Below are 70525 nucleotides of genomic sequence, written 5' to 3'. Positions count from 1 at the left end.
CCTGTGCTAAGGCCGGTATGAGGCCGACATGGCAGAGCGGCTCATCCTGAAGAATGATCTGCGTTGGGGGAATCCATCTTTTCGGGACCCCACTCTTGTCCGCCTCAAAGAGCCTCATCGCCAGCCTCTCATCCTCCTTAAGAGGGACCCTGCTGGCATCCATCTTGAGTTTTTTCCGGGAGACCAATCTGTCATGTTCCGCCTTAGTCTCACACCGCAAGTTGACTTGGTTCTGAAAGCAGCGGGGCAGCGGATAGTCGTCCGGCACCTTAACGTACACCCACCGATCTCTCCAGTCTTTGCAAGAAGTAAGTTTGTCAACAGAGACATAACCCTTCTCCATGTGCACACTGTACCTACCAACGCGCGGCCGATCGACGGTGGAGATAATGCAGCCGGCGGAATAAATTCACCGTCGGGGCCTCCCCCTTGAAGAGACAAAGCCACACAAAGCCGACTATCGTCCTAATGGCCAACGGATGCAGTTGGGCCACAGCGACGTTCATAGCTTTGATGATAGCCATGACGTACTCGTTCAGCGGAAATCGGAGCCCGTACTCCAAGTGTCGCATATATACACCGGTATGGCCCGGTGGAGGGCAACAGACGGCCTGACCCTCCTCAAGGATGACAATCTTGTATCCCCTGCCAAAGAAAAAGTGGCCCTCAAAAAACTTCTCACCAGAACAACTGGCCAACTCATGGGTCCAAGCTCGGTCAACGCATGCCTTACAAACGTCACCGTGATCCATAACGTACCGCCTCCTCTCTTTGGGACGAGCACTTTCCTCCTCCTCACCGAAATCATCACCAAAATCACCATAAGAATCATCATCCTCCCATTCCTCCAGAATTTGAGGATCAACTTCAGGAGAAGGAGACCTAGGGCCCTCCGACGCAGGTTTACTAGGTCTAGCATCAGCAGAAGACATGGTCACAACAAAATACTAGCAAGATAAAAGAAAAATTTGTTGGTTTACCTCGAAGAAAAACACTCGCCGGATCAAAGACTCTGAAGATTGGAAGAAAAGGAAGCTCTTGAAAGTTTAGAAAAACGAAGATTTTGGAGAAAAATTTGGGAAACTGAAATTGATGGCCAAAATCGCGGAATAACTGCCCTATTTATAGGGAAAAGCCCATAAAGAAGGACCAATCAGCGAACAGCCCATGAAGCGTCATCCAATCAGCGTGCATACACGTGTCGGACATGCAACCACGGGATGTCAATCGTTGCAACAGTTAGATGTCAATCAATGCAACAGTGACCAAGCGTCTTCAACGCGCCCATTCATATCTCTCCGCCTATTCACCTTCCTCAACAAATTCTCAAGCATCTGTTCTCCGCCAGCCACATGATCAACCAAGCTAAGTAGCGCCGGCCGGGGGCAATCAAAAACAGCCGGCACTCTCAACCCTGGTCTCGGCAAGCGTCACTTTCTTTTCCACATCGGATGCCCTTTACACATCCATGTGGAGGGGGGATATGGTACGGCCTAAGAAAGACCAGGCCGAGGTAAAAGAAGCCGCCGCAGAAGAAGCCGCCGCAGAAGAAGCCGATGCAGAAATTTTTTTACAAAATTACTTGCGCAGAATATACGCTCAAACGTACATCGGAGCCCATACCACGGCATAGACTACGCTGGGGGCAAATTGATGGGGCATATTCTGCACCGCTGACCAAGTCAACATATTGAACAAGGTCAAAGATATCCACAAAGAAGTCAACGACTTAGACAAAGATAGCCGATGCGGCCCATCGGCTGTTAGCACGGGTCCCGCGTGACAACCGCGCAAACGGGACACATACCCGCGTACTCATATCCAAGACCCCTCGGCGGTGAGTCAACATAGCCCGCCGGCCTGCCATAGGTCCCTCGGCCGAGGGGTAGATCAGTCTTTCCACCTGCTAGCCACTTGGCCACTGCGTGACAAAAGGTGAAGGCCTATAAATACTCCTCAACCTTCATTGAGGAAAGGATCCAACAACTGAACCTAAAATACACCATTCATCTGGTAATATCTTCCTTATCTCTCTACAATACATATCCAGCCAAGTAACACAACTTAATCCTTTAAGTTTACTGACTTGAGCGTCGGAGTGAGTACGCTTGGCACAAAGCCAAGCCCTCAGTTCGTTCATTGTTGCAGGAGAGGCCGAGAGGAACGATAAAGGCAAGAAGGGTTCAACTCAAGACATTATTCTACAAGCCACGGGTGGTATAACGATACTTGCTCTGGAATTACACCCGGAACAGATATTATTCATAATCTATAAGACAAAATATAGTCATGTGAGATCTTTTTTGATTTATCGTCGTGAATGCTATAAAAATATCAAATTTTTAAATTTTTTAATAGGGTTATTTCATGACAATAATTCATCTTATTGGTGGTCTGCAATAATCACTCCATCCTATCAATAATCTCAATTAAATCCAACCTAAACACCATACCTTCTAATAACGAACCAACTCATATTTTGTGATGTTTATATGTATCAAATAAATCAACTTCTTGATTCATCAGTTGAAAATATTAAACATAAACTTCACATACACCATCTAGGTTGTCCAAAAATTATCAAATATATATTTCAACATAAACTTCAAAAAATATCAGTTGGATCATTATTAGAATGTATGATGCTTAGGTTGGATTTAATTGGGATTATGGATAGGATGAAGTGATTATTGCATACCACCAATAGGATGGATTATTGTTATGAAATAACCCTTTTTAATAATGTGTAACTAAATATATTCACGTTGCAAAACGTGTCTCGACAAGTGTGAAAAAGTCAATGTTACCATTGGTGTGGTATGGAGGGAGTATGATATAATTACTCTCTCTAATCCATTCTGAAGGTAACACTTTCTTTAGGTAAAATAATACGGAGTATATGATTTTAATTACCTCATTTATTGGTAACAATAAACTAATTTACTAATTAATATTGTACAAATCTGTATTACACGAAAGGCAGTCAGATTTTACAATTTTTGTAACGATATTGAAAACACAAGTGCGAGCTAGCCCAGCCCAGCCCGCCTCATCACAGTGCCCCGAGTTTTCCAGAGCCTGACCCGCTTGGCCCGTAAAACACACCAAAAATAAAAAAAATTAACCTCGTCCTGCCCAATCATGTGGGCCGGTCCCACGATAGGTTGCCCGGCCTGACCCGGCCCGGCCCACTATCTATACAACTATCTTGATTTATTTAATAATTAATCACTCAGGAGGCCAATAATGTGAATTGCTATCTTGAATAAATGTCTCTTTCAAAACATATGATTAAAGCCTGCATGAGACCAATAATTGCAAGCATCCTAAAAGCTTGGCACATCTGACCATCTCATTTTCTCTTCAATTCATTACTGTCTTTTACTAACCACTTCTAAAGATTGCGACACAATTACCTTTTTCTCCCTCACGCGTGTAGCTCTTTTTTCCTTAATTTTTTTATATTAATAATTTCCAAAATCAATCAACATTATTATTAGTATCATAGGATCTCATCATTGGAGCCCCGACTGCTCGCTTTCACCACATTATTATAAGGTAATTGTTAGAAAATTTATCAAGGAGATAAAGATAATTAAACGTTAATGAATTTTAGACAGAAAGTTTCGATTATTAGGTAAACTAGTATTGGTGCCCGGCTTTGCCCCGACGACCTCTACTTACCATTAATTTTTTTTTTCATTAAATAATATTACTTAAATTGCATAACCCATAAATTTATCATTAATATATTTTTATAACATATCCTAAATTACAATGAAATAAATTTTGAGACAAATTCACTACTCCCGCTATTAATATTTTAATCATATTAATGAAACAATAGTAATAACATTTCACTACTTACCCGTAATCATTGTTACTTTCACTACTCCCGCTGTAATTATTGTTACTGTCACCATTGCCGCATTAATATTGATTATTTTACTACCCCCATTGTTGTTTCTACCACTCTCAGTCTCTCACTAATCTCGTTGATAATATTGTTACTTTTACTATTCAAATGAGTGATTACTACGGAGTATCATATAACTATATCCAATTTTACTATAATTCTTTTCTTTACTGACGAAATTATTTTTACTACTTAGGCATGCAATTTTAAGAGGATTATATATTTATATAAATATATTACATATATGCATTAAATCATATCGAAAGAATTATGCAATATTATATAGTATTATGGAATCTAACTTGAATTATTTATAACCTACTTATTATATTTTTGTATGTTAAATAATTAATATCTCTATACATCTAATAAACTATAAAGTTTAATAAATTTGCATAGATTTTAAATTTAATATATAATTTTATGATGATAATAATTAATACCATAAGTGTGCATGTTTATACTAATTAATTATTTTATTTTAAGGAAATCGACCATCTTCTAGGCTTCTATAAATATTTAGAAAAATTACCAGACATATTTTTTTTTCTTTTAGTCTCCTTGAAAATGACCATCTTAATTAATTATAAGGAAATTATCCATCTTAATTAATTATTTTATTTTAAGAAAATTGACCATGTTTAGGAAAATTACCAAGCTTATATATATTTTAATTTTAACCCAAACTATATAATATTTGCATTGAGATCCCTTAATCGGGTCCATCACATGGTGCTAGTGATTTAAAACTATATAGTATAATTAATTTGTATAACTTTTTTTAATTACATTGAAATCCCTTGGTTTTGGATTTAATATATAGTATTGATTGATTGTTCACGAATTTTGAACATTTTGTTAATTTCGGTTAAATGAAGGACCTTATTCTCATTGTTAGCTTTAAGCTTTTTATAAATTGAAGAATTTATTTTACCTATTAAGTTATTAGTTTTTAAATCTATAATATACGTTTCATATTTTCAATACACTCGTTACTTTCTTTATAGTTTATAATAATATACATGTCTCATATTTTCAGTGGAGTAAAAAATTCATCATTTTCTGGTTTTTTATTATGATGGAATGAATGAAAAATTGCTCACTAAAATAATTACAGTTCTTATTCTTATGAAGTACTAGCATTCATGTGGCGTAATTTTTATCTCGATTGATTTGGGAACAACCTCTTTGTATGGCTAGGCTAACACAGAGATAAGGCTGCATCCAAACCATTGAGATATTGATGTAATGTTATAGGAGTATATAAGATACATGTCTCATATGTTATGCTTAATACTCAAATTCCAAACAATATGATTACTTTACACTCAAATAATTTTGGATTACAAATAATGTGATGGTCTTAGACTCAAATAATTTCGGATTACAATTTAAGATTTAGGGATTTATGAATTTGAAAAAAAATTGGTTAAATCGTATTTGCATTCAAAATCAATTTGAACATATCTTGACATGAGCCATTTATGCACAAGAAGAATTTAGACCATGTCAATTCTTTTTACACCACATATGTTTTGACTTTATTATTGGTAAAATGACGGTACTTTTTACTAACAAACTCTCACAATATAAAAATATATTTAACACCTTTAAAAATAATATGAGTAACAATTAAAATTAAAGTTTTAGTAAATCAAGGTAGATAAATTTAAAATATAATATCTATGCCAGACTTTCATGATTTGAACTCAAGATTTCAAGATCACCAGATCTAATATCATATAAAAAGACACTTAAATTGCTTCAGGTTTAGGTTGATAATTGATGTCTAATCGATAATTCTATATTTTAATTCTTAATAATAACATTATTTATTTTACAGTACTCCCCCGGCTTGCTGTTTTCTTCCCATTTCATTATAATATTCCTCACATGTATTAGAGAAACGGGAAGAAAAATAAAAGCCAGAGGGAGTATATAACTACAAAAATTATGATCCACCCATTAAGGGGAAACTGTGTAAAGCCACGGGGTGAAGCAATGAGGGACATCCAAAGGACCGTCATATCATGCTAATGATTGCAAAGTGTGATGCCATACAAAGAATGAAATGAAATTAATTAAAGTGATAATAATTATTAGCAAGACTAACTGTAATAATTATTGTGAATTGATGATGATGATTATTGATTGAGAGGAAGAGAGACATCTTCTCATGCAACTCTGAATAAATCCAAGTATCTTTTCTTGTCCAAGGACGCATCATTATTGAATTGTTTCTCATGCTTACTCTAAAATATATTTAATATATCAAATTATGTTATTATAAGACCGTTGTATACTTCGCCCACTAAAAAAATGATCATTTTAAAGTAAAAAGTGATCATTTTTAATTTATATAAGAAAATAAGTTTTTAAAAATGATCACTTTTTAACATAAAAATTTACTTTTTATGATAAATAGATCACTTTTTCTCTATTGCATTATACAACGGTCGCACACAATAAGTACTGATATAATAACATACTAGGTATAACTTAATCATCATCACAATATATGGAGTAATATATCTATATCTCTAGGATTCTGTGTTTATGTTGGTAATGGAAGGGACAATCTTCCCTAATAAGTGCTTTAAGTTATTATCATCCTAAATTCCTAATTATGTATGTACTCTCTTCCGCTCCTTGTGCTCATCATGTTCATCATTTCCTCATTTTACCTAAGACATACTTTTTGTCTAGTGGTTAAATTAATCAAATGCGGACTTGAGTATAACACGGTTATACTTCCTCCATTCAACTCCACTCTACCTATTTCTATTTTTTACACTATTCACAAATACACATTCAATCTCTATTTTCTCTCAATATATAAGTGAAAATATATTCATGTTGGATCTTGTTTAATTCGTCTTTACGAGTACATTAAAAATATCTAACTTTTATAATTTTTGGAAATACGTAGCTAATGATATTTACCGCGTAAAACACGCGTTTGAAAAAACAAAGTGGTAGAGTGGAGTTGAATGGAGGAAGTACGGTCAGGTTAGCGGAGATACCTTGCCCATGGAAACATGGATATATGTGCAGTGTGCTAGTGGATTTGAGACCTAAGACCTTGTTCTTCCTCACTTAATTTCAACCCATTTCAGCTCAATTCAACTTCATTTAATTTAGTACAGTTCAGCTTAGTTCCATTTAGTTTAACTCGGCTCAATTCAGCACAATTCTACTCAAATTCACTCTTATCCCAGTTCTCTTAAATTCAGTTTAGTTCCATTCATTTTAACCGAAAAAAAATAAGGCCTTACTCTTTGAAAATAATGCTCGTTGCACTTCATTCTTGTTCAAGCTAAGATGGGTTAGAGATTACAATAAACCTGAAAAATATTGTCATATTTTGCGATTTTGATCTAATGATGTTTGATAGATACGTCCATTTTTGTCTAAGCCTGAAAAAAACGAGCTCATATAAACTTTTTTTTTTTGACAACAGTAAAGAAATGTATACCTACATCAAGTTCGGGCAAACAACGCCCATATTACACATGCAAGTAACCATCACTACAATACAAATATTAAAAACTAACAAAAGACCATGTCGGATAGAAACATCAAGCTGGTGGAGTACGAAAAAGTGGACGCAAGTCTCCTTATTGACGTTGTGCGACACATTGGACATTTCTTATAAATAGTTTCATTAATGTGATTGTTAAGACGACTTTTAAGAGCAATGACACTGAAATTGCTAGAAGATTATGGGCCGATTTTTCTCGAGGAATAAGAATAACAATGAGAAAAGCAGTTGGTCTTTCTTAAGACGGTTATATACGTTTTAACCGTACAACGGGTCAAGTATTATCCTATTATGCATTCTGGGCCCATGCATTCCCGCACCACCACATGGACCATGTAAGCCACCCCTTTAGGGGCTGGAGTGGCCAAGTGATCATCATCCCACCACTTCCACCTATCTATTTAACCTGTTTTTTATTTAAGACAGATATATCTATTTTAAATAAGAATTTGCGCGAGAAAAAAATATGACATGAGAAGGTATGGACTATGGACCATATTAACTGGGTAACTTTTCCCTTGATGTACAACGCTTGGAAAGGGCCTTTGCAACAGAAGCCATTGGACTTAAAAAAGTTTTTTTCGAAATGGGCCCTTGATACACCTTTATTTTTCATTTTTATTTTTCTATTTAACTGCACGGTATTAAATGCGATATTTTGATCATATTTTTAGTACATTTACATGTTAAAATCTTTTTCGATAAAAATATAATTTTGTTAAAGTTTTTTAAATGGTAAATATAAAAATATTACTAGCATATGACAATCCACTAAACTTTCACAAAATCTCATTTGTGACATGCACTATCCGTCACTTTGGAGTGACGGATACCATTTTACCTCACAAAGTACCCACTTTTTCTCTCTCTGCAACACTGTTCATGTGGTCCCCTTTCTCCACTAACCCATTTTGTTAACATTTTTACTCACAAATTATCCGTCACAAATGGTAACCCGTCACAAGGGAGACTAATTGATTTTCTCTCCATTTTCTCAAAAGAAATAGAGAGGCATGTCCCTATTAATGACCGAATCGCTTATTGACAACATCTAACGGTCCTAAATTTACGCATAAAAATAAAGTAAAATGAAAGTGAAAGAGAAAATAATTATTTAAGGAGATTGTGAGAGGAAATGGTGATGATCCATTTCCCTAAATATTTACTATGTTGTCGTGTGGTAACAAATGACTTCCATCAATTTTTTTTTTTTGGCTTTTGCCCAAAGGTAGCTAATGTATTTACTATGGATATGTCGTGTGGTACTAAATGACTACCTCCGTTTAAAAAAGTTAACATTTATTAGTTGACTTATGTATGTTGACTTTTTTTAACGGACCACATGACATACACGGTCGGAAATTTCAAAGATTTTAGTTAAAAATTTCCAACTTTTTCGAGTTTCCCTTACACGGTTACACCATGTCACCATTACCAGTTAGCCTCCGCTGATATTTTTCGCCCTCGTTGGGATCAAATCCTGGCTTCGCCAATCGCCACTGATATACATAGTAAATATTAGGTATTATTGGGCCAAAAAAATGTTAAGTAACTTGTACAAAGTATCCTAAATGTTAGGTATCTTCTGAAAAAAAAAAACCTAATTTTAAAGATATTTAAGGTCAAAATATTGAAATTATGACAAAAAAAAAGTCAAATGAAACAAACAAGGAAAAAAATGGAGGCGGGATTTCAGGTGGAGCAGAAGTTGATATGTCTATTTGTCTACTACTTTATTTGGAGTAGAGAAGGAGGAAGTGAAGCGGGCTGCGTCTTCCTCTTGCCCTGACAAGATAATTGCAACGAAGAGCACACATAGACGCATAGGTGGTGTATGGGCCGCGTCATGTTATGCCTTATTTGTGAGATTAATGGCCTTGGTAAGGCCACGGCCAAGCTGCCTGCTAAAAATCGTCGACACATTACTAATTATCGTCGATAATTTGTAATGACTTTCCTAATCTACCTTCACTCTAAATATTAACATTTTTTTTCAAGTACGACATTTCCGTCACCACCGCTTCAATTCCGTTAGCAACTTCAAGAAATCGACGACAAATAATCTAAACTAGTTTAATTTTTAAAAAATTTGTAATTAGTTAGTAGATTTAGGTAGTTTAGAATATAATCGTTATTGTTAGAACAGATTAGCGAGTATCGATTACCGCACCAAAAATTAATCTAAGTCAGAAAATGATCTTTTTTTTTTGAAAAAAAAAAAAAAAAAATTCCGGACGAAAAACATTTTCATCCAGACCAAGGTCCGGACAAAGAAATTTTTCGTCTAGACAAAAATATTTTTTGCTTTAAAATTTTTTTTTTTTTAAAAAAAAAAAAAAAAAAATTCCGGACGAAAATATTTTTCGTCTGGACCTGGGTCTGGACGAAAATATTTTCCGTCTGGACCTGGGTCTGGACGAAAAATATTTTTGTCTGGTCGGAAAATTTCTTTGTCCGGACGAAAAATTTCTTCATCCAGGCCCTTTTTCAACAATTTTTTTTTTAAAAAAAATTATTAATTTCCGTCTTAAATTAGTTTTGCGTGCATGGATCGATAATCGCTAATCTGTTAGTCAAATCATAAACTTGAAACGTAAACATATCTCTTGAACATCGTTACTAGCTTGATCGTTGTTACCGTCATTAGTCGATACGTTTAAAACCGTTTTAATCGAAAAGTTCGTAAATTAAATTACGATTTTTTTTTTCCAAAAAACCATCTTTTTTGTTTTAGAAAGATTAGAGAGAGACAAATGGGGTTAATGGGGGAAATATTGGAAAGATGTGTTAATTGTCGACGATAATTAGTAAAAGTGTCGACGATCTTTAGCACCACCCAAGCACAATGGCACGGTGGGCTGGCCAGGGCGTGCCATGCCTCTGCAAGTTGCTTCAATGCTTTAGTGCCAGCCCACTGCTAGTTGTTTTCGTGCCATGGGCATGCCTGTTTCATACTTTTGGGCTTACCAGCCCACTAGCCACCATGCCAATTGCCAAGTATGTCAACCCATTCAATTTTTTTTATTTTTCGTTTACAGGGCGTGGTGTCAATAGGTTATGCCATGGTGGGTCGTGTCGTGCCATGGCCTAGGCGCACTTATTTGAGTCAAAATATGGCCTTGCCACAACACAAGGCCCAAACTGTTTTGGGCTGTGCTAATCCCGCGTTGTGCCAAAATGGGCCATAGCCGGGACAATTCAGCGTCGTGCCAAAACAACTTGACTATGCATTTTATTGCATTTACGCTTACTCAACTCGGAAAAAACCGGAACACAATTAAAAAGAGACCTGAATTCTCCTCGTCTTACGAGGACAATCCTGAAACTGAGAACGATTAATTTACCGCTTCGCCTCACCCACAAAAACCTCAGCCCGATCAGATAATGTACCCATTATTTATAATGGTCTGATCCACCATCCTCAAACACCCTAACATCCTAACAACATCGAGCTGACCACCCCACATACACCAACACAACCTCCCCAATAAAACAAGAATTTGATTTCCGGATCATGCGAAGTTATCCCTAGAGGCAGAGGAAGACCGAGACAGACATGGTTGAGAGTGATAGAGCACGATATGAGAGTTCTGGGGCTTGAGGAGAGTATGGTGACGGAGAGGGCACAATGGAGGGAAAGGATACATGTGGATTTTTAGTATTTGATGTTTTTTGACAGATTTAATGTTTTTTTATTTAATTTAAAGAAATTAAATTATTTATTTTTCTCTCCTTTATTACACTTTTCACCAACCACTTTTCTTTTAGATTTTACCTGGTTCATTCCGGATCCTTAACTCTATTTCGGTTTTTAAAAATCGTTTTAATCTTTTCTCTCGATTTAAATTTTAAGTTTTTATAAAAGAAAGACGGAATTCGATTTTAAAACCCCTAAGTTTACCTTGACTTTCCATTACATTTTCGTTCTTCCTTTTTGTTTTTTCATCTTCCCTTTTTTTTATTCGCATTTTGAGGCGTGCGTTCACCCATGGACGGTTCGAAAGGATGATTCATGTCAGCCGACCCCAAATCATTTTGGGATTAAGGCTCTGATGTTGTTGTTGTATCATGCGAAGTTATCCCACCATCACTCCAATAACACACACATTGAACATTTATACAACAATACTCCAATGCTCCAAGGCACCTACCTTAGTCGAGGAAATGGAGGGCCACAGGCCCACAAGCGAGATTGTTTAAAAATAACCTAAGCAGATAATCGCAGTAAAATGCATGGTAAGAGGAGAAGAATATAATCACAACATCGATAAATCATACAATCCAACCAATGCTTTATTTTCGACAGCGTCCGCTTAAGAAAGCATTACTAGGAAATCTGAACCTTCAGATAGCTGTGCATGCAGAATATACTAAGATTCTTTTGCGAACAGCTGCAGATCAAAATCTGAAGGAAAAACCAAATGGGGTAGGGAAGGGCTGTTCAGGAAATCAATACACTTCTCCGTCGTTAAATTTTATCAGTCCTTCAATCAAAGATATTAACTGTGCAAGAAATAAGCGACTGCAAGTTCATATTAGCAACCACAAGAACTCTTCGAAAATGCACCAGAATAACAATGTGATTATTATCATTATTATTATTATGGCTAACAATCTGGGACAATAAACTAAGATTCAAGATGGAATTATGTCGCTCCAGTAGAGAGGACGACAACCCTAGTACAGTACTACCCTACCTTCTACAGACATACAAGTCGAGCGCTCTTGCTGAAAAAAAAAAAAGCGACAACAGAGCACACAAGTAGTATCAACATCAACGATTAAATAGATAGTACACATCATGTAATAATTATTGAAAACAAAAAAGGGTAATACAGAGGAATGTAAAACAACGAAGATACACTTACACTTACAAGTGAACGAAGTATCACAACTGTGGTCTGTGAATGCCTGCATTTTAAAACCCTCTTTCACATCTTCTAGTTGAGTCTCCTCCTCCTCGACACACGTGAATCTCCACTATCCATATCCGAGCCTCTAGGAGCATCAAGCCGTCTTCTTGAAGAGGACGTTGAATGGGAGACCAGTGAATCACTCTCAACTGAAGTAGCCACAGTTTGGCTTTCCCCATGTATAACAGCAGCAATGCTGGAGAAAGAATCCCTATCATCAAGTGACGACGGTTGCATTTCTTGGCTTCTTATAGGAGGAGACCTTCTTAGAGAAGCCTCAACGAATCGTTCAAGAGAGGTCCCACCAGAACCACTTCTATGTGACTGCCCTCTTCTATAAGTTAAAGGCGGGAGCCTACGAGGCACAGCCTCGGGTCTATCCTGAGTCAAGTCAACCACATTTTCCGAAGAAGCAGCAGAAGAGCGTTCCCTTTGAAGTGCGCGGGTTGTCATTATTCTATTCAATAACGAAGCCCTGGTACTCGCTTCAGAATCACCTTCACCACCTGGAAGGTGAAAGAAATCACGGGTCAGCTCAAACCTTGCACCAAGACGCCGGATCATCTCCTCCATAGGAAACAACGACGCCGTCCTCTGAATAGTCTGTCTCAAACTCTCGACTCGTTTCCCTGAGGGTCTAGCAGGAATTTTTTCACCCGAATCCTCTTCAGGTTCATATGTGTAGTTCCCACGCCCATAAATAGGAGTAACATTCTTAAGCGTAACTTCCCCTTTACACACCGGGCATTCCTTGGAATCGGAATGAATATGCAACCAACGATAAATACACGACCAACAAAACAAATGACCACAACACGTAACCACAGGGTCTTTAGACAAGTCCAAGCATATATTACAATCGAAAAAACTTCCTCCTTCACTACAAACCCTTTCAACATTTTCCTCCTCTTTCACCGAATCACCCTCCAACGAAGCCACATTATGCTCGCACGTCTTCACGACTTCCGGGCTCCTTTCCTCAGTAGCAACACTACCCTCCCCAACTTGAGATGGTCCACCACCATCCTCACCAGAACCCGCCCCAACACCAAAACCGCTTTCATTCCCATCAGATTCGACCGCTAATTGCAACTGCCTCCAACGCAACCGTTGTTGCCTAGTCCTTTGACTAAGTATCATCAACCTATCTACATCCAGAGACTCCCCTAAAGACGGTTCGGTCTCCGGTCCGTCATCTTGAGTTGTGGGACCCACAGGACCTAAGTTTAAGTCTAAATTCATCAAATCCTCACACGACCAATTTGCCATCAACTATTTTAATACCAAACTTGACCCACAAATCAGCCCTAGTATCAAAACCCTAATTTACAGCGAAACCCTAATTTTGTTTCCTCAATTTAGGAATTTCCCATAAAATGCTCAAATCTCTACAAACAAAAACGCAATCAATCAATCGATCACTACAAAATTCATAAAATTCACAAACTCAATTACAAAATTACAATCAAACAGTAAAAAATGATAGAAATTTTAATCTTTCATGATTAAACCTAAAAATTAAATAAAAAAGGAATAAAACCAAATAATTGAATCAAAAACGCAAAGATTCGGGAGAAAACACCTGGGAATATCTCATGAGAACTGTTCTTCAGCGACGAATCAGAAGAAAGTAAGAAACTTTGCCTAAATTACAGAATTTTGATCAAAACGACATCGTTTTGGGTATATGTGAATAGAAAAAAAAATGATGAAAATGATGAAGAAATTCAATCAAATCTTAAGTTTGATTAATTGGTTGATTTATTGATTGATTGAAAAGGGTTGATTAAAAAATGGGAAGTAGTAAGGGAAGCTCTGAAAGTAAGAGCAAAATGAGAGAAAGAGAAAGTGAAGTTTGTCAAGTAGAAAAAATAGAGGACAGATAGATATTTGTTTGATCAAGGAAAGTGTACATTTGTGTTGTTTTGGGATTGGGCTTTGTCTAAGCATCGTAAACGGGTCAATCGTGTCGGATTCAGGTCAGGTGATCAAGTTGGATTTGTTGCATATTTAGCCCGGTTTTCTTGGGATTGAAATATTCTAATAATTAGTCACGTTATAGACGGATATATCCGTTTAAAGTGAAAGACGGGCTAAATATGCTTAAAGTAGTGATATTTTTGGGCCTCACCATGCAAAGTGGATGGATATTTGGTCCATTTATAGCTATAGACGGATATCTCCTGTCTATAACGAGAATTTGTGATCTTCTAAAGGGGAAATGGGGTGATTTGTGTTATGATTTATGAATGGAGTTGTGGATGTTATAGATTGGGCAAATAGGTCCATCAGATCGGGTCAATTTAGATTTGTCGTACTAGATAGGTGATTTTCTCGTGTCCTTGTTTTTGGTCAAGCATGCCACGGTGATTATGTCCCGACTCCCGAGTCTTGTACACACCGTCCATCACACTTCACACCCTTGTCACCCTGGGAATAGGGTTCACTACGTTCTGTTGTTTTGAACTGAACTGAATTGAAGTCAAGAACAATGAGTTTTGGCCACGGAATTGTTCGCGCAAAAATTTATACGAGACAATTTTATAGTTTTGGTCGAAAGTAAAATATTTTGAGTCAAAACTTAAAATTTTAGAGATTTTAACATAAAACAAAACACAATTCATTTGTGTTCTTATACTTTTGGTTTTCCCTTTGCAGCAATGTTTTCCATTTAAGTCATCTCCTCAACACCGATTTGGTCTTAGCAATCAAAGCAACCTCAAGTAGTCCAATGTCTATAGTTCACTACTTAAACATGTAGGCAAATGCTCGACTTTTGTTTCCATTTTCCAATACTCCGAATAAGAGTAGATTCGTCCAATATACGATTTTCTGGATCAAGACGAATAGACGCAATACTAATGTTTTTTCAGTCTCAAAGTGCGTACTTCAGTTCAGTTCAGTCTAGACATTTGATCTTCATAGCATTCGAAAGTGGATCAATCTAGCAAGGGAACTTTCATACTTGCTGTGTTTAAATACTTCATGGATTACAAAACATTATACTTGATGCTTCACATCTCTACAAGACTACAAGTTATAGTCTTTGGTCTTCCGTAATTTGCAGTCATTTAGCAGCAAGGACGGAAGCGAATACACATCATTTTACAAAACAAACCAGAATTAGAAACAGCATTCAGGTGGATATGGTAAAAAAAAAAAACATGCTGAATTAGTGCCAATCTAGTCCACCAAGTGTAGTTGATCCAACTCCTTCCCATACTTCCTTGTTTCCGACTGCATCGTTGTCGATGCCTTCTCTCTCTGAATCCCAAAAACCAATTCCATTTTCATCTGTTGATGACAATAGGTTTTAGTGCTTCTATATTTCAAAACACACAATTTGACAGTTCAATTAAGTGTACAACCTCTCTCTAAAAATCTAGAGAGAGCTTTCCTCTCTTTTCGAGAGCTTTCCTTTTTTCTCTATACTCTTCCTGCATATCTAATCTAATCTTTAATCTTCCAAAAAAGTGTTCTGACAGCTCAAGAAGTGAAGGGGATTGGGCTGGGAACCTGTGGGTTGTTATGTTCCGTATTAAATTTGCTCTACCTAGTGGTAATGATTATCCTAGAGTGAATTTAATTGGGTTTTTGAAACCCTAAATCCCCTTTCTGCAATTTGGGGGATTTTTGATTTTCTCCATTCATGCTAACCTACATTCCTACCTATATCTAATCATTGCTTTTCTAATCTTTTAATTGGTTTCGTTTAACCCTAAGCTTTTTTCTGATCTTTGATCTTCTATTAAGTGTAAATCCTTCTTTAATATCGCAATAATTTCTCTGCAGCCCTCTTAATTGGGTGTCGTTTGCTTTTATTTTTCATCTTGATCTTCCCAATTCCACTTTGAAGTGTCAATTAAGATTGACGTATCATTCCTCTTATTTCTCCTATTACTATTTAAGCTGATCAATATGGCAGTGGGTCTGCAATCTAAATCATCCCACTTCATTTCTCTACGAAATACAAATACAAAACTTCCTAATACAAACTCAAATACAACTATTAGTTCTACAAGCTCTTCTTCTGTGATGGATTTTGAACATCAGTTTGGAAGGTTCAATCAAGAGTATGAGGGTGCGGGTAGTGAGAATCATCATCAATATCAGCATCACAATCAGAATGTTCACCAACCCCACCCTGATGCTGCTTTCAATCTTATGAATCCTCTTCATGCTAATGTCTGGCGCTATCCAAGAACGGGTGGTGTTATCAATGTGGATCCCCCTGTTGAGTTGGGGTGTCAAGGGAATTTTGGGGGAATTGTATTCTGGGGTTTATGGTGGATTATCGCCTGTTTGAGGCGGAAAAACTTAATGATATCATTTCAAAGAAGTGGTCCTCTAATGGGAGGATTACTGCGTTCAAGATGGGGGAAGTCTATGTTTTTCATTGTGAAGAGGTTGAGGACTTACAAAGGCTGTTGGCGAAAACAACGGTCACGGTGGATGGTGCTGTGATGGTTCTAGCAAGGTGGTATCCTGACACGGTTCCCCGGACTGTTAGGTTTCCCTTTGCTGAAGTATGGGTGAGGGTGTGTGGTTTACCATTTGAATATCTCAACATGCATGTTGCTCAGGTTGCGGGTAAACTTCTCAGCCATCAATTTCAAGTTGAACCTTTTCATCTTGTGCCTGAGAATGATTATCTCAGAATTAAGGTCTGTATTAAGCTAAATGAGCCTTTGATGCCGGGTTTCTTTTTGGCAATGGAAACGGGTCATTTACTTTGGGTGCAATTCAGATATGAGAATGTGTTCAAGTATTGTATCAAATGCGGAAAAATAGGACACAAAGGGGCGCAATGTAGGGAGAGTATGGTATCTGTAGTGTCGGGGATTGAGAGGATGCTGGATAGGTCTGTGGAAAGGGGATTTGCTGTTTTCCAGGCCCACAGCAATCACACCATGTTCAATATGGATCTTAGGGCCATGCCATCTACGACCAAGTTCTTATCTCCAAGAGTCAAGGTGGGGAATAATAGGAATAGGACGGGGCAGAGTAGTAGGAGGGAGTCACCAGAGAGGTATGTAGATTTTGATTTGGGTGTTACTGCTGGAGGAAGGGTTACTCCGGGTATGAGGTTTGCTGTCACGGCACAACCTTTTGCAGGCCCAGTTGTTTTCAGAATTGGACAAGGAGCGAATGGGAGTGGAGAGGGGGTTGGAATGGTAGGGGGACAGGGGGATGCTGTTATGGATGAAGCACAAGGGGGACTGGAAGGGGTGGACAGAGCTCAGGTTTCTGACACTGGCATTGGCATTGATGTCCCATTTCAGGACACGGATATGCATTACACTGAGGGTCCAATTGCAAGGGAGGTAGCTCCAGGTGCGGGGGGATGGCTGGATGAGGAGAACGAGAATAATGAAATGTATCATAGTGCTGAAGAAGAGTTTGGTAATCATGGGGAGGGTTTGGGTAGAGAGCCTCAAGATGTTTTAAGGCAGTTACAGGAGAATGACCCTTATGTGCTTTATGCAGGTGAAGGTAATATGAGTGGGGTGCTGGATAGGGATCTGCGTATTCAGGAGGCTATTAGTAGTAGAGTGGAAGGTGATGAACAGTGGGCACGGTGGGATGATGAATTAAGGGGCTTCAATCAAATTTTTGATCCACCTGTTGGTGGAATACCTATACGGTATCACTACCCTGATGGGTCTGTTCATCAGGTAGTGGAAGGCACCAATTTGAATGAGCATCGTCCAAATGAAGGGACAGAACAGGGGAGAAGGAACCAGGATGAAGTTATTGTCATTAGTGACTCTGATTCTTCTATGTCAGAGGCACCTGAAGATGCTTGGATTGAGGAGCCTGCTGCTGTTGCAGAGGCATATGAGGAATCGTCTGAGGAAAGGTTTACTGATGTTGTGATAGTGGTATCTTCTTCTGAGGGGTCTGGAACTGAAGTGGCTAGGAGGGAAGGGGTTAGGGAGATTAAATCGCTTTCGACCGAGAAAGAGAGGGAGGAATTTGGTGAGCATGGGTTTGAGGGGGCAAGGTCTATTTCTTTGAAATCAGTGGGTATTGAGAGGAAGGAACAAGAAGCGCAAGTCGGGTCATCTACTCGCTACCCCTTGGACAGTCTTTAAGGAGGTTGGAGATAGGGCCGCTGCTAAGCTGGAATTGGGTGAAGGAAGCGAGGAAAGGGAAGGTCATGATGTTTGATGTTCTATTTGTTGGGAACAAAGCAAAGCTTATGGCCGAGATTTCAACAGGAAACATTTCTGATGGATTTATGGGGTTGGCGGATGCTTATCATTGTTCTGATTTACAACAAACTCATGGGGAGGAAATAAGGATGGCAAGGAAACGGAAGTGCAGTACTGATGTTGTTGAGTACATTGTGCCCGAGCAGGCAAAAGAATCATTGGAAAATGCAAAGGAGTACTTGAGACAACTTGCCAAGAGAAGCTGTGATGGAGAGGGTATTCTGGCTGGTAGGGAGGTGAGTATGAATTATGGCTTTAGAGTGAGTGTGCCGGAGGTGGTTATGATTGATTCCAGTGACTCTTCCTCTTTTTCTGTTAATGGAGGTCCTGGACTCCTTACTGCTACTGCTGATTCTGGGTTTTTTGAGGCTGATGGCGTTGCGGAGGTTGGGCCTACACAACCTCCTCCGTCACCATGATGGGCCTTGTGTGGAATTGTAGGGGTCTAAATAACACGCTCGCCCCTACAATTCCGAAGATAAGAGCGTTATTAGATAGTAAGTATTATGATTTCCTTTTTCTTATCGAGACCAAATGTAATGCAAATAAAGTATTTCCGATGTTTAGATCGTTAGGTTTTGTGAAGCATTTTGGGGTTGATGCTGTTGGTGCCTCTGGTGGCCTTTGGGTGGGTTGGAAAAGGGAAGCAAAAATGACCCTTGTTAAGGCTTGTAATAATTTTATTGTGCTTTTGGTCAAGAAATATGATGGGCTCGTTTGGTATCTTGTGCTCTTTTATGGTGCTCCGGAGTTAAATTTACGTTATTCAGTTTTAAATGAATTGGATGCATGGATTGAATCTTGTACACACCCGTTTCTTATTATTGGGGATTTTAATCAGGTGGATTGTTTTTCGGATAAATGGAGTTGTAGTCAAAACCCTATTAGGGGGGCAAATGAGTTTGTAAGTTGGAAAATTAGGAATGAACTAATTGATATACCGTTCAAGGGGCCGAGATACACTTGGTGTAATAATCGGAAGGGTGCACAAAGGATATATGAGAGGCTTGATAAGGCTTTAGGCTCTAAGGATTGGCTTATTCATTTCCCAAACACGGGTATTAAACATTATCCCGTTCAATTATCGGACCATGCTCCAATTGAGCTTGATTTACAGCTTACTGAGAGTGGAGGAAAAAGACCATATAAAATGGATGCGTGGGTGTTGGATCATGAGGAATGCTTGGATAGGATACGTGTTGCGTGGAAACAAGTGGTGGTTGGTTCGCCGGCCTTTATAGTAGTTCGAAAGCTTGCTAGGATACGAACTACGGCCAAGAAGTGGGCTTTGGATAAAAAGGGTGAGTGGAGGAAGGTATGGGATGACTTTGATAAAAAGTTGGAGGATGGCATGAATTTGGATGTCTCAGGTGGAGGGGAGGAATTGTATATACAAGCAAATGAGGAAGTTAAGGCTTTTGCTAAAGCTAATGCAATCTTTTGGAAACAACGTGCTAAGATGCGGTGGAGCGTAGATGGTGATACATGTACAAAGTTCTTCTTCAATCGGGTCGAGGGGAGAAAAGGGGGAATTATATACATGGTCTTAAAGGTGAGGATGGGGTGTGGATTTATGATCACAATCTTGTAAGTTCCGAATTCCAAAAAAGCTTTCAGGCTCTGTACGAAGTTTGTGATAGTGATTCAACGAGTGAGGAATGGAGACCAATGGCTTCATTTGATCGAATCCTCTCTCCGGTCAGAAGGTTACTCTCGGACTCTGACTCGGATCATCTCCTCAAGCCTTTTACGGCTAAAGAGGTGCGGGGTGCGGTTTTCCAGATGGGAGCGTATAAATCCCCAGGTCCGGATGGTATCCTGGCATGTTTTTATCAAAAGTGCTGGCCTTTGGTGAAGAAGGAGGTAACTAAGGCTGTGCTATCTATATTGAATTCTGGGAGAGTCTTAAGAGAATCGAATAGAACCTTTATCACCCTTATCCCCAAAACTGATAACCCAGAAGGTGTCTCGGATTATAGGCCCATAAGTCTTTGCAATGTCCTCATGCGCATTGTGTCCAAATGTATCACTAATAGAGTGGCAAGGGTTATGGGATCTCTGGTGAGTGAATCACAAAATGCCTTCATTCCCGGCCGGTATATCAGTGATAATATTTTACTTGCTCATGAGGCTATTCATCGTATACTGAGCCATAAATCAGGAAAACATGGTCGATGTGCTTTTAAGGCGGACATGAGTAAAGCTTATGATAGAATTAAATGGGACTTTTTGGAGGCAGTTCTCAAGAGGTTTGGCTTTCCGCAAAAATTAGTACTACTAATTATGAATTGCGTTACGACAGTTTCTTATGAGATCCTTTTTAATGGGGCCCCGCTGCCACGGTTCCAACCTCATTGTGGTTTGCGTCAAGGGGATCCTTTATCTCCGTATCTCTTCATCCTTTGTATGGAGGTACTTGGTGGTCAGATCGAGTATGCGAAAGAGGTGGGTCTATTGAAAGGGATTGCACTGTGTCGACATGAGGAACCGATTTCGCATTTATTTTTTGCGGATGACTCTGTTTTTTTCTTTCAAGATAAGGGCCAAGCGGCGGCTAATCTAAAGAGGATCTTGAATGAGTATTGTGAAGCTTCGGGGCAAAGATTGAATTTAGATAAATCTGGTATTCTCTTTAGTCCGAGTACAACACTAGCAAAGGCACAAGAGACTATGAGTTGTCTTCGGGTACGATCTTCAAAAGGTATTGGAAAGTACTTGGGGATCCCTGCGGAATTTCAGGAATCTAAGAAGGGGATTTTCGATTCTCTCCTGGATTATGTTACTAAACGAATCTCTTCATGGAATGGAATATTCTTATCGGCAGCTGGTAGGCTTACCTTAATTTCTTCAGTCCTATCAAATCTTTCAAATTACTTTCTATCGGTTTTCAAAATTCCGGTAAGTGTGTCAGCAAAGCTCAATTCTCTGTTGGCACAATTTTGGTGGGCTGGGTGTAAATTGGGGAAAAAGCTTCATTGGTGCAGTAAGAATTTTCTAAGTCTCCCGAAGAGTTCGGGAGGTTTGGGTATTAGAAATGTGGGATGTCTCAATAAGGCACTGCTTGCTAAACATGGTTGGAGAATTGTCTCGGGGGATGTTTCTTACTTTAGTAGGATTTTCCGTCGAAGGATTTTTGGAGGGAATACTTTTGTGGATGGACTACGTCCTAAAAATGGGGCGGGTTGTTCATGGGGGATAAAAAGTATTACCTATGGCCTGGAGCTGGTCCTTGATAACATGGGTTGGAAACCAGGTTTGGAATCTAGCCTTAATGCGTGGAGTTCAAGGTGGGTAAATGCAAAGACACCGGAACCGAAGGATTGTTTGCTTGACTCGGCTTTTCTTTATCTAGGAAGCCTTCAAGTTCGGGAGTTATGGAATAGAGATTTCACGTGGAATACTTCTCTAGTGCGTGCTTTATTTAAGGAAAAGGATGCGGATTGGATAATAGCATCTCCCATATGTAAGTCTAGAAAGTATGATGAAGTCTTTTGGCCTCTAACGAGTGATGGAATTTATTCGGTAAAGAGTGGGTACGGCATTGCCTTCATGGAGTTTTTTGAACAACATGGCACTTTAAAAGATAAATCAAGAATCACTATGGCAGGGAGGGGTTTTTGTAAATCCCGCCTCTGGAGCTTACCAGGGCCAAATGCGTGGAAGGTTTTGATTTGGAAGATTATTACAAATACCTTACCTGTAGGTTTTGAGTTTCAGAAACGATCAATGGAAGGGGATCATACATGTCGGATGTGTATGGGGGAGCGACATTACAGTGAAACTATTGAGCATATATTTAGGGATTGTCCCTTGGCTTCCAGAGTTTGGGCAGGCACGGCCCTTGGGATTCGGGTCGAAGGTGCTGCGATGATCCCGCTTGGTGATTGGATCATGAACTGGATTCGGTTTTTAGGTAAGCTGGAAGAGGGTGATAGTCGAATTTTAGTCTTCTTGGCAACTTTATGGGGCCTCTGGACTACTCGCAATAATGCGGTCTTTAGAGGAAATCAGGTTATGCCATGCGTTCTTCTCCAGTCTATCGTTAGAGAGGTTGAGATATACTTGCAATCTAAATTGCGTGAGAAGAAGTATAATGAGAAAATGCAAGGATGTGTGTCACAGTTGGTACAAAATGAAGATATTCAGAATATCAAGGATGGTCACACATTTTATATGGTTGGTAGCCGGGGTCACTGTAGGGGTATTCGGATAAAGGTTGATGCTGGATGGTTGAAGACCTTGGACGCGGCAATAGGGTGGGTCGCTTACGATAGTGATGGGGTTATCATTGACACCGGAAGTAGGAAGACTAAGGCCGAATCAGCTCTGCAAGCGGAGGCGCTAGGGATCTATGATGTTCTTCAATGGGCTGTCGATAGGGGTTTTCTTCACCTTGAGGTAGTGTCGGACTGTCTTCCCTTAGTTTGTCAGCTTGCAGGTTTTGCTGGAGTTCATCATGGCATCAAGGACTTGCTTCAGGACTTTAGGGTCTTTTATGCATCTTTTCATTGTCTAAGTTTTGCTTATATTACTAGAAGCCTTAATGTTGTAGCACATGGTCTCGCTTCTCGGGCCATGCGATTGTAAAACTCTTGATTTACGGTTGCCAAAAAAAAAAAAAAAAAAAAAAAAAAAAAGGTTTTAGTGCTTCTATTGAATGTTCAATAAGCAGTGAGTAATTTACTGACTCTACTTTTCAATGACCTTATGTCGGATACTCAGACACTCAGACATGGGTATGAGCATTAGTAACTTTGGTTTCAGTAGCAGTCGAGGTATTGTATGTTATGGCTTAATCTCACTAGATACCGTAAATATAACAAAATGGTCGCGTTTTGGTGTCAGGGTCATGATTTTAAACTAAAAACACGAGGGTCTCTTATAAAAAATACCCAAGTTCGACACTTGGATTTACAGGTATTGATGCTTTTAGCGGAGTCTATGTAACGTAAGACAAAATGCAGGTATGGTATTTGAAATAGTTAAAAGATCGATTATTCCAGATTGATGGCATAACAAACATACAATGATTGTAGAGTGGCTTTGGTTTCTCGTTGCCATTTGAAACTTGTCTGTAAGCTCTCCGCTTTGGTTTAGGTTTAGGATCATCTCCAAGAACTAGCAAGTGCTTTTGACCAATCTTTCTTGCATCACCTTGTAATCCTGACAATGCTGCGATCAGATTATACAAAGCACAGATGGTCAGTACAACAGTGATTCTGAAAGACTAGAGATGACTGATAGCTTGCAAAAGCGCCGTGCACATTTAACATGAATTTACATCTTTTCATAGTTTCTTAGACAGTAAAGGAGATACAAAGCTTCAATATTTCAACGGAACATAACCCTTTTTATGAAATTATTTCGGTTTGCTGTCATGTACTCAAACATTTAGGTCACAGTTTTACCGGAGTTATTTCTGAGATGTATGTCAGACAAGCACTAGTTAATATATTTGAGATGGGAATCAAACAGGGGTACCCATATGGCCATATACTCAGAAAATCAGCCAAAGTAGAGATAACATCCTTATATACTCACTGTGATCGACAATGTGAGCAGCAATCATTTTACACAGTATTATTTTTAGGCTAGAAAATGTTGCCTGATAATCAGGCCAAGCGCAACCACCTATGCATAATTAGTTCCGTCTCCTATCCATGATTCCTTGCTCGTTAGTCCCTTCTCCTGCCCATGCTCCTCGAGCTTAGTCTAAAGAGGCGCACTTCAGTCAAGCTTAAGCTCAAGGTAGCTAAGGCGATAGCTATAACGCTTTCAGGAACCTTAGATGCGCCTTTTGCATAAGATGAAACTAACAAGACACACTACTATGAAATTCCCATATTATTTCTTCTAATTCTTTTATTATGATCTTGCCTTCACGGTTTAACCCATTCTACCTAGCATTCAGATGTCACTGAAAGTGATAGCAATTCAAAATTCGAATAATGAACAAATTAAGAGGATAGCTATCTCTAAAGGAAATGAAACTATTTTCTTTGGATCCTGTGAACAATGAAGCTAGTGATACCACTCAATTAACATATTCCTGGAGAAATAAAGGAAAACACGATGGTTCCATTCCGTCTAAGCTAATGCTTCAGAATTTTGTGACGTTTTCTATGAACAAAACGTAGAAATTTATAGTGGATATAAACCCCGTGAAGTTCTAACACTTACCAGTCAGGCTTTCAGAAGACCTTTTTCTGTTATTTGCTTCTGAACTACTCGTATTTAACAGCTTAAACATAGACTCTTCAATCACACATGTACTTCCTTCACGAGGTTTCTCAAATATCTCATCTTTAACCTGCCAGTGATGCATCATTAATCATCTCGGTAAGATTCACAAAGTAACCCAAGAGACGAACATTCAAGCAATTCCAGAAGAGGGTTAATTCAGATAGCGGCTAATTTTTTCACCAGTTTGACAAGTCATGAGTACCTTTTGGCCGTTTCATACAATAAGGTTGTCTCATATCCGAGCAAACTATAAAAATTTTGGCGTTGGGGTAACGACAATGCCCATGGAAATTTCCACTCACCTGGTTACTTGCATTGCATACATCTAACCTCCCTTATCTTGCAATTTCCACTTAGTGACAAAGCAGTGACTTTCGAAATTTTGTAAAAATTAGAAAATCCATTGTAGATTTCATGTTTTTAGATGATCAAACAAAAGCCCACTTACTCAATTCCCAGAAATATAATTTCACATGAATCTATTAGGCAGCCAAACAAACACTCACCAAAACCCTAGAGTTCAATTTTAGGACCAAATTCCCAGAAAGTTGCAATCTTTTTGTATGCAACCCTACCTCTTTGTTAAGAACACAAATAAACTATTTCCGAATGACCCAAGATGAAAATTTCGTCAAGAACCACATAGAAGGACTGCTATTCCACAGTAGAAAAAAGCGCAACAACTTTAGTGAATCATTTTGCTTTATTACATTACAATCGAGAACCAAAGAGTACCGAATCTTTGGCTCCACCCAAAATGAAAATTATACAGTAACAATAATCCAATAAACTGTAAATAAAGTACATACCTCGTGAACAGGAATCGCAGTAGTAGTAGTAGTAGTAGTAGTAGTAGTAGTAGAGGTATTCAATTTGCGGTTGAGAAATGATGTAAGAGACACATTTGATCCACCTTTGCTCCTTTCTTTATTACTCGGCAAACTGTATAATTACTCCGTTCCATTGAATTATATACATTTTTCAAAATACGCGAGAAATTTTGAAAAATGTATACATTTCAATGAAACAGACGAAATTAATTTATCAGGACATTTTATTCATTGAAAACCCAAAAAATGAAAAAAAAAAAATAGAATTAGAAAAAAAGGGGTATTACCATTTTTGGGGTGAGCGAAAGAGGAGGGTTGAAGGGATAGAACGCTGTCCGGCGGCTCGAATCGGGGTCGAATTTTTTGCTTTCATTGGTTGATTTTTACCATAAATTTTGATTTCGGAATTTGAATTTGATGAAGGGAGGAGAGCTATGAGGTGACTTTGTAAAATTAAGAAGCGGGAGTTGTTTGGCGCGTTTACTTGATTTTTGAGAAGTTTTGTAAAGTTTTATAGTCCCTCCCAGTCACTATAATGTTCCCTCTTTCCCAAAACGGATTATTCAACTAAGGTTCCCCTTTCTATTTTTAGAAGTTTTTACTCTTATTTTATTCATTCTTCTCTCATATCACCAAACCCCAAACAACTCTTTTACTCATATTTTATTACTTTCCTTTATGTTTTGACCCCACAATTCTTTATTTAACTACTAATAATTCATCCCTCTCTCCTATCACCAACCCCACACAACTCTTTTACTCCTATTTTAATACTTTTCCTTAAGTATTGTGCCCATATCAAATGGGAACAATATAGTGACTGGGAGGGAGTATAAAAGAGGGGATGAAGGAGAAGTGTCGAATCCGTTTTAACCATTAAGCTAGGATCTCTTCGAGAGTTTTGGAGTGGTGAAGTTGTAGCCCAAATGTAATACTCCATAGGAAGCTATTAGTAGCACAAGTCATAAGTTCGTGTTAGACTATAATAACACTGATCGTGGGACTTCAATCATCAAAAGCTTAAGCTTTTGGCTAAGATGGTTTCTTGACAAGATAAAACGGAAATAGCTCCAAAAGAAGGTTAGAAATGACCTGCTAAAAGAAAAATGGGTTAAACAGGTCGAGTTAGGTTATAGAAAAATTAACTGGGTTGGATTAGGGTTGAGACAAATAACCCGTTTATGTAATTAGGTCAGGTTAGGGTAGTGATAACCCATTTAAAGTTAACACGAACACGACACAACACAACCTGATCTGTTTGCCAGGTCTAAATAAAATGTACACAATAATTTAAAATACGGTCATTTTTAAGTCAAATATTTTTTTACATTGTTTTACAATGTCTTTTTGTAAAGCAGTTTTTACAAGAGACTTGCTCAAGTTCCTAAGGTGTGACTCTGGACATTTATCTAGAAACTGAGTGAAAACGTTCGTCTGACTCAATTACATGTCAAAAAATTCTTACCACAGATCAATAGAAAGAACTTTCAGAAGTACAAAAATTCAGGGACAATTGAACTGTACTATAACCTGAAGCTACAACGAAGATTGGTATACAATGCCCCGCTTAATCAGAAAGTAACGAAGATTGGTATACAATGCCCCGCTTAATCAGAAAGTTTGTAGGCAATACTCGACTCCCGTATAATTCCATCTCATCGGAACATTTCCTAATTCGAGAAAGATGCAACGTGAAGTTCAGACATTGTCAATCTCCACCGTCAAGTCCTGCACGCCAAGCTCATGGTACAAACCATGTACATACTGCAGCACCGGTTTGTCATCAATCCCTGACTTAACCTGTACGAACCACATCCAGATCAAAATCAAACCAATATCGCATGCCTCTTTGTAATGGTTTTGAAGATTGTGGGAGGCTTTATAGACCGTTTTATGCACCAAAAACCACATCCAGATCAAAATCAAACCAATATTCAATACTACGAGTGGTACTCCCTCCATTAAACACCAATTGTCCTATTGGCTTTTACGCGGTCTCCAAGATGCTTCTCTTACTATTACATGTAATTATTTTGCTGAAAATAATATTTAATGAAATGGGACAATTGGAGTTGAATGGAAGGAAAACTTATCACGGCTTGTTGGAAGTTACAAGTAAGAAACAACACCTGCAAGGACAGTGAACCAACAACATGGCCAGGCACCAATTCCCACAAACGGACTTCGGACAATTCAGAGACATCCTCAAGAGCAGCAATCTAGAATATTCATGTAGTCAATAAACACATGAATAAAACTCCGTATTGCCTGAAGTATAGAAAACAGAAATTCGTAATCACCTGTCGGTAACATTTACTCATGGCTGAAGAAGAAACATTAGGTGGCGCCATTTGGAGCAAAACTCCACCAGCTGCTTTAAATAGTGGCATTACAAGCATAAAGACTGTTACTGACACTAGTCCCAGGCACAAAACTTCCGCATTCTGAATCCTGCAAACCACATTAACCACATATACATAAAAAACAAACTACTTCGTAGTTCGTGCCGAAGTAAGCCTAAAAACATATAAGGTTTTACCCAAGTGCCAAGAGCCAAGATGCCAGAACCAAGCCTGCACTGAGAGAGAAATGGACTTTTTAAGATATTGTTCTAAACAACTAAAAATGACTATATCAAGGAGACAGTGAAGACATTGGTTAAGATACTTTTTTATAATATAATAGGAATTGCTATTGAGTAATTAATTAAATACTTGTATACCATAAGGCCAGTTGATATATACTACTACATTTTTTCAATGAATGAATGAACAAATGGACTGACATTAAGAAGAACAAAGACAACAGTACAAAATGGTCAAAATACTTAAAAAGAAAAATGTTTGGACAAAGGGGGTACTTCATAAAGAGCACAAGCACAAGCACGAAGCACCATAATTACATGAATACTATCCCAGAAGCCTGATACTCCCTCCGTACCATACAAATGGTAATGTGGTAAAAAATGGGGTTTTTAAGAAAAGAGGGTAAAAGAAGGGGTAAAGTGGGAAGAAAATAGGTGGGGTATGTAATTGTGGGTTTAATTGTGAGTTGGTAGGTGGGGTATGTAGTGGCATTTTATGTAAATATCAAATGGGTATAAGGATAATTTGGTAATGTTGTGGGCCAAATAAGGAATGTTACCATTGGTGTGGTACGGCCGTATTAGGTAAGTGTTACCATTGGTCTGGTACGGAGGGAGTATTTAGATAGCCGGGAGCCCGGGACTGGGAGTAAGAGAATGTAGGGACCACTATAAATTTTATAGAAACTGAAAAGGTCAAGAGTGTTGTACCTTCGAATTGAATCAGCAATCACATGAAGGCACACAGAGTGATAGTTCATATCTTCTGCATTTCTGTATGCTATAAATAGAAAGCACAGTAAGCCGGTGAAGTAGTTAAGACTCAAATCTATCCAACCACGCCACAAAAGTATTGCACAACAACAGACCTTTCTAATACAAGAGCAACAAGTCCAACAACATTACCACAATGCCTTAGGGGTTACTGCATATGACGGAATACGGGAGGTTGGATGTACGGGTTCTCACCCTTGTCACCTTGTGTTACTAATACAAAGAGGATGTTACAGGTTGATGCAGATAAGTCTTATTTTCCTAGTAAACTTCTGAATAGAAAAGGTCTAGTAACTATACTGACCACTGAATTACATGCTTTAGAGTTTAGAACCTCCAAATGCTGACACACATACACCTACATAAAAGTACCTAAAATGTGATGTGAATAACACAATAGCAAAGAAAAAAAAAGAGCTCAATAAAAAGAGTGCCTTTGTATTACCTAGATTTATACGTGCATAATTCCTAAAGAACCAAACACCAACAAGGTTCACCACCAAATTCGTCACGGCTGAAATAATGAGATAATGCCTACAATAAAGAATACAATAACCTTATCACATAAGCAACTTCATTTCAGAACAAAAAAAAGCATATACAAGATCATGATATATATCAATACTTTACAACTTAAGTCTTAGGGATATACTAGTAATACTACAGCAAGAATGGCCAGGAATGCTTTGAGATAATATATTAGAAACTGAAAGGTAGAGTAGCTGAGTAGCCGATATCCATTATTCGATAATCAAACTTTCCAACAACAATGCACAAAGCAACAGAAGCAGTAACCATGTAACTGCATCAAGCGCATGGAAATAAATGTGTGTTGTTTTATAAACAAAGGAATACATGATATTTGCATAAACTTACTTGTGTTCTGATTCATCTTGTATGAACGCATGAAGTGCTTCAACAGCCAAGGAAAAAGACATAAACAGAAGAAATAGCTGTCTACAAATGCATCAGGAAAAAAAGAACCCTGTTAGAGATGACATACTATAGCATCCTATAAGATACTCCGTAAAGGTACTATAACAAGTCATGAAAGGTACTCCACGCAAATCAACTCTTAGCATATGAAGAACTTACAGCATTTGTGAAGGCCGACAAAACTTCAAGCCTTTTATACCTGGAAAGGAAAGGGAATTCTTAAATTTAATACTCCACTTATCTAAAGACTCCGAACAAAAACAAAGGTTTAAGTCAACTTTGACATAGAATAAAAATCTGCAGCTCAAAATTGGAACCTCAACACGTAACATGTGAAAGTGAGCTTAAAAAATAAGTAAACAGAATAAACAGCAAACAAGCACCAAGCAGAAAATAGACTGCTACATCAAAGGCGGAGAGACAAAAATGACCACAGGTGTCACATGCCAAAATAAACATTTGAGATAGCTATAGCTAGCAAGAATACAACAACAACAACAACAACAACAACATCAGAGCCTTAATCCCAAAATGATTTGGGGTCGGCTGACACGAATCATCCTTTCGAACCGCCCATGGGTGAACGCACGCCTCAAAATGCGAATAAAAAAAGGGAAGATGAAAAACAAAAAGGGAGAACGAAAAAGTAATGGAAAGTCAAGGTAAACTTTTAAAATCGAATTCCGTCTTTCTTTTATAAAAACTTAAAATTTAAATCGAGAGAAAAGATTAAAACGATTTTTAAAAACCGAAATAGAGTTAAGGATCCGGAATGAACCAGGTAAAATCTATAAGAAAGTGGTTGGTGAAAAAGTGTAATAAAGGAAAGAAAAATAAATAATTTAATTTCTTTAAATTAAATAAAAAAACAGTAAATCTGTCAAAAAACATCAAATACTAAAAATCCACATGTATCATTTCCCTCCATTGTGCCCTCTCCGTCACCATACTCTCCTCAAGCCCCAGAACTCTCATATCGTGCTCTATCACTCTCAACCATGTCTGTCTCGGTCTTCCTCTGCCTCTAGGGACCTTTTCTGTTCTCCAAGTCTCCAGCCTCCTAACTGGTGAGTCCATAGGTCTCCTTCTCACATGGCCAAACCATCTTAGTCGGTTTTCCATCATCTTGTCCTCTATTGGCGCCACTTTTACCTTTTCCCTAATCACCTCATTCTTTAACCGATCTTTCCTTGTATGTCCGCACATCCACCAGAACATGCGCATCTCCGCCACACACATCTTTTGAATGTGACAATGCTTCACGGCCCAACACTCGGAGCCGTAAAGTAGGGCAGGCCTAATTGCCGTGCGATAAAATTTTCCCTTTAATCTTTGGGGCATATCTTTATCGCATAGAAACCCTGAAGCACTCTTCCATTTCAACCATCCCGCTTTAATTCTGTGAGCCACATCTCCGTCTAACTCCCCATCTTTTTGAATAATAGATCCTAGATATCTGAAGAAATCCGAACCCTCAACAACATTCCCATCGAAAATAATACTCCCCCCGCCTCGTCGATCTCAACCCCGCCACCTTAGTGAACCGACACCTCAAATACTCGGTCTTACTCCCGCTCGGCCCTAAACCCACGAGTCTCTAAAGTCTGCCTCCACAATTCCAACTTTCTCTCCACCCCCTCTTTTGTCTCATCAATCAACACAATATCATCAGCAAACATCATACACCAAGGAATGTCGTCCTGAATATCCCTTGTCAACTCATCCATAACTATAGCAAAGAGAAAAGGACTAAGTGCGGAACCTTGATGCACCCCGATGGTAATAGGAAATTCTTCCGTTCTCCCAACATTAGTGCGAACACTTGCACTAGCCCCCTCATACATGTCCTTTATGAGGTCAATATATTTTCGCGACACACCCTTTCTCGCCAAAGCCCACCAAAGTACTTCTCTTGGTACCCTATCATATGCCTTTTCCAAGTCAATAAAAACCATATGTAAGTCCTTCTTCTTGTCCCGATGGTATTCCATCAACTGTCTCATGATAAAAATCGCATCCATAGTCGATCTCCCGGGCATAAATCCAAGAATGGTATGAAGAAAATGTACCGCCTCACTATCATGATTTTAATAGAGGATAAGTGGCTCAAATAAAGTTTATGACTAACATTGAATTAAATGACTAGCACATTACAGATATAGACCAAAAAAATGGCCCCGGCAACCTTCACTTCAGGAAGAGTAAGATACTAAGATACCAAGACAATGCATATACAAGCAATGAAACAAAAGCCTAACAGACTACTTCAGTCCCACACCAGTATGGGAAAAAGAAAGCCTAAACACACTGTGACTAAGGATTTATATAACGCATTTCCCATACCAAGCTGGCGTGGGGTGGACCTCATAAATATATACATCTAATGATATCATTCTCTTCACATTAAAGTTTGATCATTCACAGATCATACATACAATGGTACAAACGCATTCAGAATATCAATTTCAATTCTGCAAAAGTAAACCTCTTAAGAATTAAGATCTATTTTTCAAACATCTTCTTTCATATCAAGAAACAGAAGCACAGTAGACTTTTGAGACAAAAAGCATTACAATACGGCATCTGATTTCACCATCAAAAATCCAAAATATATTTGCAACTCACAATACACGACATAATACATGCTAATAGAGTAGGAACAGTGGCATATTAGCCGCTGATAAACATTTTAAACAGATTAAATTCCTCGATGCAGTTCAAAATCAACGATCCTGGTCCACAACATCTTTACAATTAGCATCAAACTCCAGGATTTGTCACTTATTCATCACCTTTCCATACATGTTGCGACAAAGACGAAAGGATAAGATTGTAAAGCAAAATACAACCGACCCATTCTACAAATAAACAACATAGAATTCTCACCCGTAACTGTAGACACGATCTGGCTTTCTCCTAGAAATAGCCATTGCAAATAGTGAAAATGTCAAAAGGCCACATCCAAATGTCAAATGAAATGCATCAGACACCAAACCTGGACGAAGAAAAAGCACAATTGGTTTAGACATCAAAACTTGGTGCTAACGGCTAATAACACCACATGCCAATGACTAAAGATTGTTTGTCCTTTTACCCTAATTACCGACCATCTTTCTCTTCAGCAAATCAGCAAGAAACGAAAACCGCTCCTAGACTCCTAGTATAACGTCTTTCATCAAGAAAGCGAAAAACGAATACCATCTTTCTTTATCAGCATGAGTTTAAAAAGACCATGTTCAAAGACGACCTCAAATGCCTTCAAGGCATAAAAAAAATTGATTGGGCCTCAATCATCATCAGCTGACGTATTGGTCGAGATAATTCTCAAGTTAAAATCCTATGAGTCTCCTATTCTCCCTAGTGAAACACACGGTAGCTAACTAGTTCACAATAACATACGGGGACATAACTAACTCGTACTATTCCACAACAAACAGAACCCAAATGACACCAGAGTCTAAAGTTCAAATCCTACGAATTTCTAATTCTAACTAGCGGAATTTCAGCACATGATAACTAACTAATTCACACTTCACAGTAACATAACTAACTCATACTATTTCGCAACAAACCGAACCTAAATGACGTTGATTATTTTCACAAGTGTAATTTCAGCACACGATAACTAACTAGTTCAAAATAAATGTAACTAACTTAGAACAATTCCGCAACAAACAGAGTAACAAATTCCAGATTATTACCAACGCGACCAGAGAGAAGTCCAATGAACAATTCCGCAGTAGAATACGCAACATTAAGCGAAATCAACACAAACAGCCTCTTCATAGGCCGATTTCCGGTCCGCAAAACCCGAAACACCGACGAAACCACCTCAAACAACGACAATTTCTCCTCTACCCCCAAAAACTTCCCAGAATCTTTCAAAAAATCGTAATTACTCTCATTTCCGGCGTGTAATGCCGGCGGAATATCAATACTGGAAATACTCCGTGAAAATCTAGGGTTTGAGTGATTATTACTATTAAAGTTGTTTGAAATTACTGTCGGAGATCGAGGATCGGTGAAATGTTGAAGTGACGATTGACGAGAGTATGCGTACCTTCGATCGTTTCCGGCGAAGGGGAAATTAGAGTTAGAAGGAAGTGAATTTAGGGTTTGATTTGGAGGTTTTGGATCGGATGATGAATCGGAAACCCTAGGGTTTTCCATGATTTGGGGGGATTTTAGCCGGAGAAACTGTGCAGGATGAATGCTCAAGATAATTGACTTGATTTTGATACTAACTTTCTTTGACTAATTTTGAAGTCAATGTAAACAGTGCAACACTGAACACTGTAACTAATTAACTAAACCTGCCCGAACTGCCCCAATCAAATGGCCCGACCCGTATCCGATCCGCTCATGACTACATGAGTACTCGAGTTTGACCCGAAACCCGAAGTGACCCTACTCCATCAGATTCGACCTCGACTTGACTTGTGAGATGATCATTCCCTAAATAACTTGGCCTAAAACGAATCTGGACTAATTTCACCTGCACTCAAACTGATTGACCTGTTTATGAAGTCTCCCAATAACACAACACGGAATATTTTGCTAAATTAATGCTGACAAATACTCGAATCTTTGCTAAAAATAATATGGTTTAGAACAATTAACTCACCCCACGCTCGACCTGATTGACATGTTTGTAAGGTCTCACTTGTTACGAGTTTGATATAGAGCCACAACTTCAAATTGCATTGTCATATGTTTGATAAACATTTTTCATATAGAACAGCGGGCATGTGGCGGTTTTGAGTACTTTTGGACATCCGATATAGGTACATTGTATGACATTAGTACATTACAGTTGCATTTATCACCGAAATGAACAAACCAGGCCAACTTTTACCGGCTCTACCCATCATCGGAGCAATAAACGTCGATTGAGTCAACCCAATGCTACTGTTTCATTAGATAAAATGACAATTGACATGGATGCCCTACAAACTTCTTACATACCAACTGAAACAAACATTACTCAATCAAAAAATGATACAAATTACCATCAGATTGCCGGATCTCAAATAGCCGAAGCAACTACAGGAACTCAAGACGCCTACTATTTATCACACCACCTATCGAAGAGATCTTGGGCTATTGATTGAGACTCAGGTACTTTGTTTGCACAACAGGTGGCAGGTTCAAATTCTCCTCCCTGTTATATTGTACTGGCCTTGTGCCTCCTCTAACACCGAAAAAAGAATAACTTAATCACACCACCACCTATGGAGACATAGTGAATGGATGATCATTGGTGAAATCGCTGATTGTCCAGCCAATACAACCAACCAAATCAAGGGAAGCCTTGAGACCTAAATACCCTCTAGCCTGAGTTGGAGCAATGTCGCAACAAAATATGTCAACATCCTTCCACAATTCAGACAGAAGTAAGAGTTATACAGAGTATCATGTAGACTTAACACAAAAGAAACGACTTGGACTAAAAGGTGGACTTAAAATATCATAAATTTATAATAGGATGAGAGTTTAGGACAAACATTCCACCGAGTCAAATTACTTGCAAAATCACATATGATCCCATTTATATCGTCCCATTTGACATCATTTTGAGATTGATGTCAAATGATGTTAAATTTGACCACTAGACAACAAATATACAAAGCAAACAATAGTTTGCAATACTAACCTTAGGGTGAGATTATCAGTCAACTCTTGCTCTCCCAAGTCTTAAGACTCTGTCACATCAGCTTTCCACTAACTTTTATTATTTCTTTATTGTTCAGACCCACCTTAGACTTTATACATTATTCGTCAGACTCACCTCAGACTCTACTTTTCCACTTCACTCCTTTTTTTTACAAAAAAAGAAATGACACACGGGATCCACTCATTGGATAATTTTCCTTTAAGGTGGGGTCAAGACTCACCCAAAGTCTTAAGTTGACTCAACTACAGACTTTGTCAAAACTAGGGTAGATTATTGGTAGTCTTGAGTGAGTTTTGTCTTAAGACTTACCAAAGTCTTGTCTCAAAACTACCAATAATCTTACCCTTAAAAGTGAGTCTCTGCTTCTCTTATAAATAACGTTGACATCCTTGAGAGAAACTTGTTGATGGGCCAAAGAGAGCGATAATTATATGAAGGTCACTTGAAGAGTTAAAGTGAGCGTTTTTCTAACATGTTGGGCGAAGATTCAAGCTTTTCATACCATTTTTAGGGATGATATATGAGGACAATGGAAGATGATTACCTCATGTCACGACTAGATGGTAATCAAGTGTGAAGGCATTAATATCAGAAGGACTGGTTCCAGGTCTGCCAATTAAGCCAGTGACAAAACAGTTAGGTGATACGGAGTAGCTTACAAAGTTACAAGCACAAAAATATGAAGTATAAATCTTTGTTATTTACAGACAATTCACCTTTTATTGATGGTACCATAATGGAACTTCGGTTTTCCAGCTTTCAAATCTTCAATGTACTGAACCAAAAGGCGTTAGTCCACAGAATGCATAGAGAATACTTACAATACGAAGAAAGCCACTTCAATTATGGCATACCAGTTTTAGGGTGACCACCATTGATGAAAATGCCAGAGAATCGAAAGGTATTTCATCAAGTGCAAAAAGCCGGCACTCTATTGACTCTACACCAGGTGAAAAATGAGGCGTCTTCAGCTTGGCTAAAAAAATGATGTAGGTCTGTCCATAAAATGTTGATACAATTTATAAGACCAGAAAGGTCCAGTAACAAACATATGTATGGGAAAGAAAACGAAAATAATTCTTCATACTTGGCCAATAAGGGGGATATCTAATTGAGCAAATGGTGAAACAACTTCAACTTCGGCACCCGCTTCTTCTTGCGTCTCCCTTGCGGCACCTTCAGCAGCAGACTCCCCCATTTCCAGGTAGCCAGCTGGAAGAGTCCTATATGGATTGGACATTACCCAATCTTCGTAAATTTGTTGTATACGCAAACAAGTAGACTTGAAAAACAGATCAGTAGAGCTGGGTACGAGTCGGGTGACAACAACAAAGCCTTAGTCCAAACATGGTTTGGGGTCGGCTCATATGAATCATCATCCGAATCCGTTTAGGCTTGAATCCACCAATACGGTCAAGGGTAAGTAATGACCCGTATCGGGTCATTGCGGGTGGATAATTTTTGGTGCATTGTCATTGGGTGATTATGGTTTATGGATTCAGACCGTATTGGGTCATTTCTTGGTCGTTTCAGGTCCTAGTCAAATTAGTCATTTTCGGTCTATGCAGACAAGACACTGAACTCCTATAAGAAAAGGAAGGTGAAAAGTTTCTTGATCTCATATAGTTATATGCATGGCCACAAAAGCATATTCCACTCACCAACGCCCATAAGAAGGTTGAATGTTCCGTTTGCAAAGTAGAACCTTGTTATCGTGCTCAATCAGGCAACCAACTACCTATAAAAACATATAGTAAGAAAACTGACAGCGGTTAAGTGTGTTACAGAATCACCATGTTTAATGGAACTATAACGTCAATGTTGGGACTATAATCTTTCATGCACAACTTATCAGCTATACAAATGTGGACAACACACTAAGCATGCACGTACACTGCAAGCATGATGACAACTCGGAGGTTTGAGGTTCGACAGCATCCACCAACATTGGACAAGAGATAAATAATCCACGGTGCAGGATACTCATAATGAAATCGTGATTAAAGAATTGGATCAGAGCATATACCTTTGTAAGATAATTCACAAATATTAACAACACTAAACCTCTCGAAAGTTGAAACAAATTACCACAAAGAAATAAACCCCTTGCAACATCAAGAGTATGAGTTATATGACTCATGGACATCAAATTATATCCAAATCTTGGTTTAAATAATTAAACTCAGCTTGATCAGAAATGCAATACCATTTTTGGATTCTGATAGGCAATATTTCCACACAAGGTGCAAATTGCCCTCAATTTCTCATCGCCCTCAGGTATTTCATGCTTGGTTGGGCCACCACAAGACTGACAAAATTTAAGTTTGCGAATATATACCTGCATATGCAATTACAAACTCCTGATATTAGTACACATAGCTCCTGATTAAGAATTGACTTAATTTTCCAGGAAAAAGTAGTTTCAAGTTATTCGATAGCATAAGCACAAACTACAAGTCTTAAAACAGATTTCATTGTACATACTATATATGAATGTAAATGCCAGTCATATTAGGCTTAACTTGTGTGAAGCAAATGCCTTAATCTTATATATGAGGTTAATCCACCCAAATTACAATTCACAACAATCAGTTATTAGCCTCATGGCCGAAATCCACTAGCAATTTAGAAGCTTCAATTGACTTAAGACTGACGATTAAACATGGTAACTAATCATGAGGGCACACTCTTTGTGTAACTGAGTTGCCAAAGGAAGAGGAAGACAAAGGTTGTTTCCCGATCAAGGATACTAGACATATGAACAAGATAAAAGATAAAGTGTTGATCAGATTCATCAGAATGATTTTTGGCATCACATAAAGACCCCTAAGAAATAAGGTAAGGACTTCATTTTCCACGTGTAGCCGTGTGGGAAACAACATAACTTTCAACAAAAGACTGATATTTATCCAGTCGTCCAACCATACTGGCTAGCGGCTAGAGTTCCAAGCAATCAATACTTCAAAAATGCTGATTCCAAGTCCAGTCTAATCTGCCAAGCAACCCATGTCACTCTATAGGCACAACTATCTTAATATAAGTCCGCTAGGTCTCCAGGTTCCCCTCACAATTGCTACACTTTGCCATCCTTCAATCCTTCAATCAGGTGCATCACTCAGTCCTCCAAACAACAAATATCTCCCTTCTATGTGTTCATTAACCCAATAGCACTAGCTAAGCCTCCGTCATAGCCAGGGTAAGGGGATCAAATCAACACAACAAGTCCCTTGTATAACATAGAGGTTAGTATTTTAGTTAAACCATTTAAATCCAGAGACTAGCTGACTATCTACCACTGCAAGCTTTACTAAAAGTTGGAAATGTTATCACTATATGAGGCAGGTGATCTAGACCATCACACTTAAAGTGCACGCAATTGATATAAACGGCAAAAGGCTTTTGGGTCACTAGGAACTAAAATCAAAAGGGCTTCTCATCTCCCCCAAAATAAACATCAATACTCATTCAAATGAAATAGTCACAAATCACAATAACCAAAGCATAGCAAACGAGAAACCAATTTTCTTGAGCAACCATTAATGAGATGATCACTTAAGCATGCAACATTACAAAACTATGCCCATTCAAAAAACCAATTTGCATCCTTGAATCAAATCAACCAAGGAAAATCCTTATTTCCCAAGTACAATTACCACAAATTTGCAAACCAACAAGAAGCAAACACTATCCATCTATTACCTCTGTCTCATTAATTTGTTCACCTTTGAATAAAATACGCTTCACAAAGAAAAAAAAAAAAAAAAAAAAAAAAAAAAAAGGTACACAAATGATTGACGGAGGGAGTATTTTCTATACACCTTGATTGTTCTCAGCTTGTTTATACAACACTAAGCAAAAAATATGCTAGAAACACCAATGCATTTCTTTTTCTTACCGTATATATAAACTACTCCCTCCTCTCAATCATTTGTTTAACTTTTATATTCATCGCCAGGAGTGTTTTATTCAAGGCTAGACAAATGATCGAGACAAAGGGAGTATTTCAGAACCAAGAAGCACAATGCATATGCTATCCAGCTTTAATACCCTCAAAACTACCCAAATGAACCAATGCATAACCTCGTACTTCCATCCAATGGCGGAGCTAAGGGGGGCTAGTAGAGGCACTCCCCCGTGGACAATGAAAATTTTGAAAACTTTAGTTAAAATTCCCAACCGAAATCTAGTATTACTCGTTCGCCCCTTCTAAAATTTTATCGCTCACTAACTACAAATCCTGGCTCCGCCACTGCTTAGCTTACATATAGTACAAAACTTGTTGAAATTTACAAAATCAACAACCACCCAATAACAATAACCCCAAACCCATGAAAATAAAATAAATTAAACAATCATACACCAATTAAACCAATGCCCATTTTAATCAAACACTAAATATCCACAATTAACACAACAATAATTACCCAAATGACAAAATTGAATAAAAAGCTGAGAACTTTGGGATTACCGAAGATGAAGAAGAGTCAGAAGAAGAAGGGGAGACCGAGTTGGACTCGTTCCGAGTTGACGACATCCGAGTTACTAGTCTTAAACAACGAGTTGTTGTACGAGTTTTGGAAAATGGAGAATTGGGTGAGAAACAATTAGTGAAGAGGAATAATCCACGTTGTTGTTGTTGGGGTTTGAATTTAATTCGATTTGCTAAAATAATTGATGATGATGATGATGTTGTTGTTGATGAAATTATCATCATTTGTAAAGCTTTTAGCATTTTTTTATTTTGTTGGGTTTTATTTGCATTTTTGTGGTCATAGAAGTGTCCGATGTAGAGAACTAGAGAAGTAATGTGATGGTCAATGTTACAAATCTAAGGATAAAGTGGTTGTCAAGGTGTAAACGAGTCGATCTGAGCTTGAGCTTGGGTGGGTTCGGGTTTGACTCGAAACTCGTTGAGCCTACATATTTTCTTCGTTTCTCGCCGGCGACCTCACCAGCTCCCTTTAGGTCGCCAGCGAGAAGCTCCAAGCTTCCATATTTCGAAAAAGTTTCGGTGGTTGTCTGTCCAGATTCCGTCTTTGTGGTGGTCGGAGGTTACCTCGCTTCCCGTCCTCCTTTTGTCACTTCTGAATCGGTCATACGGTTTCTTTGTGTTCATTTTAATTTCTCTGAGTTGTGGTTTGTTATCTTGCTTTTATAATTTGTTTGATTTCGTAATATTGCTTTGGTGCGTGTTTGTTAGGTGTACTCTGTTGGTGTTGTTTAATTGCTGCTTTTCTAAACCTTTTTTATCAGCTAGATCGACTACCTCATGAATCATACATCTTGTGCCGATTTTCTTGAGTTCTTTGGTTATTTCCATGGTTGTGTTGTGTCAGAGGATGATGATAGCTTGAATCTTGTTTGTTCCCTTTTAGATGTTTCCCCCATTTCTAAAATTCATGCCTTTAAAGACTAAGGTAATGACCTTTTTAGACAAAATCAGTTTGTCGATGCGAGTGCCTGCTATGACAAAGCATGTCGTCTCTTGAGTGATTTCTGAAGGATGTGTCCGATCTTGATTTAAACTCTCTTTCAAGCCTAGCAATTTCTCTGTCTTTAAATTTAGCTGCTTCTGCTATTAAATTACTCCTTTCGATGGGGCATTAATTCTATGTTCGATGGTTTTGAATTTTTATCCTCGTCATGCCAAGGCCCTCTTTCGTAAAGTTGTCGCTCTTAGAAGTTTGAATAAGTTATCTGAAGCTCGCTGCACTTTGGAGGAGGCGGTCTCGGTGGAGCCTCGAAATAAGGATATTCTTCGTGAGTTGGATGAAGTTAGAAAGCTTCATGTTTTTAACCTAAATGGTAAGCGTGTGGTGGACGATTCTTTTCAGGCTAATGATATTCGAAAAGGGAAACGGCCTATTTCTTCGCTGGTATGTCAAGAAGCCAGTGGCTCAAATAATGTTACTATGACTGATAACTGTGATGAACAGAATTGGTGTGCTAGCCAATCTATTTGCGACTGATTCCGCCGTCACTATGGAACCTTTTCTTTGTAGTGAGAAAGGTAAGAATGTGATCCATCATGCTGAGCCTGTTGTGGATACTATGTCTGTGCCTTTTGAGATATGGAATCAAGTTGCTCGTAGTAGCACGGAGTTGTTGCCTGCTGATATAAGTGCTCCTCAGAATGAAAGTAACAAGATTTCTGACATGAATACGGATTCCGCCACAATCTCTGCAACTCACCCATCTTTGTCAGTTAAGAGCGATTGTAACCGCTTTGGTACCTCTACCCTTGGCTCTACCAAATACTCCTTCTCCAACAAAAAATAGGTCCATAAAAATTTGTTTCTATCGTCCAACGATTACGAGAACTTATTGCTAGGAAGGAAGCTGCAATTTTTTCATCCAAAATCTGGGGCCTCTTCAATACTTCGTTCGCCCCATATTCTCTTAAACTTCTACCTCGACGGAAACTCCCCATGAAAGTTCTTTATGTGAAGCCGCGGTTCCCTTTTCGTCTCCTCTGCCCGTGAATCTTTGTACAGCCATGGACATTTCACTGGGACAGCCGAACAACTTCACTGATGAAGAGGATCAGCCTCGTGAAGTCAAGAGACCATGCTTATCGACTGAGAGGATTTTCGATCCCATCATTGAGGTTAGAGAGGTTTCAATGGTCAAAAATACACGTTTAGAGCAGTTTGGAATGGACAGTTCTGACCATTTGTCAAGTCAAAGTTCGTTTATCTTTTCAGCCGTGAAGACACGCTCAAGCAAGATTTGTAGCCGACGTTTAATGGGTCGTGATCGCCCTAAATTCAAGAATAAATCGTTGGTAATGGTTGGAGGTTCTACTGTCTACTCCAGATTTTCGACTCCGAAAATGGTTGTCAGCTCTAAAAGAAAAGAAGATTGTCCAATCCAGTTCGATGCCTTCTACATTCACCGCGTAAGAGGCATCGTCTTTGTATTTCTACCGAGTTTGTTTGTATTACTAGTTATGTTAGTTGGGTTTCTTCTAGTTTAGGGGCATCTAATGGCCATCGGTTTGCGCTTTAGTTGGTGTGTATGTAATAGAACCTTATGTTTCTATAAAATAGTACACGTTTGTCTAAAAAAAAAAAAAAATTGGAGTTTGAGCTCGGCTTGAGTTCGAATCAAGCTTGGTTTGTCATTATATTATTTTTATTTTCTCACCTTTGAAATTGAGTTAGATATAAATATTTTAAAAAACAAATAAGATTATAAAATAAAAAAATATTATATTATAATATGCTTATAAATTCCTAAATAACATATAATTTTAAATAAAATAAATAATACAGTACAAAAATACAAAAAAAAATTAAAACGAGCCCAAACGAGCTTCTAAGTCGAGCTCGAACGGCCTCGGACTCGATCAGCTCGTATTTAGCCAAGCTCCGAGCTTTGACCGAGCCAATTCCAATGGCTCGACGTGTCAGCTCAGGTCTAATGGTTGCCAAAAATAAAGATAAAGATGGTAAGAAATGGTAATTATTGCGTAAAATTCTCGTAAATTATAGGATAAACTGAATATACTTCAAGCTCTTATAATCCGTATAACTGTTGTGAGAAACTGGACAAAATCCGACCATGGTTGTCCGTTTTTTGGAACAAAAATGCAACAATACCAGCTCAAAACGTGAGCTCCAACGCCACCAAAACAGCCTAAGTCATGCAACCACCAGTGAATATGATAACTTGGGAGAGTCTTGAACATTTTTGTCTAGGAAGTTGTCTCCCAAAACTGATTATATCAAAAGATAACTTAAGGACACTTCCAAGCTATCATAATTGGTGCGGTTTTAAAGAGCAAGTACAATGTCGCTTTCAACCTTCCCCTTTTGATCAAGCAAGCTCTATGGATTCTTTGGACAGCAATTTGGGACTTATCTTCAGTCCACACGGTCCCCTTGCAGCCCCAAAAAGTCCACTCTATAATTAAATAAGCAAGAGCAAGCAAACAAGGATGATTGTCTTATTAGCTCATCTACTTTATGCTTTTTACTTTATGCCTTATCATTTCAGCATTGTTTTCAAATTTGTAATGCTTTGAGCCTTTGAGCTGTTTTTTAATGTCCTTTTGTAAGGCCTTCTTTTGGCCTTTAGAATAGAATGAATGGTGAAAATTAAGCCTTGGTCTCTATATAAACCAAGCACCCATCAATGTAACAATCAGATTTTGGAGAATGAATATATGAGGTTTTGAAAACCCTAAATCCCTTGCTTAGTGTTTGGGCATTTCATCTTTGTTTAGTGCGAGAGAACCTCCATTTGCTTAGTGCTTTGGAGCGGAGTTGAGTCCTTGCTTCGTGATCTTGAACGAAACTACTCATAGGCTTAAACTTGTTTCGTGTTCTTATTTAAGTCATATCCTTCTATCTTTCATTTTATGTTGCAAGAAATTCACACAAATAAACCCTCCAAAACAGCGCCCAAACCGAGAGCAAACAACACACAAAAACAGTCTGTTTTCAGCCCTAAGCAACAGTCTGCCTAACTCTTTCTTTTGTTATTGGGTCTTGTATGTGTCGTTTGTTAGTTGGGTTTGTTGTTGGTCATAGTTCCGCCCCGTTTGTCGTTTGTTCATGCTAACGCGAGAGCTAGGCAGAGTAAGGACGAGCTAAACAGTTCTTGGGACTGTTCTATCCCTAGCCCGGTTTTATGCTTCTTTTTATCTTGTTTTTGTTGTCGATTACAACAGTCCGTTGGACTGTTGTTTTCGTTGTTAATTCGTTTTTTCTGTTGTTGTTTTTGTCATTGAAATGCAGCCAACTATGGGCTCTATTCGGACCACCTAGAGAGGGCTTCTCCTTTTAGTCCAGAAACTCCATACATACAAATAGTGTCGCCACAACTTAAGTGCAAACAATATTGTTGTCAACTCAAGACCGTGAGTAGGATAGTTCAGTAGTTCACCTCATGAACCTTCAACCACCGGGAACCATAAGCCACAATCTTACCCTTATGCTTCATAACACAACATAAACCAGATTTCAACGCATCACAGATTAACAGTAGACATCGGACTCAACTTCATTTTCATGTAGAGTTAGCACATGTGTAGTAGTCAACCTCATATATGGGTCATTTGATAACCTTAGAGATAGTGCAAGCATTTAAACTAGGAAAATGAAAGGGCGCCACCGGGTGACACCCAATTTGGGCGCCACCCTCTCACATGAGGTGAGTGGGGACCCCTTCAATAAACAATTGTTGTGAGAGGGTGGCACCCAATTTGGGCGTCACCCGGTGGCGCCCTATCACCACACATATCTTGTTGATGCTTTTAAAGAGTAATTCAATAAAATGTGTCTATGTACTCGATTAATGAAACTGTTCATCAAAAGTCAATGGAAAAGACATCTATCATATATGAGTTGGAAAGGTTCCTATAATGACGTGAAAGTTTTTAAGGAAATGTTGTCACGAGTCAAGGGGCCGGAAAACTCAAGTGAAACGGAGAAACAACTCATTCTCTTGTATTCAGTTTGTAAATATAGACTATAGAGTATAAGCAATTAATCAAGTAATTTCTCAGAAGAAAATTTGGTCAAACATTCATATATCTTAGCTTACGTACTCTAATGTAGGTTCCGATACTGAAGAAGGGCCTACGTCTACCCTCGTTAAAACTTCTGGTGCTCCAAAAGCATCTCTTATGATCTGCATCCAACAATCCACATCAGTAAACATTATGTCCATCACTCATCACCAGCAAACATAGCCGTAAAATGCATCTTGAAAAAAAAAATACGGAGTACAATAAAATTAACTCAATGGGAGCCAAGGTAATGATGATTCACATGAGTTTCAAACCATGGTGTCATGGATATCATACCGAGATGTGGTTCATACCAGAGCGAAAACACTAAACCGTCAGCAAATTAAGTAATTTCATGATCATTTACCAGATAAAATCATCAAAGTTGCAGAAATAAGTTATACGAAGTATGCCGAACAGTATCAAGCATGCATATGGGCCTATGGGGAGATGAGGAGTGAAAAATAGTAAAAGAACATAAATACGGAGAGCTCATGAAAATACGACACCAGGCAACTGCAGAAGACTGAAACAAATGAAATGCAACACACTTACAAATATCTCTTCATCCAGATATGAGATCATAAATAGTCTCTGCAATCCTCCGCCTGTAAGAATGCGAAACAAAGAAAATAAACCAGTGCAAATTTGAAATTGATATTGTAACTAGTTGCACATAAGATCCTAAAATTTTAATCAATAATACAGAAGCACCGAACTATAAATTATTTTTCAGAATTGACATAGGACTTCTAATGCGCCGTTAAGATAAGGAAAGACGTACACATCAAAGAAGAAGACTAGAAGAGTAGAGGATGCAATTGTGTACTAGGATGTAACAGAACAAACAGCAAGTGAGCTTTGACATGAACTTCAATTTGCAAACCGTGACATGATTTATTTTGACAAAAAAACACATAACCAATGAAGAATTATCAATCAAGTAGTGCAATGGTTTGATCAATGGTGGAACGAGGGGAATAGCAAGAGTAGTAGGCCTGCCACCCCCGAAACACTGAAAATAAAAGCAAGTTTTTTTAGTGAACAGTGTAGCTTTTCTTCTAAGTTACTCTATTGCACAACTAATTTGCTCTGAATAAATTTCCATCCTATGTTTTAGGCTTGAGCTCTACAGCCTTCGAATCTACACTCCATGAGGGAGTTTTATCAAGTAGCTTGCAACTCGATGTCTTAGTGCATGGTGCCTGGTACATCTATCCAAAACTAAACATTTAGTTGCAAAACAAGTTTTGTATTTGAAAGACTCGTTATTCTTTGGTTATGGATTATAATGGAATAAATCAAAATGGCTCACTAAAGTGGCTGCGCTTCTTTCTTTTGTGAAGTAGCTGTCCTTCAATGCAGTTCTCGACGCAATTTTCATCTGGGGTCATTCGGAAACAGCCTCTTTGTGTTGCTAACACAAGGGTAAGGCTGCGTACATCCGACCCCCCCTTTACCCAGCAATTTGCGGGAGCCATTGAGGCACTGGGGTAATGTTGTTGTAATGATGGAATCCACTAGAGCTTTTAATATTACTAAGCATCAGTCTGATAATTGATACACCCAATCTTCATTTCAGAAATTTTCTGTGTTGCAAATATGAGCAAGATTGGGTACATCTTTTAAATGTGATCCCCCTACTCTGCCTTACAAACAAGGAAGTATTCTATTCTAGCGATAGCGAGTAAATGCATTATTCTTATATCAAAATTGCCCAACAATATTATTGACCTAGTCTGTAACATAATCTCTCCTCCTTCAATGCCAACTACAAAAGCATTCATCAACTAGATGTGCATAATTGTCGCCAAACTGACGATGGTAAAATTTACAAGAAGAAAAGAAACCAAAAACTCTTGAAAGACAAATGAAAAAAAAAAAAAAAATGTTCGTTTGGTTTTCTGCTTAGATGTATTTTGTGTAAAAATCATTTTTGTATTTCTCAAGCTCTAACTAAACAGACATGCACTCCAGTCTTCAACAAATATAACTAAACACACATGCACTCCAACAAAAACCTACCACTATATTTGAAAAGGATCACATGAATTTTTTTCACCAATACTTCAAAACTCAACATTTAGAGGTCACCAACATACTGTACGTAAATTTTCATTTACTCTACCTTATAGGCTTCTAAGAAGCTTCCAGATCCAAATCCAATTCACACAATAAATGAAAAACTACATTATGTATGATTTTTTTATACTTGGTTCGAGCTAATAAGATCACTACTTGGTCGTGGTCATATAATCTAAGCAATTCATTTGAAGTCGGAAAATGATAAAACTAGCAGGCCCTATCCAGAATAAAAAAATGCTTAAAATGCTTACTTAGTGGAATTCTGAGCCCACTAGACAGAGCATCCTTGACAGGAACAGGAAGTTGTTGAACTGCGGAGGCAGCTTGTCCCAAGGCACCTCGTAATTGATCCGGTACTGCTTCTTCTACGACAGTAGGTGACTCTAGCAAGCCTTCAGCATATTCTTCTTTCATACGCAGTGGCCCCTCAACGGAGAGTTTGGAGGACAATGTGAATTTGCTTTCTACCTGCATGAATAAGGGATGCTATAAATTTCACAATTCTGAGAGGACCAGAAAAGGCACACAAAGAGACCAGGAGTTTGAGGTAAGACTTGTATGTAACGAAATGGCAAACACCGCATTATGATTCAAAAATCCATAACATGCCGGAGCTGAAGGAACTTGATTCTTTCGCTCCATTAGAAATAGACACCTAAAACCGTACTACCTCCATCCCAAATTTACAATCACCATTTCACTTTAATGGTAAGCCGATGTTAACTTTAACCATTAGTTTCACCAAATATACATATAGATTGTGATTTGTCATATTTGTTTATCAAAATAAATGCTTGGTCACTGTCAAAAGTTCAGACAATTGTATATCATCACTTTCATCAGAAAATATCAATCAAAGCCAGCATTATTTGACCACAAAAGTCAAATGAGTACAATACAAATTTGATAGACGGAGCGACATCTATACTTCTATAATGTCAAAATAAATTTTGGTGGACAAGTTAATAGAGAAGGCTTTTACCGAGCTCAACAGCCTCAAACTTGCTGTAACTTTTGCATAATTGTCCTTTAAGAATAGATCCATGTTTGAAACATTTGCTAAAGTGGTTGGGAATCTCCTGAGATGCCAAACAATAGCACCAGCAAGTCAACCAATAGTGAATGCAGACATTCAGCCACAGTCAGCCTTTATAACTGAAATACATATTTGAGAGATGAACAGAGTATGCATACTCCAAAAGAAATTGAGCAGCTGGACTGCCGGAACCAAGCCACTCAAAATTCCACCTGCCTTCTAGATAAGGGGACCTGGAAAGCTGAAAAACCATAGTAAATTGTATGCACGTGATACTAGATAAGCAGATAAAGTTTGTAGTATAAGCACTACGTTGTAGGCCGTGGTGTTGGATTAAGACGCTCAAGACCAGTAATCCTCTCCATCACATCAATACGCTGCATTTCTGTAGCCTTTCCTGTAACTACAGCTCGAAAACCTCCTGCATCCTTAAGCTGCAGACATGAGACGAGAGTATCAGATAGACAAATAGATTTATGTTCATACCAAGACTAAAGAAAAAGTGCCATTGAATGGGACGACGACGCAAGAAAACAAAATGAAAGTAGGAATCTGTAGGGTAGTTTTATTATATGCTCAAGTAATACATCAAAACATCGTATATGGAATGTATGGTAGGGATAACGCTTGAATGAGTGCGAGATCAGGAAGATTTCGTGTGAGACTCGCATGTAAAAATTGTGAAAGAATTGATCAACCTCCATGAAAGAAAATAGAGAACTTGAAGAATTTGTCATGATTGTAAATAAACTGAATTTCAGAGAAAACAAGAAACACGAGAATAAGTTAAATTTGTATATCGATTGAATGAATGAATGAATGATACAATGGCAAATGAGTTTTCTATACATAGGGCCTCAGCAAAGGGCAACAGAATGAAAAACTGAAAATCAATGCAATAGTGAATTTAGTTACAACTAATAACGGAATAGTTGTAAGTTACTTAAGACTGAACCATCTTATCTCCAACAAACTGTGAGACATAAATTGTAAGGGTCGAACTAGTCAACTAGATGTATGATTAAGGAGTAATTAGTGAGTAAAAAAAAAGACACTTCTGAAGACCGTCTCATCTGAGAATTTCTGCCAGCCTAAAAGCATATTACCCACATTTTGCATTGATTCCCATCTGAGATACATATCTAACGAAAACCTCTACTTCAAAAACTCAAAGCAGAAACTTTTGGCTGAAGGAAATTTGCAATATACTTTTGTTGAAAAGGAAAATTCCCACTTATTTATGAACGGCATTTTGTCGTCTTAGACCATGAGAGGGGTTCCACAGAAGTAAGTTTCAGCCACATTTCCAAAATTCACCCAGTGCTGCAACGAACATCCAAAAAGACGCGGAAAAGTATTATCAATCGAAGTTCTTACAAAATTACAGTTCAAGCATGTTTCAGTTTAAGGCGTCCCTAATTCCACTTTGGTAACCTAAAGTTTGCCTATTTCCCAATTTGGTTGTCTTGTGAATTTCCTCATTTTGAAGACAAAAGGTTGAACATAGTCAAATGTGACCTAAACTAGTGACAATGTTTAACATAATAAAGTGCGAAAACAACACTTGCAGTAAAAACTAAAGCGACCGATACACGTTTGTTAACTACTTTGTTTCAGTCCTATCATCATCGAGTGACTTTTGGGAGGTGCACAAGTGGTATCTACACTCAAATAATGTTCTAGGAAATTATTTCGTTTAGCTAAACAATCACATATTATAGCCTTTATATCAACGAAATACTCCCTCCGTACCGGTCATTTGTTGTCCTATTCCAATTTGGGTCTCGGTCAATTGTTGTTCTTTGATTGCATTTGATGAACAATTTGATCTTTCACATTCAAATTGGTCCACTTGTCATCTTACCATTGGCCCCCTCCTCTTTCCCTGGTTTTTGTGTGAAAACCAAAGGACAATAATTGACCGGGACGAGTGAGTATGATTTAGCTCAAACATCACGCGATAAATTGAAACATACAGCAAAGGCGCTCCATTTCTCGAGCATAAGCAGCAGAAGGACCCCAACACTGAATTATCCTAAATTCCACCACCTAAACCTAAAAATGCTGCACAATCATAGTAACAAAAATTTCAAAACCCGCGATAAATTGAAACATACAGCAATCAAGAGAGATTCTTTAGCAGAAAGGCGCTCCATTTCTCGAGCATAAGCAGCAGAAGGACCACCACCACTACCACCACCTTGTACTGTAGTATCTTGAACCATAGCTTTGCAAATATTTCCGCCATTTACATTAACATTAACATTAACATTCTTCCTCCTCACATTTCTCCAATTAGGTTTTCCGGTGAATAGAGTGACGAAATTGGAAGGCGGTGTTGATGAAGGTAACCGAGATGACGCACCGCAGAATGATGGAGCTGAGTTATGGATTGAAGTCGCCATTGATGTAAGAAATTAGGGTTTCGGAATTTGGGGATGAAGATGAAGATATTAGTGTGTGATGTGTGCGAATAATTCCGTTAATTAACTACCGTTAATCTTGAAATCCAGTTTAGTGTTGTGGTTGAAAAGCGCGCAACACATGACTCTTGTATCCTCATTTTGGCAACAATTTTCGTATAAAACCGTTTCAAATAAGCATTATTCTAAGGGTTTTTTTGTCAAATACAACCTTTAAAATTTTTTTTTTTTCCAAACACTACCTTTAAAAAAAAAAGTTTGTGAAACATAACCTTTAATAATTTTTTTTTTGTTAAACACGACATTTTGGCTAGAGTTTGAACACTTTTGCAATGGGGTGACTTTCAGTCGATGTTTGAAATAGCAAACGAGGTTAATTTGAAGTGTTTTTAGACTCGTTGGAAAGGTGGGAGTACAAGCTTTCCAGGCGTTATTAATATGGCGGTGAAGGTGGCCTTATGTGGGGTCTATTGGTGTGTAAAGTAAGGCTGGTCAAGGAGTGAAGTGGTGTTTTTCTGATTTGTTTTTATCTCCAATTCACTCATTGATCAGCCTTACTTTACACACCAATAGACCCCACATAAGACCATTTATCACCACCGTATTGGTAACCCCTGGAAAACTTGTACTCCCACCTTTCCAAAGAGTCTAAGTACACCTCAAATCGACCTCGTTTACTACCTCAAATATTGACTTAAAGTCACCTTATTGCAAGTGGTTAAACTCTGGCCAAAATGTCATGTTTTACAAAAAAAAAGATTATTAAAGGGGTTGTGTTTTACAAACTTTTTTTTAAAGGTGGTGTTTGGAAAAAAAAAAGTTTTTTAAAGGTTGTGTTTTAACAAAAAACCCCCTTCTAAAATCAATTGATTACGGGACTTTTTATTAAAATCCCCCGTTAAAATAACTTTCACCAGTCACCACTTTCGATAATAAAGGCATTGACTTCTTTACGAGTCCCTTTTTGAAATAATGGTCAAAAATAAAATATTTGTCGTTTTGGGTCGGTTTTAAAAATATTTGTCAAAATGGTGTCCACGTAGGCTCGGGATTTCTAGACCTGAAACACGCCACTACTAATGGCGTGTTTTGTGAAGGAAACACGCCATTAGTAGTGGCGTGTCTTTAAAACAATTTTTTTCCTCAACTGACTGAACTTTTAAAAAAAAAAAAAAAAAAAAAAATTACATAAGACACGCCATTAGGGGTGGCGTGTTTCCCCTCCGAAACACACCATAAGGGGTGGTGTGTTTCCCCTCCGAAACACGTCATTCCCAATGACGTGTTTGTTTTAGTCCATTTTTTAATGAAGTTTCTTTTCGTACTCATTATAAACACGCCATTGGTAGTGGCGTGTTTTAGGTCCAGAAATCCCGAGCCTACGTGGACACCATTTTGACAAATATTTTCAAAACCGACCCAAAACGACAAATATTTTATTTTTGACCATTATTTCAAAAATGGATTCCTTCTTTACTTCCTTTCCTATGAGACTTGCTCTAATTTTATCAACCATTTTTTCTTTTTCAAAATTTAACTTACCTCATTTTCTTGTGAGTCGGTCTTATATAAAACCATTATAACTTGTGACGAATATAACACAAATTCTTGTCATATTCTTTGTAAGTTTTAGATGAATTAGATGAAATATCTGCCTTAAGATAGTTCAACTGTATAATAACATACTCTTGATGGAGTAATACAACAGCTTTTTTTCCTTATCACGATACTCTCATGATATAATTTGTAAAATTAGTTTTCAAAACAGCTTATTGTAAAGCTTATAGCTAAAGACTTACCTTTTAAAATGAAAATTAAATATTACGAAAAGGACGTGGATTGTGACATTCACATAATCCTGCATAAGATAATCCAGCACCATATTCATTTTGTATATTGAGTAGCATTTCATAAGTTAGTGACTTTATAGCAAGGTCGATTATCGCTTTTGTCAATTAAAATACGACACTTTTGTCCAATCAAACTATAATTGCCTATTTGCCTTTAAGTATTTTTTGGTATATTCCCACAATTTCGTAGAATACATGCCTAAAACTAATAATGATACCCCAAAAAAAAACTAAACCATAAATAACACTTTAAAAAAAAAAAATAGATTTCCTCAAAAAAATAGTAAAAAATGGAGATGCGGGGGATCGAACCCCGTGCCTCTCGCATGCAAAGCGAGCGCTCTACCATTTGAGCTACATCCCCATGTTGGATTTTTTCTTGTGTAAAACATATATATTACTTTAATCACTGTAACTGTTAGCCAAGATATAAAGCGCAAACAATCTTCTTACAAAAATCAATTCACCATTATTACTCACTACAATTTTCTGCCCGCCATGGGACGAATGGAGGTCGACGGCGACACAATCTTCGAACGCAAACAATCTTCTTACAAAAATCTGGTACTACCCTTTTCCGTATCACTCCCTCCGTCTCAATCATTTATTTACCTTTAATTAAAATACATACAATATTGAGACTGAGGACAACAATTTATGATGTAATGTGTAACAGGATGAGGAATTTCTGGTGCAAAATCAGGTGTACAGAGGACAACAATACAGTCAAATTTACTTTGTTAGACTTCATATGTTGAGAACCATTCTTCGTTCTCTTGTTCCTCTCTGGAAACCTCACTTACCCGGTTTGTTCTTCTTTTTGGAATTTCCAAGATTGTTTCTTTGTTAGTTTTTTTGGATTTTGAGTGTGCTCTTTTGTTATTTAGATCTGTTTTTGATTTGGGTTGTGCTTGGTTTTGGTTGTTTAGGTTAGTTTTTGTGGAGTAATTAGGGAAATTTGAGTGCTTTTGGTTATTTCTGTGCAGCAATTTGGGGAATTATTGTTTGATTTTTGTGGAATTTAAGTGTGCCCTTTTGGTACTTAGATATGTTTTTGAATTGGGTTGTGTTTGGTTTTGGTAAATTAGGCTGTTTTTGTGGAGTAATTGGGGAAATTTAGGTCCTTTTGTTGAACTTTGAAGTTTGAACTGTGATGGTTGTTTTAGGTCAGCGAGTAGTGGTAGTTGTGCTTGTTAGAGATGGGAAAATCGGCGGAGATGATGTGTAATCTATTGAAGGGGATGAGGGTATGAATTGTGGGACTAATTTGAATTGAATTGAGGGTTAGGGTTTTGAGAAAGATTATTCTTTTAGGACTATGTGCGGCATCATTCGGATTATGGGATCAAACCCTTTGTTCGCCATTAGTCTTTTCCTTGCCTTGGTTTCGATTTGTTGAACATAGGTGAGTAGAATCGAGTCAACGTAGGGAATTATTATCGGTGGAGATGATGTCTAATTTTGGACGGCATATGGTGTATGGTGTATTGACTGTGTGGCTAGTTTAAAATTGATTTGAGGGTTAGGGTTTTGAGGAAGATTATGTTCCTAGGGCTATTTGTTTGAACATAGGTGCGTAGAAGTGAGACAATGTGATGAAAGTTCTGAATAATGAAGGTATAATAAATGTGTAAAGTGGGGAAATCGTCTTTTAAATGGGGTTTACAACAAATTTAAACCTACAGTGGAAATTGATGTTATATCAATAAATTGAGTATTGAACAACTCAAGAGTTTGCTTGATATTCTATTTAACTATAATCAAGGTTTTTCGTTGTTTATTACATTTAAAGTTTTAACATCTGGCTTTGGTTACTTTGAAGTTGTGCTTGCTAGCAATGGGGAAATGGGGGGAGATGATGTTTATTATTTTGGAAGGGGTATGGGGTATAGACTAACATAAATCGAATGAGGGTTAGGGTTTTGAGAAAGATTGTGTTTTTAGGACTCTTTGTTTGAACTTAGGTGCGTAGAACCGAGTCAATGTAGTGGCTGTCTGGACTTTGGTGGTTTAGTTTATTTTTGTTTGGTAGCTAGGCAAATTTAGGTGATTTTGTTGAACTTTTGAACTGTGATGATTGTCTTGGGTAACTGAACAGTGAATAGTGGTGGCTGTTTTGTTTGAGATTGGCAAGTCGGCGGGGATGATGTGTAGTATTTTGGATTGGGTATGGGGTATTGACTGTGTTGCTTACTCCTGTTCTTGAATTGAACTGGGGGTTGGGGTTTTGAGAAAGATTGTCTTTGTGATGAAATGGGTACGTGAGAGAATCGTCTATTACATTGTTACAAAAAAAGATTTAAATCTATCCATGATGCATTTTAAGGATTGAACGACGGAAGAATTTGCTTGTTATTCTATTTATCTATAATCAAGGTTGCCTGTTGTTTATTACTTTGAACATGGGACTTTGGTTACTTTATTTTGGCTTGCCAATGTTGAAGGTGTTTCCATTGGTACTTTTATTAGAGAACAGTCCTTTGGGGCATGAAATGTGTACTGTAATAGTTACCTCGAGGATACTTTTTTGGTGTGGTGCTAATCACATGTCCAACTGCTGTTTCCTTCAGTTTGTACGATTTTAGAACTGGAAGGCACTAAGGAATGCGTTATTGTTGGGACCCTTTACAAGCACATGAAACTAAAGCCATGTATTCTCGATGAGTATGCCAAGGAGGTAAAGGTTTCACTCATTCACTGATAATAAGCTGTCTGTTCTCGATATCTAGTGGTTACTAAAATGTCTGCATCACTTCTGGAAACATATTCTAATAATTTTCTCTCTTGATGTTTGTTTTCACAATAAATAGAGAACTGTAACTCCTCTTGTGAAGCCTCACAATTTTATGCATCCTGATGATCATCTGATTCTGGAGGACGGAAGCGGGAGAGTAAGGCTTGAAGGAACAGCACTTATACCTTCTGTTTATGTGACAGGTCCGTGATCCTGGTTCTTAGTCGTTAGTAGCTACTATGAAGGAAAATTATACACACATTTAGAATAAAGTAACGTTATTGTAGAATAATGATTCATCGACAAATCATTAAAAGATTTGTATAATCCCCCCTACTACTAAGAGAATAAAAATTCTCTTAGTTTTCCCGCCTAAAGAGACTTCTTCTTAATTGGGCCTATTTTTCTGGATACTACTAACACAATAAAATTTGATAGATTGTAAATTGTGAACCTTATACGTAGCCCACTTTTTCTATCTCATCTATCAAAGTAAAAGTTATTAATAGCCCATAATTTTGGACTCTACATTGTCATATTATAAGCTAGATGAGTTAACTTGATTTCGTAATTTAAATTTAAGTATTATATTTATATGTTACTTCTTTTGTAAGAAATCATCAGTTATTTATTATGTAAATTTTTGTCTTAGTAATATGGACTATTTTTTGAAGGATGTAAAATCACTTATGTATTTTCTATTAGAAATATAAAAGTGAAAACATTATTTTAATAATTCGTAAATCGTCTTTTTCGACGCAAGGAATAGTTTTTACTGCTTTTCGTTTTAAGGTCAATACGCGTTTTAATAAAATTATACAACTAACTTAATAATTGTACTATTAGTGTCATAAATTAGTTGCATGTAATGGTATAAAATTATTGTGTTATTTTTAATAGTAAAAAAATAACTTAACTTAAAAGGTCTTCTTATGGTAGTAAACTTTTTTTTCAACCTCTTATTAATATTATATTTAGTAGATTATAACATTAAATTAAAAGTATACTTCATTTATGCAAATAATTTAATTGATAATATCTCTTTATAAAATAATCTAAAAAGTACCGTGCTATAGCACGGGAACTACACTAGTTTAATACTCCCTCCCATTCACAATAAACCTCCCATTTCATTTTGGCACAAATATTAAGGAAACACACTACCCCACCATATAATTAAATTTGAACCACACAAATACACTACCCCACCATACAATTAAATTTGGACCACACAAACACTTACCAAAAAAGGAAATAGGGAGGTTATTGTGAATAGACGGAAAAGGAAATAGGGAGGTTTATTTTGAATGGGAGGGAGTATTAATTTACTAAAGGGTTTTTGCAAGTTGCTACTGAGTGTTCCCATTTGAAAACACACTAATTTTTTCTTTTTCTTTCTGATACCTTTTCTTTACTATATTTGGTCGAACACTATCGAAGTTACTAGTCTGGCCCAAAAAGTATGTCTGTCAGAATTACGCTTTCCTTTGACTTGGTTTTAGTCTTAAAGGGTGTAGAACTTAATGAGTGGATGAAACGATGGAACTAAACATATTTTTAGGTATACAATAAATTACCTACTTTGTTATTTTGCAGAATGTGTTTTTAAAGCTTTAACTAATTGTGCAAGTTACCCAAACACTCAGATATTTGTTTGGTGACAATTGAGTGCTTATGATTATGACTCCAGGAAGGAATGACGAAGTGAAACTTTTGCAGTAAAAACTAATTGAGATGTTTTAATGGTGAAAATGTTACGAAAAATAGCTGTTATTTTCTCCCTAATAAGCTGTGTTGGACTTCTCTGTTATCTTTATTCTGAATGAAGCAACTGATTGATTACTTTTCCAGATCATGAATGATAATTGACTAGGTTTTTTTTACGATGGTTCTATTTTGAGTCAGGTTTTGACTCGTATCACATTCTTATGTTTCACCCCTGCCCTACATTCTTGCCATCTTACTGTTAAATTTGTCAATATTCAATCTGGATGAATGGTAGTAACAAAGGTGCTTGGCTTAAAGAACTTTTTGCCGGATTTTACTGTGACTCCTGATTAACTATATAAATTTGACAGGGGTTGTTGTTGCGGTCCTCGGAAGGGAAACTGATGCTGGTACGTTTCTGGTGCAAGAATTCCTTGAAGCTGGTTTGCCTCCTCAGATAGAGAAGCCCCTAAAGCTAGGTATTGTATCATAATTTTCCTGATATCTCTAATCTCTGCATTGTGTTACCTTCTTCAGCTACAGTTTCATAATTGCTGTCAGAAGTTTAAAGTTTCTTTGGTTATACATATGTGATGCACTTCTCTTGTATGTAGAACATAATGCTTATTGGTGCTTGAGTTTTCTTTATTCCTTTCCTTTGTTAAGCCTGCACCGCTTGCCAATTTCCTGTCATTAGTGTAGACTTGTACTTGAAAACACTCTAAAAGTCTAAATATGCTACGAACGTCTGCGGGGTTTTCATTGTTCATATGGCCAAAATTATATGCATTTACATCTGCTTGAGCCATGTCACGTTCTTTTGTTCACCATTACCATATCCAAGGGCGATGTGCTTGAAAGTTTGAAAATTTTCAAACCTTGATACTTGAACCCTCCTCTTAACACGTTGGAAATTTTTCATTCTTTTATTCACATTTCGGAAATCCTTAATATCCAAGGGTGATGCACATGAGTTAGTTTGGTGGAAACAAAGTGGTACTTCTGTCTTTTTACATTGTACAACTTACTGAAAAAAGTAAATGTAAAGAGTTGTTTGGAGCAACAACATATGGCAAAAGTGAAGAATATGTTTGGACGAAGGAGTATCACAAAACCTAGTTAGTTGTGATTTGTTTAAATATTTGTGAAGATCATTATTATTCTTGATTTTTTCTGGAACTAGCTTTCGAAACTTTTACTATTGGTCGCCCGATTAAATTTGGAGTTAAGGCAATATGTACAAACACTCAATGCTAAGCAGGATGGTTTGTGTATTAATTAATTTATATATTCAGCCTCCGGTAGTCCAAATGAAGGGGCAATATTAATGCTGTACGGACTTAATCTTATGCTTGTGATCGTGAATTGATCCAAGTTTTGGCAACTATGAAGTGAACTAATAGAAAATATAGATTTGTGTTGTGAATTTCATTTTCTGTTTCTTATATGTCAATCTTTGCTGCAAACTGCTCGCCATGATAATAGGTCATAAACTCATAACAAGTTGGACGTTTTGTCATTCACGTGAAATGTATCCCTGCTTGAAGAGACGTCCACCTAAGCGGGATAAGGGAAAAGTAGGAGGATCAAACAAGTACAGCCATGAGCCATGTCCCTGTTATAGGCTGTTTCTGTTGAAACCTTGATGAAAGTTGCAATCACTTACTGTTTTATTCTTCTAATCTAAACAACAATGTTTTGCCTCAAGTGCCATGAGCCATGAGCCATGAGCCATGAGCCATGAGCCATGAGCCATGTCCATCATTAACTTTTTTCTTGATTTGCTTCTAAACCACATTTTTTAATTGGCTACAGGTGATGACAAATTTGTTGTCCTCGTATCAGGCCTAAGTGTCGGAAATAATTCCTCCAACCCCCTCCAGTTTCAGCTTCTTGTGGATCATATAACAGGCCACTTGGGGGATGAGATGGTCTCTCTATTTTCTATCCTTCACTCTGCATGAATTCTTGTATTCCGCTGCTGATTAATTTTTTTTTTTTTTTGATGAGCAGGAACAGAAGATGGCTGCAGAAATAGTTCATGTAGTAATTGCTGGGAATTCTGTGGAACTTCCCAAAGGACATTTTAATGGACAGGTTATATATTGTTATGCGTAAATAATCTTCGATGATGTTTACTTTTATTCTTCATATGTTTCCTCATCTGGTAGCAGTTCACATATTTATAGTTTATGCTTCAAGTCCATGTTTATGTTTACCTTAGTCATCTTTGACTGGATGTATCATAAGATTAATTCAAATCTCTAGTCCCGGAAGTATTTAATTAGTTCACTCGTTTTTAAAATCAACTTATTTTTATCTCAATTTGTTCATGGAAACTATATTTATGCTTTTTTTTTTGCCGTTAATGTCTGTTTGTGCAGAACTTGGGTCCAAAAGATCAATCTAGCCTATTCGAGCCTATCAAAGTGCTTGATATCTCACTTTCTCAGGTTCTGACGCTTACATGATAGTGTTTCTGATAACTGTGTGCTAGTTATTTCCTATTGTGCCGAGGTAACCTGTTTTTGATTGATAGATTGCTGCTGCTGTGTCACTGGATATCATGCCCGGGACAAGTGACCCGGCAAACGCCTCTCTACCACAACAGGTTCTTTTCATCCGATATAAGCGTCAATATAATCTTAGCTTGATTTTCCTCTGAGCAGTATTTAATATTTTTCTTGGTATGTAATTTTGCAGCCTTTACATAGATGTCTCTTCCCTGGGTCTTCAGTTTACAACACCTTTAGGTCTTGTACCAATCCTCATTCCTTCGAGCTTGATAATATAAGGTAAAATGATCTTTCTTTGTTTTCTAAACATCTAGTCGTCTAGTTATATGTTTATACTCCATCCGACATCTATATCCACTCCATTTGATTTTCATAGTTAAACGTCATACGTTTAGCATATTTGTTTGGATGAATCACCTTAGTCAAATTTTACTTTCTAGTTGGGGAAATTAATGGTCGAAGATGTAAACACTTGACCGCCAAAATCGAACTGGGAACAGCAAAATTGAAATGAAGGTAGTAGGCTAGTAGCCGTAATACTCACCAGTGTGTTGCATCATTCAGATTTGTCGGGACATCAGGCCAGAACATTGATGATCTTACAAAATATTCGGACGCAAAGGATAATCTTGAATTTATTGAGAGGACATTGAGATGGAGGCATCTTGCTCCAACCACTCCCAATACCCTAGGTAAAACTAATTCTGATTACTTTTTTTCCCTCGGGAATAGAGGATCCAATGTCGTTAAGCTTCCTTGTCAAGTAGCAAAAATCCATTTACATTAATCGTATTTAACCCTGTTAAACTCTGGAAGGTCGACATTTTCACTGAGCATTTGGTAAATTTACCGTTGAATTCTTTTAGGATGCTATCCGTATACGGATAAGGATCCTTTTCTACTTGAGAGCTGCCCTCACGTTTACTTCGTCGGGAATCAGGCCACTTTTGAAAACCGTCTAATTGAAGGTATCCTTTTATTTTTAGATCTTTCACTTGTAACTTTTTATCTAAACTTGCTTCTGTATATAAGACCGGGAATTTATTTGTAATGATATAGGGCCTGAAAAGCAAGTAACTCGAATCATTTCAATTCCTAAATTTTGCGAGACTGGTGTTGCTGTAATGGTAAGCCATTTATCACACCCGCTATCTGCATTATTTGGAATCTGAAAGTTTATTTATGTACGTTAGTAAGCATTTCAATGCATTTTTGCAGGTTAATCTAAGAACTTTGGAATGCAATGCTCTCAGTTTTGAGGCTCAGTTCAGCTAATAATGCCGTTTGCAGCAGACCTTGAAAAACTGGGGTAACTGATCTTATTCGTGATTGTTCATCTCATTATACAAGAATAAATTTGTGGATTCTTTATTGAAAATCCTATTCTAAAGCTTGGCAGAGCCAGAAAGCTCGATATCAATCAACCACCGGAAAATGGTCCAGGCCTTTTGACATTTGTGATTTGTGCAGGCTGAGGCGACTTCTTTGTTTGGCATGCAACAGCGTAAATGGAGCCGCATTTTATTGTGTTTGTAAGTTGTAACATTTTGTTAGTAAATTCCAATCTATCTTGGACTGAGAAGCGGGTGTCGCTATGGAGTCAGCCATCGCCCCCAGCCCCAGGGTCGTTTTGTACTTTTGTACGTCTTCGCACTGTAGTTACATTTGTGTAGTTTAGCTAAGAGTACCTTTTGATTAACTGTAGTCATAGGGTAAAACGATCTCACACTGTGTAGACTTGTTGTCAAGAGTACGAGACATTCCGTTTGTCGATGTACTGTACGAGGTATTCTTGTTGTCCTCGTTTGTGCCTTGATGTTCCCTAGATTGACTCCTAGGGGATGTTCCCTAGATTGACTGGCAAGATTGACTCCTAGGGGATGAGTACCAATGTACCATCACATGTTCACCATATTGTTTCCTTAGTCCGTCTTGCTTCAGACCGCCTTATTTCAGACCGCAATAAGACCTCTCACAAGTGAGAAGCACATGGGTGGTGGGACACCCCATGTGCTTTCCCACTCGCACCCTAAATGGGTTTTTTGTTAGAGGAAATGGTATCTGTCTGACCATTTCAGACGGCTGAAATAAGAATTTGTGCACCTTAATAATTTTGTTCTGGATCTTGACTTGTTTTCAAAATTCCCAGAACATCCTTCGCGTCCGCTTTAAAAAAAAGGTTTAAGAACATCCTTCGCATTCTTATTAGGGAGAGGTGTAGAGAGCGTTTTCTGTTGATATCGAGTGGCTCATGTGATGACCGTGTCCAAACGCCAAAGCAGCATGAAAAAGGCGAGGGAACGAGGGATGATGGATTTGGGAAGGAAAATACGAGGTGATTCTTATTTTGTGAGACTAACATTTTCTACGAATTTATCAAATTAGAAATGCGTAAAACAGGTATACATTATCCTTTTAAAAATACGCGTATAGTAGTACATTACCATCGAAATCCTATCCATTTCTTACAAGGAAATGATGATCAGTTTCTTTGAAGTAGTCTAAGAATCTAAGATAGGTTTCTATGTTTTGTAAGAAATCAACTTCAATTAATTGACGACCAAATATAAACCATTAACACTAATTATACGCGACCTAATCCAGGCATGGGTCGGACGCATGTTCAATGTTTAGCACACATACAAGTTGGATTAGTGGTCAAAGACGTCACTAAATTTCGAAAAAATGATTTGCCCATACCCGCTTATTTTGAAGGTCCTAGATATCGGGTTTAATGAACGAAATGATTACCATTAGTACTAGAGGTGGCAATCGGGTCACTCGGGTCGGTTACGGGACGGATTGAAGCGGGTCGGGTCGGTTACAGTTCATGTCGGGTCATATTCGGGTCGGGTTTTCGGCGGGTGGCAGGTCGGGTCGGGCCAGATTATAAGCATATATTTTCTGTTATTTATTTAGTTTTAGATGGTAATTTGATGTTTAAACGTGTATGTGTATTAATTGTAACTTTTAAGGGAAAATAATTAAGATTAAAGTCAATTTGATCTTATTTACACCATTATTAAGCTAATTCATTATTGAGTTATCTATCGGGTTGAGTCAATATCAGGTCATGGGTCGGGTCATATTGGTTCAGGTCGGGTTGGAAAAAAACAAGGATGTTATCAGTTATCGGGTCGGGTTGGGTCGGTTCGGTTTCGGGTCACCCAATTTTCGGGTTGTAGCGGGTCGGGTCGGGTTCCTCGGGTCTGGTCAACTTCTGCCATCTCTAACCATTACTAAGATATCCGGCTAGGTGACCACTTTATTCACCTGCACAAATGCTACTACACACATTAAAATAAGAGTAATCCGTACTTACAATAATAGATAGGCGCGCAATCGAGCTCGCTATGTTCGATGATCCACAAAACATGCATAAAGCCATAATATTTTATAATAATACTCCCTCCTATTCTACATAACCGTCCCATTGTGAAAATGACACAAGAATTAAAAAAGTGAGTTTAGACCACACAAAACGGACAATGGGACAGTTATATGAATAAAAGGAAATGGAATTGAATTTGGACCACACAACATTTACCAAAAATAGACAATGGAACAGTTACCCGAGTAGACAAAAATGGACAATGGGACGATTATCTGGAATAGGAGGGAGTAGTACTCTAATTTAAATGGTCGGTCCAATTACCAAATGTCATAATTATTCTCACACCCTTACATGACATGGCGCTCTGTCCCTAACGGCTACATTTCTCTTCACCACTTCTCATCCATCAAAACGGTCCCTTTTCACTCTCCCTACTATAATTCCTCATAAACCCACTACACTCCAAAGTCCAATCTCTCATAAATTTACAAAAACCCGAGTTTATAGAACCGATCCTGTTCAAGTAAGGTCGTAATCAACTAGTCAATTAATCCTACACAATGGAAATACAACCACAATCACCCCCTAAAGTCCAACATGTCACTAAAGCCTCCTCAGACAAAATCCTCCGTAAATTCGCCGAAGTCGACTCTGATTCCGACACCGAGAAGACGGATCCAGTACCACGGAAATCTACATCGAAGCGGCCGAGATTAGGGAGAAAAAAGAAGACTGACATTGTTAGTAGAAGTGATAGTATTATTGAAGAAGAGGAAAATAGTCCATCAAAGGAGAATATTAATATTAATATTAATAATATTAATCAAAATGGAAGTTTATTAAAGAAGATTGAGAGAAAATCATTACTCCCGCAACAAATGAATAATCGTCGTTCATCATCAGGAACTTTGCTTAGGAAATTTGGGATTTCAAAGTCACATTCTAGAGGTTTTAGGCACAAATCTGTTCTTGGTGCTATTGAAAAGGTATTTTTTTTTTCATTTTGTTTACACATGTTCTCTATCTTTTTTTTTTTTTTTTTTTTTTTTACGTTTTTCTTATTTGGATGTTTTTTCAAATTTTCCTTATATATCATGACTCGTTCGTCCATGCTGAATTTTGTGGCCCCCCTAATTGTAAATCCTAGCTTTGCCGTTGTACTTAATCAGGTCCTGTGCGAACTCTTTGAGAGAGGCGAGTTTTCTATGAGTAGTGTATTTTTTAATCCTAGACGAAATGCAATTTAACAAAATAATGCCTTTGACGAGAATCGAACCTAAGACCATTGATAATAAATACCACACCACTTACCAGTTACCACCAAGTCATAGTGAGAATTATGTTAATATAATAACCTAAATTTATTATCAATTAACACAACTAATATTTGCAATTGGGCCCCTCAAGTCGGGGGCCCTGTGGGCCGCACCTCTTGCACAGGCCCTGGGCCGGCCCTGTACTTAATAGTTCTATACTTGATTTTGATGTCATTATTTTGGATGTAGACATGGAGTAAAGCTATCAGAGGAGCATCAAAGGTTTTCATGGAGAAGCATTACAATCGTCATAGGATCTTAAATAGCGATTTCGTGTAATTTGAGAAATTAATCGAAACGGCAAATTTGGTAAGGGTGTGTTGCTGATAAAGATTAGAAGACGGGCTCGTTTCCGAATTTTGTACAAAGTCTTATCTATCATACATTGTTCTTCCTAAGCCCATTTACATTTTACTCGTCTACACACTTTCCCGCTGGCAATGGACAGAGACCGTCTCTCACGAGATTTATTATTGTATCTTTTTTAGTAAGGCGGTTTGTTCGAGAATTTGTGTAAAATGAGTTTGTAAGTTGTAACCGCTTTGCAAGAATTTGCTTTTTCTTTCAAAACAATATGATGATCCGTTTTACCTAATATATTAAAATAAAACCGCCTTACAATGGATTGATTAATTGCAATGGAAATTACCGTTTTACCTATATGAGCACATATACTAAAAAATGTGGTTTCATGCTAAGGATTGCTAACAAAGGAAACTACGCTCGTAGTCTCTGAAGGATGAGAACCCACCATGTAGCATCTACGTCGAGAATTCAAGTATATGTCATTAATGCGATCTTTTGTAGAAACTATCCGCAATAACGAACTTAAAAAATGGATATCATAAAGTGATTTGTTGTTCCTGATCCTGCTTCACCTTAATTGTTATTTGAACAAGTAAAAGTTAAATTTTTACCCGAGTAGGGATAGCGTTTCTCTTCTGCATGAGTAATTTATAGTGTAAATAGTTACTAAATTTAAAAAGGAGATAATTATTTTGAGATAAATTGGGGAAAAGAGGACGATAAAATTGAGATGAGGCTTATTGATAAGTGATAGCCAAAGCCTATCCAAATTGGTTTGTGTGACTAATTAGGGCTCTCAAATCCCACCTCTTAAACAACTTGTGCAAAAGTGTTTGATTCTTGTCTCTCATGAATAAAGAAAACCAAATTTAAATGAGTCTATCGATTAAACAGCCTAAAGTATCAATCGTTTGATTCTTCTCTCACGAAAAAAGAAAACCAAACTTGGAAGAAATTTATCGATTAAGCAACCTACAGTGTCCTGACTCCCGATAGAGATTACCTCATTATTTATCGGTAGACATACTCCTAATCGATACATTATTGGGTGATGAAATTTCGAAGTGAGGAATAAATGGCGCGTGAAGCTAAACTCAATGTAAACAATCCTAACATTGTTGTTTCATTGTTATCTCCAATTATTTATTGGTAAACATACTCATTTGTTTTTCTTCATTTCTATTTTTGTGTAAGACCACTTCTATATTTTGTTGTTATTGTGAACCATCAAATCTCCATTAATGGAAGAGAAGAAGATGGTTGTTATTGTAGTTTATAGAGAGAAGAACATATAGAGAGATAAAGAAGAAACAATATTATTGATTAAGTATTTGTCAAAAAGTTACTGACTACATCAATAGACTTGTGCTTATATACATGAAGCATCTAACAACTCTAACAGACTAACTAATCTGGTTAGAGGTTAGTTACAGGTTAGTTACAAATATTGACTAACCACTAACATTGAGTAGTATTCTCTACATTCCCCCCCTCAAGGTGGACTACAAGACCTGAATTGTAGGCCAAGCTTGGTTGCTAAAAAATTATGCTCACCGGTACCAAGTGGTTTAGTCATAATGTCAGCCAACTGAGATTTGGTACCAACATGCTGTGTCTTGAGAAATCCTTCCAGTTGTTTATCTCGAATGAAATGGCAGTCCACATTGATGTGCTTGGTCCTCTCATGGAAGACGGGATGTTGAGCTATACATTGAGCTGCTTTATTATCACAGTACAAGGGAATTGGAAACTTGATAGGAACCTTCAACTCCTGAAGTATATTGGCAGTCCAAACCATTTCACTTGCAGTATAACTCATACTCCTGTATTCTGCTTCAGCAGAACTCTTACTGACTGTTTTTTGCTTTTTTGTCTTCCAGGAGATGAGAGAGCTCCCTAGAAAGAGGCAATAACCACTCAAGGACCTGCTGCTAAAAGCACAGGTTGCCCAGTCTGCGTCTGTGTAAGCTTGCAGAGTCAGTGAAGCTGATGCAGAATAAAATAGGCCTGCATTGACAGTACCCTTCAGATATTTTACCAAATGCTGTGCTGCAGCATAATGTGCATCTCTAGAAGCACTCAGAAACTGGCTTAAATGCTGTACTGAGTAGGAAATATCAGGCCTTGTGAGACTGAGATAAAGCATTCTGCCAATTAGGCGCCTGTACTTGTCTGGTTCTGAAAGTAATTGTCCCTTATCAGTAGACAGTTTCAGGCCCTTTTGCATGGGAAATGAGACTACTTTGGACTCCTCAAAACCAGCATCTTGTATAATGTCGAAGATATATTTTCTTTGATTCAATAAAATGCCATTTTTATTCCTGGCAACCTTCAAGCCTAAAAAATACCTCATTAATCCCAAGTCCTTGATTGTGAACTTGGAATGCAACTGATCTTTCAACTGTTGAATGGAAGTGATGTCTTCACCAGTCACCAACACATCATCAACATAAACTAAGACAATCATGAACTTCTTAGTGACCTGATCTGTCTTAGTAAAGAGAGAATAATCCAACTTAGATTGAATAAAACCCAACTCAATGAGATACTTTGTTAACTCAAGATTCCACTGTCTTGAAGCTTGTTTGAGGCCATACAAGGACCTTTTTAATCTACAAACTTGACCTTGTTTAGCAAGTGTATAGCCCAATGGAGGCTTCATATACACTTCTTCATCTAAGAAGCCATGTAGAAATGCATTGTTTATATCCAATTGATGCAATGGCCATTCTTTAATAGCTGCCAGAGCCAATATTATTCTTACTGTTGAAAATTTTGCAACAGGAGAAAAAGTTAGCTTATAGTCTTTGTCCTTGATTTGGTTATAGCCCTTAGCTACTAACCTTGCTTTATACCTTTCAATAGAACCATCAGGTTTATGCTTTATCTTATAAACCCATTTACACCCTATTGCCTTTTTATTTGAAGGAAGGGTTGTTAGTTCCCAAGTGTCATTAGCTTCTAGTGCCTGCAACTCCTGATTCATAGCCAAAACCCATTTATCATCTTTGCAAGCCTGATGATAATAACTTGGTTCATGAGACTCAACCACATTACATAAAGACCTGACATATTCTTGATCAAAAGAAGTCAGTTCATTCAACACAGTTGCCTGAAAAGCTGTTGACCTCCTTGTCCTTGGGGGTGGACAGTGATATCCTGATAATAGAACATAAGGAACTCTTGGCCTCGCAGACTTTCTAACACCCTGACCTTGTTCTTGCTGCTGTGTCACAGGAGCATTACCCACAACCTCTGCAACAGACTGAACCATCTCAACAGGTTCAACAGGCCCTGCAGAAGGTGACCCAGTGGGTGTCACATCATCTGTGACTACACCAGTAGGCTCTACCATCTCTGGCTCAGTAGAAACAGTGGACAAGACTTCTGTGTTGATTGATTGAAGAAAATCAACAGGAAGTGTAATATCTGCTGGTTGAAAGAAAACATCTTTGTGTTGTGCTAAAGTTCTAAAAGGATAAATGCCTTCTCTGAACACAACATCTCTACTTGAAAAAACTGTATGTGTGTCCAAATCATACAGTTTATACCCCTTCTGGTTATATGGATAACCAATGAACAAGCACCTTCTTGCCCTCTTTTGAAATTTATCAATAGCTGTTGGTGGCATAGATGCAAAACACAAACTACCAAAAATCCTAAGCTCATCATACTTAGGCCTTTCTTTAAACAATACTTCATATGGAGTTTTCCACTTCAGAACAACAAAAGGTAACTTATTAATCAAATATGTGGCAGTTAGCAAGCACTCCCCCCAGAACTTAATAGGGGCTCTAGACTGCAATTGAAGAGCTCTAGCAGTGTCTAATAAGTGTCTATGCTTCCTTTCCACTCTCCCATTCTGTTGTGGTCTCCCAACAATAGATCTTTGGTGAATAATTCCTTTGTCATTAAAAACCTCTTTACAATATGTTTGGAAAAATTCAGTTCCATTGTCTGACCTAATCACTTTAACTTTTTTCCCAAATTGTGTCTCTACATAATTAACAAAACCTTTGACAAGACCAGGCACTTGTGTTTTATTGTGCATCAAAAAAGTCCATGTCAATCTTGAATGGTCATCTAGAACAGTAAAAAAAGACCTAGCACCAGTAAGGGTAGGTACTTTATAGGGACCCCATACATCCATGTGCACCAATTTAAAGCATTCATTTGCATAAGATGTACTTTTTGGAAATGGCAAAATATGATGTTTGGCAAGTACACAAGTATCACAAGAAATCTTTTTTTTATTCCACTTAAACCTTCACTGTTTACATATTTCATTTTGTCCAATGAAGAATGACCTAGTCTAGCATGTAACAAACTGACATTCTGAGACTGACTTAGAGTGTTATTGCTATGTATAAGAAACTCCTTATTGACTGAACTACAATTTACTCTAGTCAAACAAGCATTAGCACCCCTGAGCTTGTAAAGGTCCCCTGCTCTTTTAGCCAAAGCTACTATCTCTTTACTTGTAGGGTCTTGAAATATGCAATCAGAATCCAAAAACAACACAAGTAAGCCACTAGAAGCAATTAACTTGCCTACAGATAGCAGATTTTGCTTAAAATCTGGAAGAAAAAGCACATTATGCAGAATAATTCTATTAGTAATCTTAGCAGTTCCAGTTTGATAAACAATTTTAACACTACCATCAGGCAAACCCACATACACAGGTCTAGGCAAGCATTTCAAGTCATGAAGTAGAGATAAATTGGAAGTCATATGGTCTGAAGCACCCGTATCAACAATCCAATCTACCTTAGAACTCGAATTATTTACTGCAGAAGCTTGTGAAGAGTAATACATGCCAGCAAAGTTCACAGAGGACTGCAAAGTGGAACTAGATGGATCTGGCCTCTCATTCAGAGCTTGCAAGACTTTTGTCATGACAGAATTAACTATCCCTTGAACAAAATCAGGTGAAACATGAACATTCCCTGAAGCTTGAGAATTACCAGACTGTCCCAAGGAAGTATTACCATTATAACCAGCCTGTGCAACAGAAAAAGGAGCTATATCCTGATATTCAGAATCTTGATCAGAATAAACCATTTCAGCATTATGAGCAGTCTTAGTATTGCCTGCCTCCATATTAGAGTTTCTCTTCTTGGTGTTAAAAGCTTTAAACTTGTAACACCTCTCCTTGATATGCCCCTTAGTATTGCATAAAGTGCAAGTCTTTTGTCTCCAACACTCATCTATGGTATGACCAGACCTTCCGCAATAATCACAATACTTCCCATCTTCAGAACCAGCATGAACATCATCTTTAGCACGTTTCTTGCTAGTCTCTTCCTTTGAAGAATAGGATTGTGCCCTCTTTTTAGCTGCATACGCAACTGACTCAACAACAACATCAGAAGTTACATCATTTATTAACTTCTAACGTTCAATCTTTTGAAGCATACCCAGTGCCTTGTTTATGGGTGGCAAAGGGTCTAAAGTAAGGATATGAGTCTGCAACTGCTCAAATTCAGAGTTCAACCCCATTAGTAACTGAATTAATTTGGCCTGTGTCTCTCTATCCAACAATCTCTTGAGTAATTGACAAGTACAATTCTTCATAGCACCACATGTGCACTGTGGAACTGGATCCATAGTATCAATGTTCTCCCAGAGATTCTTGATTTTACCCTAGTAATCAAGAAGAGAGGAGGTGTCCTGAGAAATGTTACTCAATTCTTTCTTAAGAGCATACAGATCTAGAACATTCAGCTGACCATATCATTCAAGTATGTCTGCCCAAAGAGATTGAGCTGAAGATGCATACTGCAGATTATTGACCAAAGGCTTCGCAATAGAATTCTTGATCCAACGAGATACAAGAATATCACATCTTACCCATGAATTATGCTTCTTATCAGTAGCAGGAGGACAGGGACATTCTCCAGTAATGAACCCAACCTTGTTTTTGGAAAGAAGAGCCCAAATTATCTCCCTCTGCCATTGAATGAAATTTGAGCCATCAAAGGAGAAAGACGTGAGAATCAAGTTTGGTTGATCAGTTTGAGAAAGGAACAAAGGGTCGTCTAATGGTGAATAGAGAGTATCTTCAGGCATGATTTTGAT

The 70525-nt window shown here is 37.8% G+C and overlaps 7 protein-coding genes and 1 non-coding gene across 9 annotated transcripts; 2 read left to right on the top strand and 6 right to left on the bottom strand.

Moving 5' to 3' along the window:
- Window positions 1-12220: 12220 nt before the first annotated feature.
- Window positions 12221-14286, bottom strand: LOC141642197 (uncharacterized). The gene is made up of 2 exons (XM_074450914.1): window positions 13953-14286; window positions 12221-13758 (listed from the first exon to the last, which is right to left on the bottom strand). Exon 2 carries the CDS (start codon window positions 13637-13639, stop codon window positions 12398-12400), a length of 1242 nt encoding a protein of 413 aa, XP_074307015.1. The 5' UTR covers window positions 13640-13758; window positions 13953-14286; the 3' UTR covers window positions 12221-12397.
- A 1019-nt stretch (window positions 14287-15305) lies between these two features.
- On the bottom strand, window positions 15306-26139 carry LOC141642201 (uncharacterized). Its single transcript, XM_074450919.1, has 5 exons — window positions 25946-26139; window positions 25638-25770; window positions 24766-24895; window positions 23611-23757; window positions 15306-15664 (listed from the first exon to the last, which is right to left on the bottom strand). The coding sequence occupies exons 1-5, from the start codon at window positions 26029-26031 to the stop codon at window positions 15543-15545; spliced, it is 618 nt and encodes a 205-aa protein (XP_074307020.1). The 5' UTR covers window positions 26032-26139; the 3' UTR covers window positions 15306-15542.
- Window positions 26140-26947: 808 nt separating this feature from the next.
- Window positions 26948-34217, bottom strand: LOC141642199 (metal tolerance protein C2). Its single transcript, XM_074450916.1, has 10 exons — window positions 33654-34217; window positions 32839-32947; window positions 30112-30151; window positions 29893-29969; window positions 29462-29550; window positions 28954-29023; window positions 28198-28236; window positions 27959-28109; window positions 27788-27877; window positions 26948-27458 (listed from the first exon to the last, which is right to left on the bottom strand). Exons 1-10 carry the CDS (start codon window positions 34120-34122, stop codon window positions 27357-27359), a joined length of 1236 nt encoding a protein of 411 aa, XP_074307017.1. The 5' UTR covers window positions 34123-34217; the 3' UTR covers window positions 26948-27356.
- Window positions 34218-34841: 624 nt separating this feature from the next.
- LOC141642200 (nudix hydrolase 23, chloroplastic) lies at window positions 34842-40439 on the bottom strand. 2 transcript variants are annotated; one of them, XM_074450918.1, is made up of 8 exons: window positions 40095-40439; window positions 37833-37964; window positions 37288-37364; window positions 36714-36849; window positions 36481-36621; window positions 36343-36401; window positions 36171-36235; window positions 34842-35325 (listed from the first exon to the last, which is right to left on the bottom strand). In XM_074450918.1, exons 1-7 carry the CDS (start codon window positions 40356-40358, stop codon window positions 36172-36174), a joined length of 873 nt encoding a protein of 290 aa, XP_074307019.1. In that variant the 5' UTR covers window positions 40359-40439; the 3' UTR covers window positions 34842-35325; window position 36171. The 2 variants fall into 2 exon arrangements, with proteins under 2 accessions (XP_074307019.1, XP_074307018.1); XM_074450917.1 differs by having other exon boundaries at window positions 34842-35286; window positions 40095-40437.
- Window positions 40440-45051: 4612 nt separating this feature from the next.
- Window positions 45052-50827, bottom strand: LOC141642198 (putative plastid-lipid-associated protein 13, chloroplastic). Its single transcript, XM_074450915.1, has 7 exons — window positions 50379-50827; window positions 48574-48695; window positions 48420-48494; window positions 48208-48304; window positions 47477-47693; window positions 45696-45748; window positions 45052-45262 (listed from the first exon to the last, which is right to left on the bottom strand). The coding sequence occupies exons 1-7, from the start codon at window positions 50664-50666 to the stop codon at window positions 45167-45169; spliced, it is 948 nt and encodes a 315-aa protein (XP_074307016.1). The 5' UTR covers window positions 50667-50827; the 3' UTR covers window positions 45052-45166.
- Window positions 50828-52825: 1998 nt separating this feature from the next.
- On the bottom strand, window positions 52826-52898 carry TRNAA-UGC (transfer RNA alanine (anticodon UGC)). Its single transcript has one exon. It is a non-coding gene; the product is annotated as a tRNA-Ala (tRNA).
- An 89-nt stretch (window positions 52899-52987) lies between these two features.
- Window positions 52988-61291, top strand: LOC141642196 (DNA polymerase delta small subunit). Its single transcript, XM_074450913.1, has 15 exons — window positions 52988-53098; window positions 53211-53340; window positions 55105-55211; window positions 55345-55471; window positions 57347-57454; window positions 58791-58906; window positions 58989-59072; window positions 59360-59428; window positions 59515-59586; window positions 59679-59770; window positions 60056-60183; window positions 60358-60459; window positions 60551-60618; window positions 60710-60800; window positions 60962-61291. Exons 1-14 carry the CDS (start codon window positions 53033-53035, stop codon window positions 60764-60766), a joined length of 1326 nt encoding a protein of 441 aa, XP_074307014.1. The 5' UTR covers window positions 52988-53032; the 3' UTR covers window positions 60767-60800; window positions 60962-61291.
- Window positions 61292-63385: 2094 nt separating this feature from the next.
- LOC141633262 (uncharacterized) lies at window positions 63386-64420 on the top strand. Its single transcript, XM_074445707.1, has 2 exons — window positions 63386-63811; window positions 64331-64420. Exons 1-2 carry the CDS (start codon window positions 63386-63388, stop codon window positions 64418-64420), a joined length of 516 nt encoding a protein of 171 aa, XP_074301808.1.
- The last annotated feature ends 6105 nt before the right edge of the window (window positions 64421-70525 follow it).

The sequence above is a fragment of the Silene latifolia genome, chromosome 2 (assembly GCF_048544455.1).
Source record: "Silene latifolia isolate original U9 population chromosome 2, ASM4854445v1, whole genome shotgun sequence".
In the NCBI taxonomy this organism is placed as follows: Eukaryota; Viridiplantae; Streptophyta; class Magnoliopsida; order Caryophyllales; family Caryophyllaceae; genus Silene; species Silene latifolia.
This window is presented reverse-complemented; position numbering and strand designations above follow the sequence as displayed.

What these genes read in the sequence shown, in the direction of transcription:
- LOC141642197 (XM_074450914.1), bottom strand. Translation starts at nt 13,639, where the DNA reads ATGGCAAATTGGTCGTGTGAGGATTTGATGAATTTAGACTTAAACTTA.
- LOC141642201 (XM_074450919.1), bottom strand. Translation starts at nt 26,031, where the DNA reads ATGAAAGCAAAAAATTCGACCCCGATTCGAGCCGCCGGACAGCGTTCT. An exon ending in CTGCGATTCCTGTTCACGAG is followed by an intron (nt 24,896 to 25,637) that starts GTATGTACTTTA and finishes CATCACTGGCAG; the next exon opens with GTTAAAGATGAGATATTTGA. An exon ending in AAAGCCACTCTACAATCATT is followed by an intron (nt 15,665 to 23,610) that starts GTATGTTTGTTA and finishes TGTCATCAACAG; the next exon opens with ATGAAAATGGAATTGGTTTT.
- LOC141642199 (XM_074450916.1), bottom strand. Translation starts at nt 34,122, where the DNA reads ATGGAAAACCCTAGGGTTTCCGATTCATCATCCGATCCAAAACCTCCA. An exon ending in TGTCGGCCTTCACAAATGCT is followed by an intron (nt 29,970 to 30,111) that starts GTAAGTTCTTCA and finishes ATTTGTAGACAG; the next exon opens with CTATTTCTTCTGTTTATGTC. An exon ending in ATTGCTGATTCAATTCGAAG is followed by an intron (nt 28,237 to 28,953) that starts GTACAACACTCT and finishes TTTCTCTCTCAG; the next exon opens with TGCAGGCTTGGTTCTGGCAT.
- LOC141642200 (XM_074450918.1), bottom strand. Translation starts at nt 40,358, where the DNA reads ATGCTAAAAGCTTTACAAATGATGATAATTTCATCAACAACAACATCA. An exon ending in CAACCTTCTTATGGGCGTTG is followed by an intron (nt 36,850 to 37,287) that starts GTGAGTGGAATA and finishes CAATCCATATAG; the next exon opens with GACTCTTCCAGCTGGCTACC. An exon ending in TATGGTACCATCAATAAAAG is followed by an intron (nt 36,236 to 36,342) that starts GTGAATTGTCTG and finishes CTTAATTGGCAG; the next exon opens with ACCTGGAACCAGTCCTTCTG.
- LOC141642198 (XM_074450915.1), bottom strand. Translation starts at nt 50,666, where the DNA reads ATGGCGACTTCAATCCATAACTCAGCTCCATCATTCTGCGGTGCGTCA. An exon ending in AAGAATCTCTCTTGATTGCT is followed by an intron (nt 48,696 to 50,378) that starts GTATGTTTCAAT and finishes TCATGTCTGCAG; the next exon opens with CTTAAGGATGCAGGAGGTTT. An exon ending in TGGGCTCAGAATTCCACTAA is followed by an intron (nt 45,749 to 47,476) that starts GTAAGCATTTTA and finishes GCATTCTTACAG; the next exon opens with GCGGAGGATTGCAGAGACTA.
- LOC141642196 (XM_074450913.1), top strand. Translation starts at nt 53,033, where the DNA reads ATGGGACGAATGGAGGTCGACGGCGACACAATCTTCGAACGCAAACAA. An exon ending in TCGATGAGTATGCCAAGGAG is followed by an intron (nt 55,212 to 55,344) that starts GTAAAGGTTTCA and finishes CACAATAAATAG; the next exon opens with AGAACTGTAACTCCTCTTGT. An exon ending in AAGGACATTTTAATGGACAG is followed by an intron (nt 59,073 to 59,359) that starts GTTATATATTGT and finishes CTGTTTGTGCAG; the next exon opens with AACTTGGGTCCAAAAGATCA.
- LOC141633262 (XM_074445707.1), top strand. Translation starts at nt 63,386, where the DNA reads ATGGAAATACAACCACAATCACCCCCTAAAGTCCAACATGTCACTAAA. An exon ending in TTCTTGGTGCTATTGAAAAG is followed by an intron (nt 63,812 to 64,330) that starts GTATTTTTTTTT and finishes TTTTGGATGTAG; the next exon opens with ACATGGAGTAAAGCTATCAG.